The sequence below is a fragment of the Tenrec ecaudatus genome, chromosome 1 (genome assembly GCF_050624435.1).
Source record: "Tenrec ecaudatus isolate mTenEca1 chromosome 1, mTenEca1.hap1, whole genome shotgun sequence".
Classification (NCBI taxonomy): Eukaryota; Metazoa; Chordata; class Mammalia; order Afrosoricida; family Tenrecidae; genus Tenrec; species Tenrec ecaudatus.
This window is the reverse complement of record NC_134530.1, coordinates 209,690,022-209,762,110: the sequence shown is the minus strand read 5'-3', so window position 1 is coordinate 209,762,110 and position 72,089 is coordinate 209,690,022.

Genomic DNA, 72,089 nt, shown 5'->3' with positions numbered 1-72,089 from the left:
TGGCTTTTTGAGGACTCATCTGCTTTTGACACACACCATGTTATTTTCAATTTCCTCCAATGCATGGGGAAGACAGCCAATAAGAAAGATGTAAGAAAAAATTTAATTGTGTTATAGGCAAACAATGTTGAATATACGACGAAATGCCAAAAGAATGAATAAACCAGTGAGTCCCGGAAGAAGTACAGCTAGACTGCTCCTTGGAAACAAAGACAATGGGACTTCATCTTGAAGGTTTTCGATTTGGTGCCAGGAGGAACCAGTCCCTGGAGAAAGACTCCATGATTGGTAGAGGGTCAGTGAAAGAGAAGTAGACCCTCAACAAGACGGATAGGCACAGTGGCTGCAACCGCAGGCTCAAAGAGGATTGTTGCGGATGGTGCACAAGAAGATGCTGTATAAGTGGGCTCCTTGAGTTGGAACTAGCTAGATATTGTCTGACAACAAAACATTCCGATTTTACCTGGTGGTGGTTGCTTTGGAAAACTTTTCTCTTGCATAATACTTGAAGATATACAGTGGGACTTCTGAATCCAGACTGCTTTGTCAGAAGTTTTCTACTATGCGTAAGGTAACCAACTCAAAGGCACCTAATAACAACAAAGGCCCAAAGGAGCACAGTTCACGGTTGGGTGGCCCTGAGTCAGGGTCAACTTGGAGGCAACTGTGGTAGTGGTAAGATACGGGGAACAGGAAGAGATAGTTCTAGTTTGACTTAAGGGTAAGAAAGAGTGACTCACCAAAAGTCATGAATTACTATTTCCTCCTCAATTGCTGGCCCCTAGAATGAAACTGAAATGTTAAGAAGGAGCTACATTAATCCAGAAAAATTATCATCGCTGTTACACTGAATTATGACAGGCTTTACCTAAAATACTCACATAGATATACAGAAACTTTTCTGGATATAGATGAATATTTCAATAAGAATGCAATCCCATAAAAGCTGGAGCTTGACAGATTATTAAAGTTAGCATATCTTCATTTTTAAAGGCAGTCTGATCTTTGTACATTAGAACAGTAGTTAATAATGCTCATGATGAGTTATGATATTCTGACTATATGATTTATACCCTGTAAAAAGTTGACAGCATGTATTAAATCCCCAGGTAACAGCAATGTCTGCAGCACCACCCCACTCAACAAGAAAATTGCCTTTGTTTTAATATATTATAATTTATACATCAGGATTTCCTTTACTAATACATTCTTGATTTTGTCCCAGTATTTCTCCTTCTACAAACGTTTCCCCTTCGGTAAATGGGAATTGGACTCTATGGGTTGCTCATGCCCAAATCCTTGGACAGCTATCCTTGACTTCCTCTTTCTGTCAGATCTAATTTATCAATGATTATAGAAGCCACCGAATCTGGTAAATACAGTCAGACTCTATACTCTACCGCCACCACCAACTCCCACGAAGTCAACATCGTGTGTGTGCGGAAGCAAAAGAGGTTGGACTGCTTGCATAGCCCTGGAGCGGATCCAGTTACATCCCCCAGCCCTGTCGTCCTTCTCCACAAAGAGTAAGAGTTCCCCTGTGCAAACTCACTCGGCTGGGCTCTCTCCTGGGCTGGGGACCTCCTCTTGCTTCTTACCACTCGGAGAAAATTCAAGAGGGTGTAAGAACATTATCTCTGAGCACTGTTTCTCCTTCAGTCATTCCTCTGGAAGCTCACTGCACCAATATGTCCCTCAGACACATCAGTCCTCCCCCGGTCCCCATCAAGAGGGCGTCTTCACTTGTCATTCCTCAGCTGCTGAGGTCTTTCAAAGATCTCTACTTGGCTTGCACTCTCCCTATGGCAACTATCTGTCCTTTCTAAGGAACTCATATCAGATTTTCTATGCCTACTCTCCTGGCTGTAGGAACCCCAAGGGTGTGAACCACAAAGCCAGGTGTTCCAAGAGGATTTCCGCTCCTGTAAATGCGCACAGCCTGGGAAACCCAAAGGAATAATTAATTCAGCACCGTCCTCTGGGTCACTGGAACTCAGAATTGACCTACCACCCTCGAATTTGGTTTTAGTTTGGACATTCATCTATCAGCTTGTCTTGATTTATACATTATCATGGAATGAGTCATCTCCACATGAATTACATATTTATGTTTACTTTGGTCAGTATCATTGCCGTAGGAATCTATAAACTCCACAAAAGCAAAGGTTTTAACCTCTGATACAAGCGGGCTTCAAAAAGTTCATGGAAAATGGAATCAGGAGATCATGGAATTTCCCCCAAACTTTATCGTGCCTCCTCATACAAAAACAGTGACCAAAACTTAATTCCCACTCATTAAAAATGTGTCCAAAGACTAAATGTGTCAGATTATCTCTATTTGTCCTATGTACTTATTTAAATGCCAACCACAGCTATAAATTTCATTTCTTAAATGTAACATGTATCCTAATATATATCACTACTAGATATATACGTCCACTATATATATGCAGACATGTGCATATCGCTTAATCTGGCAGCACTGGCATCCAATGTACAGTGTTTCATATGAATTGAAGGGGTCCTAGTGGCCCATCGGCTAACTGAAAGGTCAGCAATTCAAATTAGCTGGTGATCTGTGGAAGAAAGACCTGGCGGTCTGCCTCCATAAATGCTCCAGCCTTGGGAAACCTTTGGCATCGTTCTAGTCTCTCTTACAGCCTAGCTATAAGTCAGAATGGACCCCACAGCATTTTAAAAATATGAATCGAGCCTCTTGTATATGCTTCCGTGTTAGACAATGTTAGTGAACATCAGTCCATTTTTTAATTGTGATACTTGCTTTTTATATTATTTATGCTTTCCCCCAACAGTTTTATGGGCACATAATTTGCATATCATACCATTGAAGAGTTCAGTCATACCATCACAGCAAGGGGAATTGTAAAATCACCACCACATCAGTGTTAGCACATGCTCCCCCACCCCCAAGCCCCCGCATGGTAAAATTTCTTGTAAAAGTGAGGTCTGTACTCATGATCAGTTCTAGCGCTCCCTCCCCCCCCACTTCATTATTTACTTCCCAGACTGTGGGGGATGGCCAGCCCCCCACAATTAATCATGGGTTCAATAGGTACAATTATATGATTGAAATATATAAATATTATATTAAAGTCATAAAGAGCATGAGAGATAGAAGGGAGATAGAAATAATGGAGTCAGACACATTTCATGGTAGCATCTCACCTCAGCCCCACTCGGTGGTCCTTGTGGAGGGAGGGGGAGGGGAAGGAGGACAAGGGGAAAGGGAACAGGGAGTGAGGACCAGAGAGGAGAGGGAGCTGATGAGAGGCCAAAGGGCATCTTTATTGCTAACCAAGGCTTATATATCTTTGGGTGGGAGTGCAAGCCCACTAATCATAGGAAGGTGTTGCACTATAGGTTATACAGCAATGAGAGGGGGACAATCTAGGGATATACATGCAATAGGAAGGGGAGAGATCGAGGGTATACATGTGACAAGAAGGGCGGATCCTAGATTCAGGATGACAGCCTAACTTTGAATGTCACTTAGCAAGTCTGACCTTTTCTCTGGGTCGCCATAGAAACCACAGGGACCAGACAAATTGTGGTAAGCCTCTAGGGAGAAGTAGCCCATTGTCCTTAACAGCAGGGAGTGGGCCCTACCAATGTGGGACCAGACAGTAGTCTGGCAACTGACTGCCTTCAGGGAGGTAACTTGACAATCATTTACCATTAGCTGCAAGCAGTGTCCTAAGTCTAACATATATACGGGGGAGATGATTTGGTAGAAATCTTTCTGTTTTCCATACCCAGACCCCCTGTCCCTTTATCAGCCATCACCCTATAAACCCTTGTATCAGTTAGAAAGTAATTTTTCACCACAGATGCCAAAGCTCCGTGTCCATGTGCAACCTTGGGAAGACCGCACAATTTAAGGGGCCCTCCGCACCAGCCTGTATTTGTTGTCTACAGTTTTCTTTTACTGTTGGAAAATTGTAGAGCATATTAATGCAAATATTAATCTAAAGCAGAGATAGACAACGTGTGTGTGCGTGTGTGCGTGTGTGAGTGTGTGTGTGTGTGTGTGTGTGTGTGTGTGTGAAGCGCCAGAGAGTAAATATTTTAGGTCTTGTGTGCCATATGGTCTCTTGCACAATACTAAAATGGACGTTTTAGGGAAGAGACAGTGATAGACAATGCAGGGGAACTTCAAAGAGTTAATTAAAAATGTAATTCAAAGGAATATTTTCATTAACTTGATGAAGCCCTCTTATGAACATGAATGAGCTGGTTTTGTTCCATAAGTTCTAATTTGCCAACCCCCTAACAAATTCACTTACCAAAATTTGGTAGAAATGTTGGTTTCTATTTTACCATTGAGAAGCTGAGTGGTGTAAAATTTTATTAGCTTCAAAAGTTAACTTTTATAAGTAATCTGCTTTGTAGCAAAAGAAATCATTTGGTTTAGCAAAGTGTTCTTATCAAAATATTATAATATAATTAATATAATGACTTATCACATGAATTAAAAATCAAAGGATTCAAATATAGATTGATAAATTTTACAGCTATAGTACATGAAACACATTCTTTGTGAAATGTTCACATTTATCAGTTTTCCAATTCAAATTTCATTTTGAAATCTAGCTATAATGGGGCCATGGTATACTGATGAATAAAAACATGAAACTAAAGAGAAACACCTAGTTTTCAAAACGCACTTAACTCACAGTCAAAAACAAAGATTCTCTGTTTTATTTTCAATCATTTTTCATAAGTAATAACCCTGAGGATTTCACATGAACAATGTTAGTTATCTCAAGGAGCCATTTGTAATAAACATCAGCCTAAAATGATATCCCTGAGTAGCGCCAAGAGCCACACGCACACCTGCGCACACACATGCAAAGATCAGCATCAGCATTAATCATTCCAGACAAATGTGATAGGTTAACTTTCTTAAAAAATTAATAACTGTGATATTATAGATGTTAGACTTCAGTGAAGCATTTGATATAGTGCCTCCAAACCTTAATTTAAAAATTTATTCCAATTGACTTTGATAGCGTGACTCCTCAAGGATTGCAGATTGTCAAAAGGACAAGTAACAACAAGACGTGAGTGACAAACAGCAGCCTGCCTTGTAATGAAGGAAGTATCTAGTGTCATGCGCAAAGGATTAGTGTTTGGACAGTTCGCAATATTTTATTAATGTTGAACACTACCCTCTGGGAAAGAATGCTCACAGCATATCCATTACACTTGCATATGAGATTTCAGGAAAAATAGTGCAAACTACCAGATAGCAGAACAATTATGGAAAGATTGTATGAAGATGGTTTTGGAGACGTGACTGTGACATAACACAGTTAATCTTTCTGAGATTGTTATTCAATAAGACGAGCATAAAAGTAAAGAAAAGAAATTTAAATGGAGTTCATGAAAAGATAATTCCCATCTTGAGATAGAAATAATTGTGCCATCAATAGGAGAACATCTGAGACAGAGATGTCTTACAGCAGCATCTGCATCCCTGACTTGGAGGTGAGAGATGTCTAAAGCACAAAACCTCACAATTCCTTCATCAGAGACAAAATAATTTGCTGCAATTATGCATTAGACAAGTGAATATTTTATCATTGTGTTTTTACATTACAGCAATGCGCACACGTGGTTTCATTCTTACATAACAGATATACTCTAGTGAAACTCCTCGTCTTTTGTCCGGGCGCTTTAGGAGTTTCTCATTGTTCATTCTCCTCCCACTGCAAAGGCATTCCATAGGACATTGTCTGTGTTGTCTCCAAAGCCTAATCGGTCATATGTAAATTGCTGGATGAAAATTGCCTGCATTGCGAGATGTAAATTAGAATTACACCTATAAATTCACTGCTCAAATTATCTGACAATTGCTGTTGTATTAATTTTGTTGCTGAATACATTAAACAACTGCAATTCACTTCCTCCACAACATTGTAATTACTTTAGATGGTGTTCAAGTATTGCAATGAAGCACGGAGGGATTAATTTAATATTTCAAGCCTGTTTAGAAGACAAAGATGTATCTCTGGTGAATGACCTTCCTAATGTAGGGTTATTTCACACTATACTGAAATGGGACTGAGACCACAAACTACTCCCACGACTTCACTGCCCACAGAAAGTATAAAGCGCACCACAAAAAAATTAGCACAGACCATGGACAAAACTTAACAAAACCTAATGTTAAGCCTGATGTTAACCTTTTCATTAGTGCTACCACACTTTGACTTGAAGCCATCCATGTGCAGGGAAGCAGCAGGGAAGAAATCAATGTGTTTCATTGAGAAAATCTGTTATGAAAGACTCCTTTAAAGTGCAATAAAGTCAGCCCACGCTTTGGTATTTTGCAACACCTGTATGCTTAGGAAAGCTGGGTAAAGGTTAAGTAAGAAAAATTGATGCATTTGAATTATGGCTTTGGAATTTAATACTGAATTTAACTGAAGAATAAACAAATCTTTCTTGGAAAAATATAGCCAGAATTATCTTTAGAAACATGGTGGTGAAACTTTGTCTAATGTACCTTGAACATATTAAGTAGGAGGGACCACTCCCTACAGAAGGACAATGCTTGACAGAGAGTCAGTGAAAAAGAGAAAACGCTGTAACAGTGGGCTTAACCATAACAGTGAGTATGAAGATGATGCAGGATCAGGCTGTATTTGATTCTATGTACATAGATAATTGTGAATTAGAATCAACTCGGTGATACCCAGCAAAAACAACAATACAACATTTGATAGCCAAGCAAAATGGTGCAGACGACCATGTATAAATAACTGCTCTTGTTAAAAGCCTTGGGAATTTCACATTTTATCCTTTGAGTTTCCTCTAGAAAGTCCTAATTAATCAAGAGAATTTGCTTAGTATAAAATTTTAAGTCAGACCCTGAAATCTTTCATCTTCTTTGCTTTCTCTGAGCCGTTATAAACAAGTTCTCTTGCAACTAGGCAACAGGCAGCCGTGTACACTAGTGTGTATGCATTGCCACTTCTATTATCTTTAAAGAGGTGAATTACTATGATACTGTGACTGTGTTCATAGTAGATTTCTATGCTCTCTTCATACAGAATAAAAAGAAGAGATTATGTCTTGATAAAATAGCAACCTTCCTTTATTTCACTCATTAATAAATATTTGGTTAAATTCATAATTGCTGTAAATCAGAGGGATGATGAAAATTTAGAGGCTTTGAAAAATTTAACTTTTACTCTGGGATAGTTTTAGAGTGAGAGAAATGCCATGAAGGTAGTGAAAAGCGTTTCCATTTACTTGCAGATGGTCTCCCCAAGACATCTTACATTAATATGGCACATTTGTCATTATTAATGAACCAATAATGATATATTATTATTAACTAAACTCCACATTTTATTCTGATTTCTCTTTCAATGTTCCTTCAAGGATACCACATTACATTATGTCATCATATTTCCTTAGGCTTCTTACGAATGCATTAATAATTCAGATTTTTCTTGCATTTGATGACTTGGATGACTTTGAGAAGTACTGATCAGGTGTTTAGTAGCTTGTTCAGCTACTGGAATTTGTCTAATATTTTCTCATTATTTAACTGAAGATAAAGGTTTGAGGGAGGGATATCACAGAAGTACAATGCCATTCTCATCGCACCATATCAAAGTGCACATACACACACACTATTAATATGACTTATCACCTTTGATATTAATCTTGATCACCTGATTGAAATTATATCTATCGGGTTTCTCCACTGTGAAGTTACTTCTTTTCTCTGCTTTCCATCCTGTACCTTCCAGAAGTAAGTTACTAGGCTTAGCGCACACTTCACTTAAGGAATAAAGAATTACGCTCCACCTTGTTAAGAGCTGAGTACAGAAGTGACTTGGAATCTTTATGCACAGAAAGTTTGTCTCTTTTCTGCCACTTATTAGTGGGTCAAATTACTTATTAAAATCAGTCAGTATGAACAAATGTGTATCCATTTTATATTTGATCATAATCCGATGCTACCTTATTTATGTTTTACTCAAATTGTTTCATTTAGGCTCTCATTGGTTTCAGTTACTGATAGATAGGTGTTTAAATCTCCTATAAGAAAAAGTAGGAGCCCGGGGTGCATAATAGTTATGTGTTATACCACAATCCCAAAGGTCAGCCGTTTGAACCCACTAGACTGCTTCAAGGGAGAAAAATGGGGCTTTCTACTCCTGTAAACAGATACAGTCTCAGAAATCCATAGTTTACCCTGCCCTACAGGGTCACTATGAGTCAGCATTGACTTGATGGCAATGAGTTGGTTGTTGTTGTTATTATTATTATTGACTTGTACATCTCTCCTTTCAATTCCATACACCCAAGTGAGATAAATTCAATTCTAAGTAAATTTTTAGTGACTTAGAAAGTAAAATATACATTTTTAACTTATACGAGTCTACTTCAAGTAACACTATGCAACGAGAGTAAAAGTATTGCAACCCTAGCTCACACAGGCAGGTTTTGTCCAAACAGAACATACTAAGGCTTTCTCTTTTCTTCGTGAATGGCTGCAGAGACCGTCTCAGCAGTACACTTGCATTAGTCTCACTAGGCTTCCTTCAAAAGAAGATACTTCTCGTGCCATAGGAAAAAAGTTATTTTAAGGGCAGGGAGAATAGTAAAATTTTAACCAAACTCAAGGGTACTTTTCCCCAAATCATCGGAGCTTTGCAATAAGTTAGCAAGAATGATGGCCTCCTTTTAGGACTTCTCCTCAGTGAGAGTGCGTATTTGGTAGCTCTTTTAGCTGAATGACCTGTTACTGTACGGGAACTCTGCTGGTGTGATGATAAGGTGAGGGGACTAAAGAGCTTTCTATAGCATTTGATTAGGTCTCAATCTTTAGGCAGCTGGTGTCTCATGGGTTTCTTCAGTGGTACACTTCTTGCCCTGGGTTCCATGTCGGAGCCACGAGAAAATATTTCTTAGATGCTCAAGTTATGAACTTACTTCTTGGTGGCAAAGCTCTGGAAAAGGTGAGCGACAAGGGGCACAAGATTTTCTCACATTCAATCATCAGCAATTTGTTAAAGGTAGGACTTCACTGTTTCTACTGGTTCTCGCAGCCTCAGTGCCAGGTAAGCAGAACTCAGCTATGACTAGCCTTACCTATTTCCAGATTTGACAACTTTTATGTTGGTGCTTTTTTCTGCAATCTCAGTCCTCCAATGGTCACGGATTTGAAAATTGCCCAGATTTTTCTTGTTACATGGAAAAGAAGGACAAAAGACAAGTTATTTAAAGTTCTAAATGAAACCAGCAAGGTTTTCCGTTTTCACCTACTACTCTCTTTTCACTTCCAAAATAGAACAGCTAAAACAACATGTATAATTAACTTCCTTTCCAAGGTAGAAGCAGAGTAAGCAGTGTGGCCGAGTAGGAAGCAAAGAATGTGAGGTTTGAAGACAGATTGCTGAATGTTTAAGTCTAACTGTTCTAAGCTACAGGTGTCCAATCACTGAATGAAGGACAGGAAAGAACCCAGGCTTAGGCAGGTCCACTGAATGAAAGCACAGTGGCTAGAATCTAGTACGTGCTCATTGAATTAATGCATTATTGAAAATGTTGCACATATACTAGTTGGGTTATTAATTCAACTTCGGAGCAGTCATTACGCCAGTTGAGAGTCAGTAAACCCAAATTAAACCTCGGTGGGACAAAAAAAGTACTAATAGAAGTAAGAATTTAAAAACAAACAAAATACCTTTGTTGTACTTCAGGTTATTACATGTTAAATCTGTTGCAGCTGAAAGAGAATTTAAGTAAACGGAAAGAAAGTAAATAGCTTTTATTCCCCCCAAAATTTCACTCCAGATTTAACCAGTAATTTGGATGTCAATCAAAGTAATTTGATAATATATCCAAGGCCAGAACTCTTGGGCCCCATTGCAGTGAGGTTAAGTTAGGTGGATTAGTTGAAGTCTTTAATTCCTGGTACCTGCCAATATGACCTTGTTTGGAAACAGAGTCTTTGAAGACGTTGTTAGTAGAATTAAGACATATGTAAATAGAATAAGCCCTGATCTCATCTGAGTAGTGTCTTTTAAAAGAGAATAGACACAGACATGTAAAGCTACAAGAATAGCCATGTGACTAGTGAAAGCTACAGGACAAGGAACAGCAAGGGATTGCTCGAGGCCAGCAGAAACAAGGAAACTAGGAAAGAGGCATTGGACAGCTTCTCTTTTCTAACACTTAGAATGAATCTATACTTCTTGCCTCCCAAACCACGAGACAATAAATTTCTGTGGCAGTTATATGATCTACTGTCAACTTGAGCGAAGGGGTGGAGTCTAGCCTGTCAATCAAGTCACAGCCCGATTTATGGCTCCTTGTGGGTGTGGCTTTCTCATAAGAATTCTGGGAGCTTTCCTGTCTTCCTCCCTGGAAGCAGAACACACACTCTCTCTGCTTCACATTCCTGTTGACAAGCCACATGGAGCTACGCTGATGGCAGCCAGGGCCCTGGAACTGGAGGAGCCACATAGAGACCCATGCCAGTGCCAAGATGCTTCCACCACCACTGGATCCACAAGACTTTCCACCTCCTGGCCCACATTCAGTCTCATTGCACATGTCATATGAGTCTGAAGAGGAATTTATAGACTGGGATCGGACATATGGGCTAATATCAGATTTATGGACTTGATCTGGACTGGCCTGGGATGTTTTCTTAATATATAGTTACTCTTTGAGATAAAGCTATTTCTTACATATATATGAGTGTCCTTGGATTTATATTGCTGGTCAACCCAGTCTAACACAACACAATTTCTATTCTTAAAAGCAACCTACCTGTGGTGTTTAGTTAATAGCAGCCTTATGAAACAAAGACACTCAGAAAACCTCTATAGTTAGGGTCTTACACTCAAATAAAATTTATTAATAGCTTCTAGAAAATTGTATTATAGAATCATAGAACAATTTACATATGTAGTGCTTATCAAGGAAAAGAGTGGATGAGCGTGTGTGATAATATATCTTTGAATTTTCCATCTGCCAAGGAATATCATGCTGGGAAGTTTACATTTGAATTCCCTAGACTCTCAGGAGGCACACGGGAGATGGCTAGGAGGAATATCACAAGTCATTTGCATCCACTTGTCTGTTAGGTATATAGCTAAAATCACCAATAAAATTTGGAAAACTCAAGAGGGCTTAATATCCCACATGAGCGGTCAGGAAAAACGTCTGAAGCCCTTAAGAAGATTCATACGCTCATAAGAAGATGTTCTTGACTGTTTTGGGGTGACTTTAACATGGTGAGACTTGCCGGTTCACACACAGTGGTATTACTCTTACATCACCTACAGTAAGAAGACGTGTGACCTTTGACTATGTCTCTATAGCTTACTTGAATCACCGAATAACAGTGTCCTAGATAACAATTTTAAAGCAGACAAGACCATAGCAGGGTAAAGTAATAATTCTTGAGCCAGAAAAGCAACAATAAGACAGTGACTCGGGTTTGCCAAGCTGTCTGTGGAAAGTGTGAGTCCCTCAAATGTCTCCCCTCATATCTTGGGGAGTTCCCTGGGTGTGAATCTTTAGTGTGGCTAGGTGGATCTTTGGCTCATTCATAGTAGCTATCTTTCCTATTCACCATGTTGCTGAGGCCGTGCCCTGGGAATCTATCTACGATTGCCACAAAACTACAGAAGATGTATAAAATAGGATGGCCCATGTAGATTCTACTTCCTCTTTTACTCCTGTAAGGAGCCTTTAATGATGCTGTTGAGTAAGCATTGGACTACTCTCAGGCTAGTGGTTCAAAACCACAAGCTGCTCCTTAGAATAAAGGTGAGACTATATGTTCCCATAAAGCCTTACAGACTCAGAAACCCTATTTGGTGTCTCTATAGCCTAGTGGCCAGTAACCCTGGTTCCATAGTGGTTACACATTTGGCAGCTAAACTCAGGATCAGCAGTTCGCAACCACCAGCGGCTCTGTTGCAGAAAGGCAAGGCTTTCTGCTCCTGTAAATATGTATGTCTTGAAAGCCATAGGACAATTCTACTCTGTCCCATAGGGTTGCTATGGGTCTGAATCACATGCAAGATGGTGAGTTTGATAGTGCAGTCAGTTACATGTTGTACTGTAGCAGTTAGAAACCACCAAGAGCTCCCTGGAGACAGATGAGGCTTTCTGCTTCCATAAAGATTCCCAGTCTCAGAAACCCACAGGGGCAGTTCTACCCTGTCCTATGGACTCGCTATGAGTCAGATTCAGCTTATGACAGTGGGTTGAGTTTTGTAATTCAGGGTAATTCCCTTCAGACTCTGGCCTGGGTCCTTAAAAGTGTGCTAGCAGATATTTTTGAAAAGGTACTTTCTATAATAATTATATATATATACATACATATCCTTGAAGTGAGACTCTGACATCGGATGCCATGTACACACCTGGTGACAGAGTCCCTTAGAGTAAAAACACTACTCAATAACTTAAGGAAATCGACCTTGTGTCTGCGCAGGGAAAGAACAGTGGGGCTGGACACACACACACAACGCTCTTTCTTTGAAATTAAGCATGCACACATATACTGTCTCTCCCTATCTGGACTAAATTTAAGGCCATCTGTTCCCACTTTATATCGAATCTTGACACTACGGGCACAGCCAGTTGTTTGTTTGACATTTAAGATAAAGCTTTTGATTGCACTTATAAATTAAACCAACTTGTAAACAGAGGAGAAGCTAGCTGTCATCAAATATTTAATCAAATCTAAAGAACAGAGCTCATTTGGTTCCTTTTCGAAAGCAGATTCACAATGCGAAATCTGGGTTCTGAATGAAATAAAATCTAGGGAAATAATAACACGACTATAATTTCCCCTTATGAAATTTTCAACATATTATGACCTGCAGCATGACTAAAGATACAAGGGAGGCGAGCAACACCTGTCTCATTTGACAAATGAGGAAACTTAGACCTTGAGTAGAAATATACTTAAAGTTGAATACCAAGAACTGTGATCAGGCTAAAAATACACTTGTGGGAGGAAATTCATTGCTGATTCTCTACTTTATTGGGTGGTAGAATACTAGACTATTATCAGAAGTATATATTAATTAAATGTAATCACTCTAGATCCCTTAAATATGAAATTATCTCAACATCTAAACAGTTTGCCTTTTCTCTGAAAGATGCGGCCACATCCACGAGCCCTCTCTGGAGGGAACAGCATATTCCAGTTCACCCCAGTCTTCACTTCAGGCCTCAGAGAACCTTACAATTCTTTTCCTGTAGGAAATGCAATTTTACAGCCATCTTCATCTTATAAATGGAGCTGTTTAATTTAGAGCCACAGAATGGTCCCAGTGTGTTCACAGCACATTTATTGAATTTATAACAGTAATGCCTTTGGATATGTATTATATTTGCCGTGTATTCTATTGACCCATTGAAAATATTTTGCTTCTTATAGGAGGCACGAGGCGGCATTCCTAAAGAATGTGAAATGTGTCTTACACTGCAGGTGCCAACATTAAATATAATGGATGGGTGAAATGACTAAAATACTGAACCAAGACCGGCTATTTTATTACTAGGTGCTGATAATTGAACTCAGCTGTCCTTTTTCCTGGACACTTTAATGCAGTAGTCATTAAACAGAGGTACCAATATACTTGGCACATGAGACTTTCCAAGTAGCAAGTGAGAACGGTCAGTTTTAAAGAAATCAATTTCCAAACCTACATAACCAAATATACTCTTTTCTAAAATGGATTTGACTGTACACTTCTGAGGTCAAAGCATCAGTTGATTATCTGTCTTTTCATAATTACTTTTCTTGATTTTACCAAAAAAGAAAAAATAAAGAATAACATCATCCTGGTATGAAAAAGTTCTGGGACAATATTATAGATTCAATTGTGCCTCACCCAAACATATTTTGGAATCCTAATTTCAGTGACATAATTCTGTTTGGAAATAGTGTGTATTTTCTTATATTGATGAGGTCACAGCAGGATAGAGTGTGCGCTAAACCTAATCACCTTTGATTTGTAAAAAGAGCAGATTAAACAGAGAAGCAGCAGAACAATAGCTGAGTGGAGGGTTTGAGGGGAGGACGGATGCCATGCAAGGATGTCCAAGAAACCCTGGGACTCCAGGAACTTCCCCTAGGCCTGGTGCCCAACATCCAGTCTTCTAATCTCCAAAGATGTAATAAAATTAGTTACTGTTCTTTCAAGTTTCCTACTTGTGATCTTTGTTACAGCAGTGCTAGGAAACTGGGACAAGCACAAGTCAAGAGAAAATATTTAAATTGTGGTGTTGGATGTTGAGAAAGTGAATCTCTTTAAGGACGTGTCACATCCACTTCTAGGTCAGGGGTTTTCAAGATTTAGCCTAAAACAAAATTCAACGAAAACTCAATCAGAGGTGTCAGCTGATAAATCATTTAAATATATAATTTGCTGATAACTTTCCATGTGATTTGGGCATATAATTTGAAAAGATCTCAAAGTAGTGAGTGACATTGAAAACCCTTATTCTCATAGTTCCTTAGCATTTACACCAATAAAAATGAAAAGTTGAATTAAAGCTGAATAGCGTGTTTCCTCAATACAGCAATAAGTAATGTTCAAATACAGATTTATGAACTAATTGCAAAAATAAAATACATCCATTTCATTAAGACATGCATTTAAATAATATTTTTAAGATTTAATGGGTATTCATCTAAATTTATATCTTTTGATTTCTTATATACTAAGGGCAATTCAAATAATAATTTAAATAAGTTGAAGTTTTTATCCGAGTTCAATGAATTTTAAAAAATTAAATCCTGAATGATGAATAAAAAAGACCATAAGAATATATTCTAAAGTGAAAAAGGAAAATTTTCTTTTATTTCACTTTTACAGAAAGGCTTATTCACTTCATGTTCATGGACCAAAGTAGGAAGCAAATCATTTCAATATTTAGATGACACTGGCTACATAAAGGATTGGTATAACAATTTTATTTTAAAATGGCATTGACAGTATGCTGAAAATTATATCTTTTGAAAAATTTAAACGTATTGCAGAAATATTGCAATGTCAGTTTAAAAATTAAGTAGGGCACATAGTTTTCAAAATAAAGGCATATGACAACCACTTCCTTCAAAGTAATATCAAAAGGAGACCCAAAGTGGGTAGATCTCTAACACGGTCCAGTTTCCCAGTCCCTGGCTTGCAAATCGCTTTGATCAGCACACTTGTGATTTCACTTGTAATTGTTCATTCATTAAATGCCTATACCACTAGAGCTTCAAAAACTCTGCTACCACATTACAGAAAGACCTCGTAGTCAGCACAGTATCTTCACTTAAAGCACTCGGTTTTGTTTCAATAAATACATTAGTAACCATTTGAGACTTCCCACTTTGTTCCTTTGTTTGGTCAATACTCAACCAGTTCCGGAATGATGGCAGTCTGGGCAGCCTTTCCATCCATTGAGCATAAGGTTACCTTGAGTCGAGGGCAGCTAACAACATTGTTATTTTGCCTAGAAAGATCACAAAACACGTAGAAGTATAAAATCTGTTGTTAGGTGACATCAAGTAGGTCCATAGTTACAGTGACCCTGTGAACACAGCCTGAAACACTGCCCGGCCTGTGCCAACCCCACAAGGTTCTTATATATCAGCTCATGGTTGCAGCCACTGTGTCAGTCCACCTCCTGGAGAGCCTTCCTCCTTTAGGTGCCCTCCTTCTCTACCAAGCATGGTGTCCTTCCCCAGGGGCTGGTCTTTCCTGACAACGTATCCAGAGTATGGGAAGTAAGTCTTGTCATCATTGCTTCCAACGAGATTTTTTTTTTGGAGAGGGCGGGACAGCCCATGGTACTTTAAATACTCTTTGCCAGCACCATAATTCAAACATGTCGATTCCTTTTTTGTCTCCGCATTCCCTGTCCAACATTCACATACATATGAGACAATTCAAAATAGCATGGCTTCGGTCAGGGCCCCTTCGTCCTGGTGTTCAACATTGAAGGAGGTCTTGTGGAAGAGCCCGGGTGGTGTAGTGGTTACCCCGCCCCCGCAGCCATCGCAGTAGATTGCGATCTCTGAAATTCGCAGTTTGCAGCCACCAGGCTCACCCTTGGGGCGAGAAGGGGCTTCTTACTCCTGTGTAGAGTTACAGTCTCGCAGGAGCAGGTCCACCCTAGCCTACAGGCATCTCACTAGGAGTCAGCAGTGAGTGAGTTGAGTTACCTAAGGCAATGCGGAATTTGAGTTCTTCACTGAATCTACAATTTTAAAAGAGAGCGAACAAAAGAGAGAACCTGGATGGCAGTTTTCATTTTTCAAGAAATAGTTGTTAAACACTTCTAAGTGGCAGACGCTGTTCTAGGAACTGGAAGCTAATAGCTGAAGCATGCATCTCTCTATTGCAATGGAGTCTGCTTGTACAATTTTTGGCAGGCACTGAATCACGAAGTAACATTAGATTCCACAAGTCTTTGCTGTATGTGTAATTAATTCTAACCTCAAAATTACCTTTGCTAGCTGTTCATTTGTTAACACACTTCCCCAGATGCTTTGTTACATATCTTGAATCTCTAGGTAAAAAACACAAGTTTAATTTTAGAAATTAGACTAGTATAATGATCTGTAATCTTTATGAAATTTAAAATTATTTTTTATTATTTATTGAAGGCACAGAATCTCCCTCCCTTGTTTTCCTAAAATTCAAAATTTAGGGATAAACAAGCGGCCATCTAGCTCAGAAGCAACAAAGCCCACAAGGAAGAAGCACACCAGCCTGTGCGATCACGAGGTTTCGAAGGGATCAGGTATCAGGCATCATCAGAACAAAAATCTTACCATAGTGAATGAGAGGGGGAGTGTGGAGTGGAGACCCAAAGCCCCTTTGTAGGCCACAGGACATTCCCTTACAGAAGTGTCTCGGGGAAGAGACAAGCCAGTCAGGGTGTGATGTAGCAATGATGAAATATACAACTTTGCTCTAGTTCCTAAATGCTTCTTCCTCCCTCTCCCCACTATCATGATCCCAATTCTACCTTGCAAGTCTGGCTAGTCCAGAGGATGTACACTGGTACAGATAGGAACTGAAAACATAGAGAATCCAGGGCAGATGATCCTTTCAGGACCAGTGGTGAGAGTGGCAATCCTGGGAGGGTAAAGGGAGGGTGGGTTGGAAAGGGGGAACTGATTACAAGGATCTATATGTGACCTCCTACCTGGGGGATGGACAACAGAAAAGTGGGTGAAGGGAGACGGTGGACAGGGAAAGATATGACAAAATAATAATTTATAAATTATCAAGGGTTCATGAGGGAGGGGAAAGTGGGGAGGAAGGGGAAAAATGAGGAGCTGATGCCAGGAGCTTAAGTGGAGAACAAATGTTTTGAGAATGATGAGGGCAATGAATGTACAAATGTGCTTTACACAATTGATGTATGTATGGATTGTGCTGAGTTGTGTGAGCCCCTAATAAAACTATAGAAAAAATGTTTTAAAATAATTTTAAAAAGAATCCCAGGACCATCAAGAAGAAGAAATACAAAGCAGAGCACATCCAAGATCCTTGCGCAGAGAAGATGGAGGGTGGTAGCAACAGAAATCATAAGACAGAATCTGGGGCTTCAGATGGAGTATAGCTGAATACTTTGGGGCAGGAGGCTGACTTGCACAGTGGGGACTTCCTTGGGAATAAATCACTCGTAAAGAAGCTTTGTAAAACTTGCCTAAGCAGGACAGCCACCAAGGACAGTGTGGCTGAGAAGCTGAAAATCAGAGAGAGAGAGAGAGAGAGAGAGAGAGAGAGAGACCTGCTGACATGACTGAGAAAAGTGGCTGCAGACCAAAGAACTGTGTTCTCAATATTTTCTGAATTTGACTTAATAATCTGTTAACTTCCTTAATAGACCTTTTTAATCATGAGTATGGTCTGTAAGTTCTGTATGGCCATTGCAATGGGCTATTAAACCCAGCAGGGAAAGGAAGTACTGTGGGAAGGATGGTAAGTGTCAGAAGAGTGTGAAGAAAGCTGGAAGATAGAGCTAGGTCTGACATTTGCCTCATAGAACTGAGCTTTGTGCTGCTGGTGTAGGGTGAGGTCTCCTTGCCTTTATGTAGCTGGAAAGCGTCAGACATGTCTTCGGTGTCATTTCTCAGTTTTTCAGTAAATCTTTTAATAATGAGCTCTTTGTACATCCATCCTTATGCGTATTCTCTTACTCATCTCTGGGTGTACGAGACTTAACAAAGACGTCAGCAGTTTGAACCCACCAACAGATCCACGGGAGAAAGATAAGGATTTCTGCTACGGTCATGACATTCAGCATTGGAAACCAACGGAGCAGTTCCATTCTGTCCTTCATGGTTGCTATGAGTCAGAGGTGATTCAATAGTAGTGAGTTTTTGAGAGATTAATTTTTAACTCACTACTCATGAGTATACACAGTAAAAATCAAATTATCAGAAAGGAAATGAGGACAGAAAGAGAAAACAAAGAAAAAAATGCCTCTGATTATGTTAAAGAATTTGCCTAAATTATATATTTTACTAGAGACTTATTTTTGTTATATTTTAGGGCCCTCTCAATTTCTCCTTCTTTAGATGCTGCTCTTACATATAGTACTCATGCTCAGGGGGTGAGTTAAAAATGAATGAAAGATATCCTTTAAGACACTGTCCATATTGAGAAGTATTAACTGATTTTTTGAAATTTTTGTGTAGAACAACTTCCAAGTAAAATGATACTTTGTCTCGGTAGGAGGCAAGATCAAGAAAGGAACTATTGGATTTCATTGAAATAGACCTGTAAGAAGGAGAAGGAGGTTGGAGGTGCACACACACACATAGAAGATAGCATGTGTAGATGGAAGCAATGGTAGAAGTAGTATCTCTACAGGCCAGGACTGAAGCTAGCAGGGAGGGAGGGAGCAGGTTCTCCTGCAGAGCCTCTGGAGGCAAACAACCCTGCTAACACGTTGAGTCAGCCTTCTGACTTCCCCAAACTGTGAAAGAATACATTTCTGTTGCTTTAAGTCATTGGGGTAGTGGTAATTTGTTATGACTGTGTGTTAGTACGGGTAGCCTAGAGAAACAAAATTCATAGACACTCATATGTGTATAAGATGGAGGAAAGAGCTAGGAGTCAAAGGGCATTTATAGAGGTCTAGACAAAGACATGTACATGCAAATATATATATGAGGATGGGGAAATAGATCTATGTGTCTATATTTATAGGTTTAGTATTAAGGTGTCGGAAAGACCTTGGGCCTCTACTCAAGCACTTCCTCAATGCATGAATACTTTCTTTTATTAAATTGGCACTCTACGATGCTCACCCTCCCGACACAACTGCTGAAGCCTAAGTGGGTGAACAAGTAAATGTGGTGAAGAAAGCTGATGGTGCCCGGCTATAGAAAGAGATAATGCCTGGGGTCTTAAAGGCTTGAAGGTGAACAAGTGGCCATCTAGCTCAGAAGCATAAAAGCCCACATGGAAGAAGCACACCGGCCTGTGCGATCACAAGGTGCTAAAGGGACCAGGTATAAGGCATCATGCAAAATATATGTGTGTGTGTGTGTGTGTGTGTGTGTGTGTGTGTACACCATAGTGAATGAAGGGGGGAGTGCAGAGTGTAGACCCAAAGCCCATTTGTCGGCCACTGGAGATCCCCTCATAGAGGGGTTTAGGAGAGAAGACGGGTCAGTCAGGGTGTGATGTAGTACCAATGAAGAACAGTTTTCCCCCAGATGTTGGATGCTTCCTCCCCCAACTACCCTGATCCGAATTCTACCTTGCAGGACTGGATAGGGCAGAGGCTGTACACTGGTGCATATGGGAGCTGGAGGCACAAGGAATCCAGGGTGGATGATACCTTCAGGACCAGGGGTGTGAGGGGCAATACTGGGAGAGTAGAGGGTGAGTGGGTTGGAAAGGGGGAACTGATTACAAGGATCCACATGTGACCTCCTCCCTGGGAGATGGATGGCAGAGAAGGTGGGGAAGGGAGACTCTGGATAGGGCAAGACATGACAAAATAACAATCTATAAATTATCAAGGGCTCATGAGGGAGAGGGGAGTGGGGAGCAAGGGGGAAAAAAAGAGGACCCGATACAAAGGGCTTAAATGGAGAGCAAATGCTTTGAAAATGATTAGGGAAAAGAATGTAGGGATGTGCTTTATACAATTGATGTATGTATATGTATGGATTGTGATAAGAGTTGTATGAGCCCCTAATAAAATGTAAAAAAAAAAAGAGTTTTATATACAAGAGCAATTGAATATTGAGAAAACATCCCAGCCCAGTCTAGATCAAGTCCATAAGTTCAATATGAGCCCATATGTCCAATACAACTCTATAAAGACCTCTTCAGACTCATGAATCACATGCAACAATGACACTGAATGCAGGAAGATCACAGGCCAGTGGGTGGGAAGTCTTGTGGATCCAGTGGCATTGTAAGCATCTCAGCTCTGGCAGGGTTCTCCACCGTGGTTCCTTCTGCTCCAAAATTCTGCCTGCCTCGGGGTTGCTTTATATGACTTCTCAGAAATGTCGCTCAGGGAGTGAGCCAAGAGAGTGTGTGTCTCCTGCCTCCAAGGAGAAAATACAGGAGTTCCTGGGATCCTCAGGAGAAGCCATGCCCACACAGAGGCTTCCTTGGCTATATCCTGATTGACAGGCTAGATTCCACCTCTTCATTCTTAATCCTCAAATTGACACCAGATTATGCAACTACCACAGGCTGCTATAAAAACTTACACCATGGGGTTTATTGACAGGATTATATTTGAGTAATATAAATTTCCTCCTAAAACCAAGTCAAACCCACAGCCACAGAATCTATTCTGACTCATAAACATGCTCTTGGATGCAGTTGAATCGGTTCTGACTCAGAGAGAGTCACCGCCACGAGTGGGGTTGACCGGACCCATTGCTACAGCCACTGTTTCAGTCCAAGTCTTTAAAGATCTTCCTCTTTATGTTTTGCCCTCTCCATTACCAAGAATGTGATGTCCCTTTCCATGGACTGGCCTCTCCAGACATGTCCAAAGGACATGAGATGAAGTCTTGCCATCCTCCCTTCTAAAGAGCATTATGCTGTTCTTGCAATTAGAGATGATCACGTTCCTGAAGAACACTGAAATTGCCATGGACCACCAGAAGGACAAGCGGGTTTGTCTTGGAAGAAGTACTGGGACCCCCAAGGACAAAGTACAACTGATCCATCAGGTTTCCAAGGCTTCAAGGAACCAGCCTGTCACAAATGTAGTCCTTGGAGCTGCCTGGTGCATTTGCATCACGAACCTTGAACTGAGCAGCTGAGCATTTCAATGACTGCCTCACCGGTGCTACTCAGATCTCCGCATTAGACTCGAAGTGCCATAAAGGCAAGTTCTCAGCCAGTGTTATTCACCAGAGGATACAGCACTTCCATAGCATAGAATAGGCCCACAGTAAATATTATGAACTCATTATTGCTCTTTGGCCAAAACAGAATCACATTCAATTATGGAAAAGTCCAATGGAATTACATGTTAATTAATCCAAACAAAAGAACTGAGAGAACCTAAGGTTTTGTTGTTTGCTTGTTTGGTTGTTTGTTTTGCAGAGTCCCTTCTGGATACTGTCCTCCAAAAGAAAGCTCTACAGTGACCCGATAGGACAAAATAGAATTACCCCTGTGGTTTTCCAAAATGATAAATCTTTACTGAAGCTGAAAGTCTCATCTTTCTACTGTGGAGCACCGAGTGGGTTTAAACTGCCGACCTTGCAGCTAACAGCTCAATCCCGAGCATCTATGCCACCAGGTCTTCTATATTCTCCTACCACCAAATATAAGTAGCATGGACAGTCCTTCATTCAAGTACAATAAAGCATCAGGCAGTGAACATGTCCCTGATTGATGCATAAATATATTTTCATAATAGAGGCAAAGACATGTTTTAAGCTGAAAGAGAGCCTAAAGATCATTTTCTACTTCTCTCGTTTTACAATAGCTGCTCCTGTGTGGCATACTGGCTATAACTTCAGTTGCCATCAGCACGCTCCTCCAGCCTCTCCTTGGGAGAAATATGGTGCTTTCTACTCCTGTAAACAGCACAGGCTCAGCAACTCGCAAGGACAGTTCCACCCTGTCCTATAAGGGTCCCTGTGAGTCATCATTGACTCGAGGGCGGAGAGTTTGATTTGGCGGAGCTATTGAATAACCCGAAAAGGCTCGTTTTTTCATTCAAGTTGCACACAGCTAGTTAGAGGCAAACCTATATCCTGAGTACTGGTCTTTCTTTTCATTGCTTAACCAGAGATTTAGGGATGACTGACACCATTCCAATACGTCTACAAATGAGGGTCGTGAATGTTCATGATGATAAGTCAGTTGTGTATTTTTTAATTTGAATCTAATATTCAAAATCTCATAAGAGGAGAGCAAATTATTTTCCACTGACTTATAAAATCAAATTGGGAAATATTCATCTGAAGCATCAAGACTGGATGGGAGAAGGGGTAGGTAAAAGGAAGAGAACCTGCTCCCCACTGACCCTGCTTAAATAGGCCATCTTTATTCTTTTTTTTTTTTATTTGAGCCAGACTGTTTACCTTCCAATGGTGTTTCTTCATACATGTATGGTTTTTTGGGAAAGAACAAATTGGTAATTATCTTCACTAATGAAATGTGCAATCATTTCAGTTAGATTTTAAATGGGGCACGACTAGCATTCATAAGGCCCATTGAATAAATGCCTATTAGGTACAGTTAAATAGCTTAATGCCTGATTCATGTTTCCCCCCCTCTGTGGTTGATTCTTATTTTGAATTCAGAGAAAACAAGAAACTGGGTTTTTCTTCCTAGAGTTTATATAATTCCTATATTCAGAAAGCTCAACTCAGCAACATAGCCAGGTAAAAGTTAAAACTTCACTGGATTAAAAAGGGGGAAATTGTACTATAATTTAGAGTCCATAGTCTTAGTCAACTTTCTTAGCTTAGTTTAGCTAAACTCACTAGTCCTGATTGCATTAGCACGGGACTAGCAAATCATGATAATCATTGTGAGTCACATAAAGCAAGCCCTGCAATACATGTTTTAAGGTATAAAAGAGACCCCAACTAAAATATAATTTAGGGAGAACATTTATGAAATCTTAAAAGGGACAGAGACACAGGTCATTCATGCTGTCAGGACAGTAGTTAAATGAGGCAGGGAGCAAAGGAAACGGTCACAAATTCTTCATTGGTGTCAGATCAATACATCAGAGTTACAAGTGACAGAAACACGATGACTGGGAAAAGTACATCATGTTAGATAAAAAGAGTCTAAAATTGGTCTAAGACCTTATGACTAAGGCAATCAGGCTCTACTGATCAGGCTTGACTCATGACTCTTTTACTCTCAGTGCTGACCCCACAATGGTGATTTCCATCAAGGACACACCCAGGTAAACTACTCATAGAGACTGCCCCTCCTTGGGCTGGCTGGAGTTGGGTGTAAGGTTCCACTTCGTAATGCATCCTACCTGAGGGTTATCTCCATCTTTAGGGAGTGATCGCAAGGATTTCATGGAGGTTAATTCACCTGAGCACTCTGATTCTGGGCTTTCACTGTCATCCGTCGCCTTCTGCAAATGGGGTGTTCATCATTTAAGTTCATTTAAGCTCAAACTCAAATTGGCAAGTTGTGTAGATAAATAATGGAGGGAAACTTCCATGAAAAAAAAATTAAAAGTAATCGAGAATATTGTTTATTCCTGGACAATAGACAATGTATATATCAATTTGTTAAAATATACTTCTGACTCTCCCCCCAAAATTCACACACATTGTTTGAAGTCATAAATGGTGATAACAATAAAACAAGTACCTGTTTTTACAGCATATCAAATGCTTATTAATATCAGTTAATAAAATTAGAGAACCAGACTGAACATCTCTAAATGTATATATATAAATATTTTCTTATATTTACAAAGTTGGAAGAACATCATTTTCACTTATTCTGCCTAGGTTTTTCTGCTTCCTTCATGATTCAGAAATTATTAAGATTGTGCTGGTATCTATGGTAGAGTTTAAATATCTGACAGGTGTAGATTTTGCATGCTACTATATTTACTTACATAATTTCCCCTTTTTCTTCTCTGATATTTTCTGAAGGAGAAGAAATGAAGAGGAAATTATGTGAGCGTCTAACTCTGGTTCATACTTGAGATTCTCACTTTCACTTTCAAAAGAAGAGAAACTCATAGAGTTTGCAACTTTCATCAGAAGGGAGGTCTGCAAATGTTTTTCTTGTCCTCCAGCAATTTTCCATATTCCTACAAAGTACCTCCTAGAGTGAAGTGACTCTGTAAAGGAGCATACCTGTGTATGTACTAAAGACAGCTGGAGAAGGAAAAAGAAAGGGGATAATTAACAGGAGATCGAAAGTGTATTGACATTTAAATGGTCTTTCCTTTCAAATGCTCACCCGTTTCCTTTGTGCTCAGATCAAAGAGGCAGTGCAGACCTGTCTAGTTCATATCTCATCCAGGTGTATGTGTGTGTGTGCATACAACATCATAAGAAATAAAGAAAAAAATGAAGTTGTCAATGATTGCATACTACTCGGATTAGCAATAAAGGTCCATAGACACAACAGTCAAGAAGGCAAAGGACTCACTTAGAAGTCAAATCTACCTCAGAAAGACTTCTAAAAGCAAAGATAGCATGTTGATGACTAAATGACTTCAGTGCCCTGACTCACGTTACTCAATTGTTTCATATGCATATGAAAGCTAGAAAATAAAAAAGGAAGATTAAGGAAGAATTAATGACTTTGAGCTGTTGGGTTGGCAAAGAATGTAAACTATACATTAGATTGCTAGAAGAAAATGTTGGTGGGCTGCTACCCATGCCCATAATGGATACCATCAGGGAGTCCCCTAGCTGCTCCTCCCACCAGTCAGCAAGGGCAGTTGTGATTGGGTATGGAAAGCCATCCAGCCCACTCAAGGTTCGTTGCTTTATAAATCATAGTTTGAGTGGCACGCAAGCCAAGAGATATTGAGCCCTAGCTGACTCCTGGCCACCTGCTCCAATAAAGCTTTTCATTTGATCCTGTTCCGTGTGGTCTTGGTTATCCTTGAGACCCGGATAGAACAAAGGAAGAGGTTCGCTGTTAAGATCTGAAAGAAAGATCATTATTGAAATGCATGTGAAATATACATTTTCCATCTTATACTTCTGTGTGAACAAAGAACAATACAAAGATGAAGTAAGGGTATTGAAAACCAAAATGTTGCTGTTGCTAGTGTGTGTGTGTGTGTGTGTGTGTGTGTGTGTGTGTGTGTGTGTGTGTGTTTTACAAAAATTTTCTGGTATAGGCCCAGGTCCTGATCTGTTTTTTAGGCTATGATCTGGTCAAAACCTATATCAAAATGACACATTAGCTACTTCTTTCTACTATATAAATTGCTTCTTGGAATTCCAGCAACTGAGTGAAAGTTATGCAAGAATGGCCTTCTCAGGGACCACTCCATTTCTTTCTATGCTCCACTGCTCAGGCAATTGCAACCAGTATCCATTTGCAAACTATTTATTTTAGGTTATATGGGCAAGAAACCCTGAAGTTTGCATGCCAATTGCTAAAACAGAAAAGAAGAAAAGTTTAACAAGATACAATCATTAGACTATGTCATTGCAAGAACTTTCATCAAAGAATAACTAGTCATTTCCCCATTAATGTGTTCAGTACATAAGGATAGCCCACCCCCAGAGGTTGCTGGGAAGGAAACAGTATCCTTACCCTTCCAAATCACTCCCCTAAACCCAGATATCCTACTTGATCCTCTACCACTGTCTTGGGTCAGGGCCCCAGCTTTTAAGCTTGGATAATTGCCTTTGCCTATGAGTAAATCTAGTCAGAGATCAATTTAATATGCAGTTTGTCTTGAAATTTTAGTAATCTTTATCAATTTCCTATGCTAGTCTGGGTGGACTAGAGAAACAGATTCATAAACACTTATTTGTGTATAAGAAAGAACTTTTATGGAGTTCTAAATATAGGTATGTACATATGTAAATATATTTATATATAATGATAGGGAAATAGATCTATGTACATACATTTTATGTTAAGTATTAAGGTAGCAGATAGACATTGGGCCTCCACTCAAGTACTCCCTCAATACAAGAACACTTTGTTCTAATAATCCAGCATTCTGGGATGCTCACCTTCCAGACATGATCACTGAAGTCAAAATAGGTACATAAGCAAATGTGGTGAAGAAAGCTGATGGTGCCAGGCTATCAAAATATACAGCATCTGGGATCTTAAAGGCTTGAAGGTGAACAAGCGGCCATCTATCAGAGAAGCAACAAAACCCACATGGAAGAAGCACTCCAGCCTGTGTGATCGTGAGTGGTCAATGGGATCAGGTATAAGGCATCAAAGACTCAGAACCAGAAAAGCATATCAATGTGAACGAGGTGGACCACGGAGTGGAGACCCAAAACCCATCTGTAGACAATTGAACATTGCCTCATAGATGGGTCACAAGGAAGAGATAAGCCAGTCAAGGTATAGCACCGATGAAATATATAAATTTCCTCTACTTCTTTACTGCGTCCTCCTCTCCCCACCCCACCCCCACTACCAATTCAACCTTACAAATCTGGCTAGACTAGAGCATGTGTGCTAGTACAGACATGAGTTTGTAACACAGGGAATCCAGGAGAGATGAATCCCTCAGGACCAATAATGAGAGGAGTAATACCAGGAGGTTAAGGGGAAGGTAGGGGAAGAAAGGGAAAACCAATCATAATGATTGACATATAACCCCCTCCCAGGGGGACAAACAACAGAAAAGTGAGTGAAGAGAGACAGTGGTTAATGTAAGACATGGAAAACCATAATAATAATTTATAAATTATCAAGGGTTCATGAGGGAGGGAGGAAGAGGAGAGAAAATGAGTTGGTATCAAGGGCTTAAGTAGAAAGAAAATATTTTGAAAATATTGATGGCAACATATGTATAAACATGCTTGGCAAGATGGATGTATGGATTGTGATAAGAGCCCCCAATAAAACTATTAGAAAAAAAGAGTTTATATCAAAGAGTAATTGTTTATTAAGAAAGCATTCCAACCCAGTTCAAGTCCATAAGTCTGATATTAGCCCATATATCCTATCCCAGTCTATAAATTCCTCTTCAGACTCACACAACTCAGGCAATGAGGCTGAATTCAGGAAGACCACAGGCCAGTAGATGGAAAGTCTTGTCAATCCAGCGGCAGTGGAAGCATCTCAGTGCTGTCAGGTGTCTCCTTGTGACTCCTCCAGCGTTAGGGCTCTAGCTTAGCTCCATGTGTCTTGTCAGCAGGAGGAGGAAGCAGAGAGAGTCTGTGTGTGTCTGACCTCCAGTCAGCTATTTATGTCCCTGGCGCCGCCAAATGAGATCACCAAGCTGTGACCTGATTGACAGGCTAGACTCCAGCCCTTCACAAGTTGACACCAGGTTATGTAACTACCAGAGTAATCTGTATCAATTTCCCAGTCCCTTGGCAGCATGAGTTTGAAATGATTATACTTGGCTGCCATAAAGTTAAACAAAGCGACAAGCTCCAAAACAGGAACAGCCGACACTTCATGCTCTTTCTTTTTTCAGTTGCAAACTAGGTATTTCGGAAGGTGAAGTGCTAAATTATCCTTTGGAAAGTTGTTCTCATCATAGCCAGGGTGAACACACCTTGCAAAGTTATTCGTTGTGAGTTGTTGAATGTCTCTTTGCCATATCATTTCATAAAATCACAAAGGCAATGGGGAGGTGACAGGAGAGTGGTCAAGTGCAAGTAGAAACTATATTATGCGTAAATATGTTATCTTGTAACCTCTTTCTCATTCTACCAGCCAGCTAAGGACAGGGGGGATGAAAGGATATAAATAGAATCAAGCTCATGCTCTCCAGCCAATCAGAGTTCCTGAGGAGCATTAGGTATGTAGTTTGGGGAAGCAGATAATGATTCCATTATTTTTTATACCAACAGTGCAATCTCAAGCAGTGATGAGCTTACAGGGCTCATGTAAGTCTTACTCATTGTAGAAATTCAAATTTATTTTTATGAAATATGCTGCTTTCTTGCAGTAAATAAATGTTTCTTTTTTCTTCAATTTCTAAGTTGCTGGTTTTATTGGTATAGTCCTGCTAATTTTCATCAATATATAGAGACTCTCAAAAGATCCCCATGACCAAGTTCAAAATAAAGAAAATAAGAGTGTAGCATAATGATTAAGTGCTCAGCTGCTAACTGAAAGGTTAATGTTTGCACCCACCAGCCAGGTCTTTGCTGTGGGAGCGAAGAAAGACCTGGTGAGCTACTCCCAAAAAGATGATAACCTAAGAAACTCTATGGAGCAATTTTGTCCTGTCCTGTGGGGTTACTATGAGTCAGAATCAAATCAAAGGCACACAGCAGTAACATGAAAGGCAAACTCTAAAATCCCATCAGCTCCTAAGTGGAAACTCTCACATACTCAAACACCCATAGACAGTACAGAATATCATCCTGTGGACAAAAATTACAGCCATAGTTTCTTCTTTAAACAATTTAAGATGCACTATGCTAGATCATCGGTTATTGGTATGAGCAATAAATAACTGCAACTCTAACTAGCTCTAAACCTGACTTTCCCACATTAGATTTTCCAGTGTTGACAGTTTGGAAAGCTGTTAAAGAGCTGAATTCTAAAATCAAGAAACCACAAACCCAGAATCTTTTTATGATATGGAATTTAGCCAAGATTCTTCTATTCTTTGAAGCAGATTTTCCTTGAAAATTTTCTTGAAACAATTTCCCTGGAAATTGAGGGTGATTGTGACAGTTAAATAATACAATGACACAAAGTGCCCGGCATGGATTCTAGGAGCACTGGGGGTGTGGTGGGTTAAGGCTGGTAACTACATGTTCATCAATTTGAGTCCAAGCAGGCCCACTATGGGAGAAACATGAGACTCCTTGCACCGATAATAGTTTCAGCCTTAGAAGCACTAGGGAGCAAGTCTACTTTGCCCTATAAAGTCTCCATGAAAAAGCATCGACTCTGTAGCACTATTTTAATTTTGGTTGCTTTAAATCATGGATTCAGCAATTCTATGGATCCTTCAACACATGAACTGTCTGTGAGTGCATGTTCTAAGGAGGTTAAAAAAAGAAAGAAGATCTGTTTGCAAATGCACCTGCACTTGAAATCCAGCTCCAAAAGTAACCAGTTAATTAACCTCAAGCAAGTTACTCAAGACTTCTCTGGACCTATTTCCATAATTTCAAAATCGGGATTCCAATGGGAGTGTTGTCGACATTGTTGTTCTTGTTATTAGGTGTCATTGAGTTGGTTATGACTCATAGTGACCATATGTACAAGAGAGGGAAACACTGCAGAACCAGTGCCATCCTCAGATTTTCGTGTATTTAGGGCACGGATGTCACTGCCGTGACAATCCATCTTATGGGCTGTCTTCCTCTGCTCTGAGTCCCGCTGCGTCTGCAGGGACTGGTCTCTCCTGACAACATTTCCAAAGGACATGATAGGAAGTCCGGCCCTCCTTGTCTCCAAGGAGTCTTCTGACTGTAATTCTTCCAAAATTTGCTTGTTCTTTTGAAAATCCATGGTAGTTTCATTATTTTTCACAGCACCACAATTCAAATGCATCCATTCTTCTTTGGTCTTCTTTATTCAATGTCCAAGTTACAAATTACTATGAGGCACCTGAAATACCCTGGCGTGGGCTCAGCGTGACAACACCCTTGCTTTTCAACACTTAAAAGAGGTCTTACATTGGGCAGAAAGTTTGTCTCTTGGCTTGTGCTTCCATAGACAATGATTACAAACCCAAGCAAGATGAAATCCTTGACAACTTCAACCTTTTCTTAATTTACCATGATTTAACATACTGGTCTAGTTGTGTGGATTTTGGCTTTCTTCACATTCATTATAATCCATAATGGAAGCTGCTGTCATTGATCTTCATCAGCCTTAAATCCTCCTGACTTTCATCAAGCAAGATCGTATCATCATCATACCACAGATTGTTACCAAGCCTTCCTCCAAACTTGATGCCCAATTCTTCTTCATAGACTCCAGTTTCTCTGATTATTTGCTCAACATACAGATTGAGTAAGTATGGTGGGAGGACATAGCCTGAATGCAAACTTTCCTAATTATAATCAATGGTGCGTCTCCTTGTTCCACACCCACAATTCCCCTTTGACCCATGAACATTTCTACATGAGAACAATGTAGGGCTCTTTGATTCCTATTCTTCTCAAGGCTATCCCCACAGTCAGATGCCTTAGGACAGACGATCAAACAAATGTAAACACCTTTTTGGTATTCTCTGCTTTCAACCAAGAGCCATTTGACATCAGCAAGGCTATCTCTTGTCCCATGTCCCCTTCTGAATCCAGTCTGGATTTCTAGTAGTTTCCTGTCAATATACTTCTGCTAGCATTGTGGGCTGATCTTCAGCAAAATGTTACTTGCATGTAATATTAATGACACCGTTCTATACTTTGAGTATTCTGTTGGGTCACCTTCCTTTGGAATGAATACAAATGTAGATATCTCCCAATCAGCGGCCTTCCAAATTTTCTGGCACAGATGAGTGAGTGCTTTTAGTGCTTTGTTTCCATCTTAAAACATTTTCACTGATATTCTAAGAATTCCTGAAGCCTTGTTTTTGACTAATGCTTTCAGTGTAACTTGAATTACTTTCTTCAGAACCATTGGCTCTTGCTCATACACTAACTCTTGAAATGATTTCGTGTCGATGAGTTCTTTTTGGTACAGTGACTTTGTGTCAGTTGGTGTCATTCCATGTCATTCCATCCTCTTTTGATGCTTCCTGTATCGTTCAGTATTTTGCCGATACATCTTTTAATATTAGAACTTAAATTTTTTCTTTAGTTCTTTCAATTTAAGGTATGCTGAGTGTGTTCTTTGGTTTTAGTTTTCTAAAACTAGGTATTTGCACATTTCATTTTAATATTTTGCTTTGTTTTCAAACCATCCTTTAAAATTTTGTCAGCCATTTTGACCTTCTGTCAGCCATTTTCTCTAAACAGCATGGTCTCTGAGAAAATGTTCAAGGGGCAATTTCTCACTCTGGGCTCGCAATATACGTTAGTCACATTCATTTTCACCATTTCAAACAGGAATGGCCAAAGACAACCAATGAAAAGGATCAAAACTTTAACTTCCCGTGTTCTTTCCTGAAAAAACAACAACCAGTAAATCGCATGGGCATATTGGACCTCTGGCTAACCAAAGAAGAAACACTACTATTAAGCAAAAGTAAAATAAACATCTACTATCCATCTTTATGATTTGTTTCTCTAGTACCCCACTCCTGGTACCACAATGTGTCAGTCTGGGCAGACTAGAGAAACAAAATTTTAGACGCGCATATGTGTACAAGAAAGAAGTTTATATACAAGAGCAATGGCATATTGAGAAAACAACCCAGTTCAGTCCAGAACAAGTCCTTAAGTCCAATATTACCCTATGTGTCCAATACCAATCTCTAAAGTCCTCTTCAGACTCATGAAATACACACAATGATGTTGAACACAGGAAGATGAAAGGTTAGTGGGTGGAAAATCTTGTGGTTCCAGTGGTGTTGTTAGCATCTCAGTGCTGGCAGGGGTCTCCATATAGCTTTTCCAGCTTCGAGACTCTGGCTGCCATCAGCCTGTCTCCATGTGGCTTGTCAACAAAAATGTCTCAGGGGGATTGAGCGTGTGTACCACTTCTAATTAGCTATTTATCTCCTCAGCACCTCCAAATGACCTGATTGATAGGCTAAACTCCACCCCTTCACTCGTGAGTCTCAAAGTGCCAACACTTTATGTAACTACCACAGAAATCTGTTTAGCTCATTGACTTCATCATTTCTTCTACTTCCCGTAGCTACTCTAATTATGGGAAAGGTTCAGAGTCTCTTCTGTCACGTAGTTGGATCTTTTAATTCTCTCTTGGTTTTTTAACAACCATTTGCTTTCTTCATGTATGATACCACAGCTCCTCAGGTCTCTGTCATTAGGGTTCAATGCACAAACCTATTCTTGTGATGCTCTTGAAAATCAGTGGGATAAAATAATGGTTGTATTTTGGCTTTTGTGGACTTATTTTTAATTTCTTCATCTTCAACCTGAACTTACATATGAGCAATTGATGACCTGATCCACAGTCAGCACCTGTATTGGTTTTAGCTGCTAACATTAGACTTTTCCAACATCTCTTCCCTCACATGTGGTCAATTTGATTTCTGCATATTCCATCTGAGAAGTCTATGGTCTTGCAAAATTCTAGTATGAGATTGCTGGCTTCATTTCTATCACCAGGGCCATATTTTCAGATTACTATTCCTTCCTCTTTGTTTCCAATCTCTGCATTCTAATCACCAGTAGTTATCAATACACTTTGATGCATATTTGTTCAATTTCAGACTGAAATTGTCAGCACACTCTCACTCCTCCTCACCTCGTGTCGGCTTTTGCAGACTCTGCACATAATTTCTATCATTTAGTTAATTTTACCTTACTGGTAGATTATAAACTCACAGGGCAATCTGCCTTATTTATTAACCCTGGTATTGTGAATGCCCCATAGTATACACTCAAGGAACATTTGTCCTGTGTAACCATGTATTGAAGTGCAACTACACATTTCAATCATGCATTTTGTGTATCATTCATGTACCTGAATTGATCCATAAGAGACTCACATTCTAGTTTCTTTCAGAGGGTTTGCTATCATTTTTTTCTCTTTCAGTTTGTCAAAGGTAAGAAGAAGAAAAATTCCAAACAGCTTCTAAATATTTCCCTCTTCTGAGAAGGCAGCAGGTAAAACATAATTGGGAGACGACTCTTTTCATTCTTCCCATCGACCACTCAGCTCTCTCTTTTATTGTTTCCTCACAGAGGTAAAAATTCTGGTTTTAAGAGAAAAATATAATATCTATACCTTGTCAAAAATAGGAAATAAGAAGCAAATATGAAATGGCTTCTAGTGCAAATGCATACATACCTGCATCTAATGCTATTAGATATGAGATCATCTATCCCTCCCACCACGCCCTTAGCCAGATGAAGAACCTTTCAGTCAACACCTGGAGCCCAGCATTGTCTGGTCAGGTGGCATAGCAGAGAAGAGAGCCAAGGACTCCAGGCAGCCATCTGTGTCACCCAAGCTAAAATCCACCTCTGGAAATTACACAGAAACATTCCCTTAGAGAAATATTCGATCCGCTTCACTGCTCTTTCTGGCACATCTTATTCTATTTTGTCCTCCTCTCTCCCTAAATGCCACACTCGCAAACCTTTTCTCTCAGCGGGGAAGCAATTGCAAGTCAAATGCCATCAAAAGCACTGTGTTTCCCTGCGGAGGGAAGTGAGGGCGTGTTGCATGTGAAAACCCGTCAGTTCCTAATGTAACGGAGTGACTTTCAAAGATCACAGGAAGCATCCTGTGCACCTAACAAAACTGTGGAAGAGAATAAGCCTGTACCTAGCCCTTACTTTGCCTCTGGTTCCATGTCTGGGAAGATCCAGAAGGCCAGCTCACACCTCTGCCTACTGAGCTTGGCCCCCAGTCCACAAGCAGATGGCTTCCTCCAAGATTCCCCTTATCAAGAGACAGCATTTCCAACAGCTTCCACCTACCCCCTTGAATTTAAAAGCCAAAAGACTTAAAAGACATCTTGTCTGAGGCAAAGCACTGATGAAACTAACCGAAAAATATTTTGAAAGTAACCCGCGTGTTAGAATTTATGCCTCCCATCTCCAGCTACCCCTCTGACCAAAATTTTGAAATGTACTCTTCAGAGAGAACCCACACCGTGGGGATGTTCCTCAAAGCCCACTAGGAGAATAAAATAACAATTTCACAGTCAATGATGAAAAATTTTGGCAGCTTTTCAATTTCTTCAACAGAGAAATGAATCCAAATGAGATGTCTATCAGCAAGAAAGACGTATGATTTGAAAAATTATGTGTTATTACTAGAAACATGAAATTTCTATTTTTGAAATAATAGTGTTTAGTTGCTATGTTTCCTGCTGATTTCTATCATCAAATTATCCTCTATTATTTCTTGGGCTACTGAGTTTATGATTTCTTTTAGAGACATGTTAAAGATCAGATTATATAATTTTTAATTAATTAGGTCATTTTGTAACAGTAAAATATGAAAAACATTTTTAAAACAATAGAGAACGTGTCCTATGTGTGATGAGAATCAAGCAAAAGTTTAATAATTTGATGTGCTGAAAAGTATGCAAACCATTATCAGTTATTTTTATAGTTGCTAAATATACAAAAAAGTAACAACCCATTGTTATATTAATGTGCTCTGAAAAACAAATTCTACTTATGACAATAAGAGAACATATTATTTCATTAACCTTGGTAGTAAACACATCTTAGCATATCTGCCTAAACTATGCCCCATATTCTTCAAACGGTCTCCACCAATAGAATTCACTGAAAGTGTCAGATGAATATCCAAATCTGTTACAGGACGAATGCCCTTGTGATGACGACTGATCAAACCAGGTGTGAACGCAAAGGGCTCTCATCCACAAGCTGGGCAGAGTGAATACGTTCCCCCTCCACAGCGAAGGTGCATCCAGATGAGGGAGAGCATCTGTGGTTGGAGACTGGGATGGTGGCTGGAGCAGCCTGTGTCTGATGAAGAGCCTGGCAGTGCGGCAGTCAGGTGCTGGACTAGTAACTGAGAAGCAGCAGTGAGAACTTCTGACTAGCATGCTGGCCGCTTTGTAGGAGACAGATGTGTCTTCCGGTTCCATCAAGGTTCCAGCCCTCGGAGCCCTTTGTGGCAGTTACACTCGGCCCTCTGCGCTCACGGTGAGTCAGAATGGACTGGAGGGCCTGGGGGTTGGGTTGGTTTGGGGGTTCTGATGACGACGCACAGTCGTTGACCACTAAAGCGATGCAGGAGAACGGTACAGCTATCAAGAGACATGGAGAGAAAGGAAAGCACATCCCTAAAGAAAAAGGAAAATCGTGAGCACAGCTTATCAGTCCCCAGGTAAGAGGCATAAATTATAAGCAGGAGTGTAAGCATGCCCCATTCCACAGGCTTGCGTGCAGCAGAACACGTATGTGCTTCCCTTTTCTTGACATGACCCTTTATTCTTTCCACAAACAGCTCTTTCACTTGACCTAGTTCTAGTTAGTTTCTCTTGCTTTCAAACAAACAAATCCTGGTTAAAACCAATATATTCACACACAAATCCCTGCACATCTTCTTACCTTCAGGAAGCTATATTTTTAAAATCAGCGGCATGTAAGGAAGAATTCAAGTTAGATTTAAATTGTTTTTCTTAAACTATGGTTTTGTCACAATCTTAAAAACAATGAAATCAACTTTCATTGGTCTAATTATTTTTGTTTTTTATGTTAGTATTAATAGAGGTTAAACAGTGCTTAGTGGATCAGATTATGCAAAGATTAATCCTCGCAACTCATTGGTTAGGAGGAAAGAAAGTTCTGATTTACAGCAGTTGAGGATGTCTGTGGTCTAAATGTCCCCGCTGTGTTGATTTAAAGCTGTCAACTTGATATCACTAAATGTGATGTCTGGAAGGGATGTGCACAGCCAGCTCGATTGGCCAATGGATTGATTCAACTAAAGAATATTGTAAATCAAGAAAACCAAACTAAAATGTATCGGTAGATTTAATTTACTTTTCAGAGAAGTTCAGTGACAGCGTCTGGATGCTTATGCTGGTGGCTTGAGCTGGACAATTGAGTGAAACTACCACGTGTACTGTGCTAAATAACATTCCAACTCCATCAATATCTTGGCCCACTACTTGTCTCAAACCTACAAATGAAGAAACAAGCAAAATAAACTAATTATGCATCATATTTAATTGTGATTGCTGTAATGTCCAAAAACACTGGAACCTACTGGCTACAAGGCAATTGGAACAGTAAATTTAAAGATATAGTATCTTATCAAATGCTAGGGGATGGACTCAATTTTGATTAAATATAATTATGCGTCATCCCTACCCACTTCCATACCACCTCCATGTGCACATCTAATCACAAAGGCTTATTCAAATTTACTGAACATATCATGCTTTTATTTTATTTTCACTCTTTCAGAAACTGTTTTTACTCTTTGCCCAACTATACATCTATTCACTTTTTTTAAAGTCTGATCCAAATGTTGTCTCATCCATGAATCTTGCCAACTTCTCCAGGTGAATCACTTAAGATATATTCTTTTACAGATATTTTATCGCTATTACTACAAGGTATGATAATTCTATGTTTATACATACAACTTACTAATTAAACCTAAACTGTCAGTGTCTGTTATAGTGATTGGCAGAGAATGGTTGTTCTATAGTTGTTTCTTGAATAAGTAAATGGTCTATCAATTTAAAGCAGCTGTTTCTCTTCCTTGGAAGTAACGTGGGCTTTCTGCTCCCAGAGAGTCTCAGAAAACCACAGAGGTCGCTATGAGTCAATATTGACTAAATGGCAGTGAGTTTTAGGTTTCTTTGGTGCTCTGCCTATAAGAGAAAAAAAAGCAGTATTTTCAAATCCAAATGGGTCATACTCTCACGCTTTCTGTTAAAAAATAATAAAAGAGTTCTAAGTTGACTTAGAAAACCAATTGGGAAAACTTTATCACGAGTATTATATTTTCAGAATCATCACTTTCACTTAGAAACAGCTTCCCTTTGACAACACCACAGAGTTTGCATTTAGAAGGCCACCGAACCTCATGAGCCACAACCATCACTGACAGAGGCTTTCTAATGGAAGAAAACCAAATTGTTAAGTGGTCTTGATGTTAGTGAAGGGTTAAATTCACCCAGTGCTTGAAAAGGGCACTCACTCTATGGCATCGTCATTTCATATGTACCAGTTACTGCTCTACCATGATACAAATCACCGTCCCTAATAATCACATCACAAAGCTGTATGCATGTGTGGATGTGCATGAGATAAAGAGAAGAGAGAGAGAAACACACTGAGAGGGACAGAAAGAAATGAAGTAACAAAGTCTTAAGAATGTTGAAATGTTACTCCATTTGACAGACAGAAAAGATTAAGCCTCAAAGGAACTAAGGACCTTGCTCTAGAGCAGTGGTTCTCAACCTCCCTAATCCCAGGACCCTTTCATATTGTTCCTCATGTTGTGGTGACCCTCCCCCCCAACCATAAAATGATTTTCATTGCTACTTCATAACTGTAATTTTTCTACTGTAATGAATCTGGCGACCCCTGTAAAGGGGTCATTCAACCCCCAAAGGGGTCACAACCTGCAGGTTGAGAACTGCCACTGTAAAGCATAGAGCGATTAGGAAGTAAAAATAGCACATGAACTTGGGTCTTCTCACAACTGTGCAGGGTTATTTTTAACGTCGTCACTTGGGGCATCATCTTAGTAACGCAGCCCATTCGCTTTCCTACTTTCCTCATGCAAGCCTAAGTCCTATGAAATACAGACGAAGCAGGAAATATCAGAGGATTTAATGATGAACGCGGTGCCAGCCCAAAGGAATTGTGTTTTCAATAACTCCAATTCATTCTTGACCTTGGGAAAGTCGGTTTATTTTAGGCATCAACTGGCCAAAACTAAAATGGGATTTTCATGATCTGTACTAATCGGTTTGATTAAAATAATTGAGTGTCATGTGTAAGAATTTATTTTGGGCTCTTCAGCCCAAGATGCTTGCCAAGAATTAGAAGTGCTTCTTGTTTGAAGTGATTTGGAGTTTTGAATTAGCCTATAATCTTTTCTGACAAAAGATCTATAATCAGAGGTCAATGATTGTCATAGATGCAAAAAATACATCCATTAATTCACTGATTATAACAAAATCGACACACAGGACAAACTAAACTAAACAAATGTATTTCTAATATCTGCAATTTACTGGATGTGGTGCTCTACTGCTTAAGTTCATATTCTCGTGGTCTGAGCTGGGAAGGGGGGGCGCAGGAACAACAACGTCTCAGAATTGAGACACTTACTCTGGGAAAAAGCAGATATGGAATGTTTTCATCTTTACAAATGACTTGCCTGTACATTTCTCTATTATATATTAAATGGCTCGTCTGATTGGAAGAACTTTCAAGCTAAACCTACAAGTCCAATATGAACAGTCATTTGACAGGATGACAAAAAAGTAATCCCAGCTTCTCTCTAATCCTTTCAGTGCTCTCTCTGCCCCCTTCCCATTTACAACATCAACTGGACTTTGGATTCTCAGTCTTGGCTCTTCTATAATGTGATGCCCCTTCCAAGCCAATGCTGTGCATTATCAACTAAGAGGAAATGAGAATGTGCACCACCAGCTGATGAATGCCTGTCAATATATTTAGATCAGCTACATTTTCCACAGAGAACTCAGGAGTATTGGAAATACACTTGCACGAAGCTTCTAACCTGAATTCCTTAAGGGAAGCAGGAGAAACATCTTCCTATCAATTCTTCCCAGTTCATAAGGCAAATCCACCGCTAATTGCAGGGCAACAACAAGGTGTCAGGTGTGTAGGAAGCTGGAAGTTTAGAGACCTCCCTCCAGAAAGTTTGAGTCTTAAAGCTGCAGACCATTGGAGGAACTCCGTGACCTAATGAAATAGCCATCATCAGGACTGATGTGTTTCTGTCCTTGGAAATATATTTTGTAATGACACAGGTCCTTTCTGTACTTGAGTAATGGCATCTCTGCTTTCACTGAGCTGTGTCAAGGAAATTTTGAATTCCCAAACATTGTTTGGATCAATAGCAGCTCAATATCATTCATGGTTCGTGTGGACATGTTCCTCCAGTTTTATGGATGCTGAGGTTGTTATATATGATAAAGATTAATTCAACCCTCTTAACACAAAACAGGATTGAGACAAAGCTTCACAATGTAAATTCAGACTATAGAGTTACACTTGAATTCTAGACACGGTCCATTCATCTTTTTCCCCTCTCAGAGCCTCTCTGCGGTTTGGTCCAATTTTCCCCCGTTTCTCTCAAATCCTCGTGCATATCCTCTTACTTTTATGTGTGATTTCACCCTGAGCTCTGTATTTCATTGATTTCATTTTTGAAGAAAATAATCCAAATAGTCTGTGCTATCTCAACTTTTCAGCAATCCATGTAAAATTATTTCCTATACAATTAACCCTTCTTTTCTTACTTTCTGTTTCCTTCTTCTCAGAAACAAAGTCTTGTGTTAGGTTGGATTCACTAGAGAAGACAAACCAGTTACATTTATATATGTATAAGAAAGAAGTTCATGTCAAGACTAGAGCAGTCCACACAGTCAGTGGAGCTATATATATATGTTCTCTCTGCCTTTCATTTATCGAAATTCTCTCCTCACTTAATACTTCCATCGTGACTCATCTTTGCATCACTGGTCTTCTCTTGCCCACAGAACTACACAAATTCTACATGTTGCTCTCTTCAATGTGGGTTTCCCCCCACCCGACTTTATCTCCCTAAATTGTTCGTCTCACCCACGTTTGTTACAGTGATCACTTACATAGCGTAGAGGAGCCCTGGTAGTGTAGTGGTTCCGTGTTGGACTGTTAACTGAAAGGTCGCCGGTTTGGAACCACGACCACTGCTCTGCAGGAGGAAAGGGCTTTCTTCTCCTGAACAAGCTTAGTCTCAAAAACCTACAGGAGCAGTCCTACTCTGCCCTAGAGAGTCACGATGAGTCAGAATCGACTCTATGGCAGGGAGTATATTTAATATTTTCTTTCCAAATCAATATCTCCATTTCAACCTCTTTAAGACCCTCAACAGAATGTCCTGATTCCGTATAGATGTTTTCACCCTTATCTTATGTTCCTCTGATTAAGGGGCGTAGGTGGTACAGTGGTTACACATTGGGCTGCTACACAAGGTCAGCAGTTCGAAACTACCAGCCCTTTCTAGGGATAAAGATAGGGTTTTCTCTCAGGTAAGGAATTTCAGTATCTGAAACTCACTATGGCAGGTCTAGCCTGTTTTACTGCATTAACACCCATCAGAATCAACTCAATGGCAGTCAGTTTGGGTTTAGTTTTGTTGTTGTTGTTTTTGTCCCACTAAGACAGTGATTCTCAACCTTCCTAATGTCGCAACCCTTTACTATGGTTCCTCATGTTGTGGTGACCACCCCACCCCCCTCAACCATAAAATTATTTTCGTTGCTACTTCATCACTGTAATTTTGCTACTGTTATGAATCGTGCGACCCTTGTGAAAGGGTCGTTTGACCCCCAAAGGGGTCGCAGCACACAAGTTGAGAACTGCTGCACTAAGAAGAAAAATTAACAGGTTTTAACTCAGGCTCCACTATCCTTCCTTTCTAGATTTCCTGCAGTCATTAACTTCTCTATTCACTTCAAAAGTTGGTGACTGCATCTTGGGTTTCAGTCTCACTTCTGTCCCCCAAACCAGGTGCCAAGTATTATTAGCTCCATCTGAGAATACTACCCTTCTCCATCCCTGAATCCCCTGCAGGACATGGGTATGACATCTACCTTTTTTACTACTTTCCTGCACCTTTACTACTAGATGGATTATCCAAGACCCTGCCTTCTCATCAGTAATTGTTCATCTCAAGTTTACTTAGGATTCACTAAATCCGCATGACAGTGAGCTCGATCCCCTGTGTCTCTCCCCTCCCCTCAGGATCCTCAGAGCCCATTGATTCTCCAGGCTGATGAGAACCCACAGCTGAAACCCAAGAGAGGACAGGAGAACCCCGAGCTTCTGCGACCTCTGGATTGTCAACGCCAAGAGCACAGAAATAAAAAGGGCACTGGCAAGCCTTTGTAATCCCCTGAGAGCAATTTGGCTAAGGTTTGTTTTTCAGTTTGATTTTGATTCTTGCCTTTCTGCCAAAGTCAGAAAAAGAAAAAAAGATCCTTCTGTATAAGGAGAGCACAGCAGCAGCAGCAGCAACAGCATTGACGCTGATGACAGACAGTCCTGGCAATGAGACCAGTGACGGCAGCTGATAGGATGGTAGGGAACGTGACCGCCTTGGACATTACAGCCACAACCCTGGTGGAAGTGGCAGCATTGGCAAAGGTGGCAGTGACGTTGGTGAAGCAGCAGTGGCAAGCACGCAGAAGGCAGTAAGACACTCGCGGGAGCCTTGGCAAAGACAAGCAAGGTAATGGAGAGAGCAGTGTAAAGAGGCCTTGTCATATCAAGGTCAGCAATATGAGTTAGCTACATAATCCCACCCTGCCAGATTTACAGATTCTTATCTTGAACAACCCCCAGACACAGGCACACTCTTCTAGTCTCAGTGAACACACAAGAATAGCATAGGAGAAGGCATACCAAAATTTACAGAATGTAAGAATTGGCCCAAGGATTTCCAAAGCAGAGAGTAAAATTTCTTCAAAAGTAAAAGTCAATTAAGATGTTGAAACGAGAGCCACATTTACCACAAGATCAATATGGATGCTGTCATTACAATGCAGACGCTGGGGTTCTCTTGTTTGACTCCACAATCAAGCCTGTCTGTGATGGTCCTCCATGCCCGCCCTCCCCACTCAAGGGACTCCATGTAAAAAAATTAAAAATCAGGCGGCTCCAGTTTTCCGAAAAATATCGTATTCTTTACAAGCCCTTTAATAAATATTCAGGAGATGGAGTACCTTGGCAATCCCGCCCCAGATGTGAAGCTAATTAGCTGCTGATACCTGAGCTTAGCATTTAGCTCTCTAGTACCAAAAAGGATTCTTTGAAAGGTGTTTGTTTTGAATGTAAAAGATAAACTGCAAAGAAGTATGGATTAAGACCTCAAAATTGTCCTCTGAAAGGTTTCTCTTCTTTTTTTTTATCAAAAGACAAAGGAGATAAGTGGGAAAAATCAAACTGGTGGGGGGTAAAGAAAGGATTCCTTGAGGAATCAAGTATTTCTCACTGTTTTTAATGCTCTCAGCATTTTAAGCTGCTAATGTTCCCCCTATAGATTTTAAATAAGCTCATCAAAAAGTAGAAGCCTAAAAACTTTAATAACTTAGAGGAAAGATTACTTTTCCCAGTGAAGAATTCCATCCCACTCACTCAGCTTTATTTCCCCATTGTGTAGTATTTCAGCACAAAATTTGGTCTCTCTGGGTACTAGATTATGGTTGAGGGTTTGCATTGCTGTTTGCATTAAATCCCCAAAATCGAAGACACAGCTGTAATGTGTAAATGTTATATTGCAGTAGCGAAAGGGGAAGGGGACAGTCTTGTGGGGCACGGATTTGTTCCATACCTATCCTATGTTTAAAATAGTATATGACTTTGTTCATTGGTTGCCACCGTGGCCTGTTCTGCTCCTGTCAGGCAACACAATGGGGATGCAGAGAAAACACGTTTTGCTTTCCTATTGATTTGTTTTCATTACCATCTTTCTATGTAGGATCTTATTAGAGATCCTGAATTGAAACCCTCATCCTCTACAAATCCTCTTAAAAGTCAAGCGATGAGATTGAGCTTAAAGAAACTGAGGCACCTATAGTTCCCTAAGCGACTTGAAGCCCAGGAGAGGCAATAGCGTTCTCGAAAGCTCACCCAGTGTTTCTCTTCCGACGGAATTGTTGTAGCACAGAAACCCAAGAGTGACCATTTTTGTGATTCCCTCCAGCTGCGGTCACATGGTCTCCTTCTCAGGCTGACACCATATTGTGTCAGAGCGGGGTAAGCGGGGAGACTTTCAGGAACTGACTTTTCAGAAGTCGACCACCAGCCTTTTTTCTGAAGCACCTCTAAGTGAACTCGACCCACCAACCTTCCACTTATCAGCCCCAATCAATGGAACAAGTTTAAAAGTTAGAAGCCAAAAAGACTCACCACCTTCAAGTCCCCAAGGCTATGAGTCTTTATGGGAGCAGATAGGCTTGTCTTCCTCCCTCCAAAAGACTGGGGGCTTTGAACTACCCATTTGGAGGTTGGTAGTCCGACACTGACTCAGCACAGCCTCCAGAGATTTTCACAAAGTCTCCAGAATGGTTCAGCGTGTTAGAAAAACAAAACAAACTAGTTCACTGATTTTTCCCACTACCACTTAGTGTCTATAGCAGCAGTTCTCAACCTGTGGGTCGTGACCCCTGTGGGGATCGAATGACCCTTTCACAGGGGTCACCCAATTCCTGACAGTAGCAAAATTACAGTTACGAAGTAGCAACAAAATTTATTTTATGGTTGGGGGGTCACCACAACATGAGGAACTGTCTGAAAGGGTCGTAGCCTTAGGAAGGTTGAGAACCACTGGTCTACAGCAATAGACTCCCCAAAAGCCAATCACCTTAAAAATGAAGATGCACACACTCACACATGAATCTGCATCTCAGTGTCAAAATCCGTAACATTCTTTACCAAGGAATGTATGCTTTGACGGCACAGCTCTCACTGAGTGTAGTGCAGCACGGCCCTGGAAACCTGCAAATCACTGGGCTGCAAACAGAATCTTCTCACATCTGTGAGGGTTTCCCAGAAGTCAACAAAATCCATGTGTAAGAACGTTTTCATCTTGCCAAATATACTATCCTTTTTGTTAAATAATTGAGAACCCTATCCCTTGCCAGCAAACTTATGTGCTATGGAGAAGTATTTAAAAAAGGAAAGAATAACAAACAACACCTCCTATCTATCATTAAGTTCATACTCTGTAATGCCTGTGCTTAATTTATAAGAGTTTGGGGGTCCTGTGTGATTAATTGTCGCATAGAACTATCAAAATAAAATTGAGTATTTTACAGTGCACTTGGTAGGAGGTAAAGATTTGCATTCTCCTGCCTCGGCACTGGCATCAAGAATTAACGATGCACAATTTGCTGGATGATTTACACTCTCACTGGTTTTTCGTCTTCATTTAATAACATGCTGCAGCTGTGCCTCTCCTCTTAAACACAGCCCATCTCCCTAAATGCTGTTGGGACTGTCACACCTGCTCAGTGTGGGAGAGATGATACCTAAGGAGGAGAAAAGATAGTAAAATTAAGAAGGTGGAAGAAAAGAGAGTGTGTTAAGAATGGATATTGAACTCTAATGAGAACTAAAAAACCCTCGTGGTTTTCATGATCGTCATAATTTATGTATTTTTAAATCAGTTAAATCAATTTTGGGGGGCCCTTATTTGTCCTCATTATATTTGGGGTCTTAAATTTCCACAGATGCCAAATCACACTTTCTTTATATGTTAATGTTGGTGTGATTTAAAACAAACAAAAACAATACATATCAAAGCAATAAAAATGGTTATTTCGTTTTCTTTTTGTGTGCATTTAATTTTTTTAATGAGTATGCATCTCAATGGTTATTTACTTCTTCAAAGTGGCCATCTGGGGGAGAAACATGGTTTATTCCAACCATGCTGGCAATCTTCAAAGAGGTTTTAAAATCACCCATTGGCATTGCTTTCCAAGTGAGTAGCATATTCTATTTAATGTCTTCAGTAGGATCCTATTTCCAACTTTTGATGTTTTTCTGTGAATAAATTTGCTGGGTGGTGATATTTGAAATCCTTTCTAAAATTCCATTTAGAACTATTTCAGATTTAGCCATTTGTGGAGTAATTACTAGACAAAAGAATGGGTAAACAAAAATGAATAATAGAGAGTCCTTGTGCCAGGAGATCTTGTCTGGAGGGGGAGAAAGACATTCAAATAGATCATGTCGGCGGCGTTATGCACAGGGCGCGGCACTCTCGGGCACCCTGGGGCACCTGCGCTCTGTGCGAAGGCTGAAGGCTCCATGTGAAGGTTGCCTGAGGATGTGTATACTTACATGTAGCCTTGCGAGATGAATAAGGATTAGACAGATTTGTTAAAGGGCAAAAAGGACATACTAAATAGGAAAAAAACATATATGATTAAAGGCAGTTTGGCAGGTGGAGAAAAGCAGCTTGGAAGCACTTTCACACAAGATGCAGAGGCTGTGAGAACAGCAAGAGAAGAGAGGTCCAGGGAAGCAAACAGGGCACCGGCGGTGGCCTTTCTTCTCTCCCTTTCTAAAGAGGCGTTCCAGGAGAAAGCTATCCTGAGGGAATGCGAAGGTCAGAATTGAATTTTGAATGGTTTGCTCTGAAATGATCTTTCTCTCACATCTCTGATATGGGATAAATCATACTGAGAGACCATGACAGCAATTTATGATAGTGAATTCATCATTTATAATCATTCATTTTATTGAGAAGAGAGAAGGACAAAGCAAGAATGCTCAGGTTTACATCCTGGGAACAAACTGAGACAGGAAGGTGAAGGTGAAGCTGAGGCTCAAGGGGAGAGTGTTCTGGGGCAGATGAGAGCATTAAAAGAAACTGTCACCACTAGGTCTGAGAGAGGGGGCATGGCGTCAGCGCCCTGCAGGCCGTCCTCTTAAAAACCAAGGAACTTATGTTCTTAAAACTATGACTGTGGTACAACACTAAAACTACCTGCTGATAATATCAAGTATCCATATTCAGAATTTGACTAAGAAATAATCTTATTAGCCTAGAATTAGAGCATATCTCTTGGACACGTTGACCCAAAAGTTCACAAATTCTCTGGTACACTAATAGTGAAGTTGATACCAGATCATGTTGCACATAATTTTCGATGTATAAAATGTTTTATGTGAATGTGTAGGAACTTTGGTGATATAGTAGGTTATCCATTGGCCAGCTAACTGCAACATCATCAGTATGGAACTACAAAAAAAGCTATAGGCTCAGACACCCACAGGGGCAGTTCTATCTGTCTGACAGGCTGGCTATGAGTTGGAAGTGGTTAGATGGAAGTGAGTTTGGTTGGTTTAAATACATGTGTGCCTACATTTCAGTAAATTATACAGTGTAGCATTCAACAGTCTCAACTAGTGTATTGTTTTCTTTCTTTATCCAGTTCTACATAAAATTCCTTATTTTTATATCAATATATCTAGGTATATAAACATACACACAAAACAAACTCAATTCAGTCATGGCAACCCTATGTGGTTGAGAGTTGAACTGCAATCCATGGATGTTCAGTGGCTGTAATTTTGTGAGATTAAATCACCAGGCCTTTCTTCTGCAACACTTCTGGGCAGATTCAAAATCCCAAACTTTTGATTAATAGCCTTGAGCAAACTATTTGTGCTACCTAGGAATCTTAGATGGACACAGTAGACCCCCAAACGCAGTGGGCCTTGTGGTCGTTAAATGATTTTATGTCAACTTGACATTCCTGGCCAGGGATGGAGTCCAGCCTGTCAATCAGGTCACAGCCTGATGGTGCCTCCTTGGGGGCGTGACCTTCTCATAAGGAGGACCCTGAGAACCTCCTCCTATCTCTGTCACACTCCCTTGATGCCAAAGTCTTGACAAGTTTCTACTGACCTTGTTTCCCCACAGAACTCCGCACCCACTGGCCCGAGATCTTCCTGTGTTCTGCATCATTGCATCTAGCTGCGTGAGTCTAAAGAGGGGTTTAAGGATGACTATTGGACTTGAGGTGTTATGCTTTCTTGATACATACTTACTTCTTGATATAAACCTATTTTCTACACATATATGAGTATCATTGGATTTGATTCTCTCGTCAACCCGGCCTAACCCAGATCCCCAAATAAAATTGTAGGCAAGATTCTGGTTCCCAAAGAGGAAAACCAGGGAAGCACTTCACCATTGGATTATTAGCTTAGGTTGTAATGCACTAAAGAACAATGGCTGAACAAGTACTGCACCTGCCTAAGTGTCTTACAAATTGCACTAGCGTTCTGAGTGCTGGCTGAAGAACAAAGTACACAGCAAAAAATTGGAGATAAGTCCATAAAGCCTTCATTGTCAACAATTACGGTGTTCTTTTGTTGTTGATGCTACCTTTCAGTTACTGACTTGAAGTAGCCATTATTTAATATTTTAGCATGTGCGATGCATTTAATTTCAAAAGCATGTATCCAAGAAGTTTTTAAACAAGGAGCTAAAATAGCTTCTTACCTAAATATAAATTTGCAGATGTCTATTTGTTTTGAATCTATTGTCATATATTCTTTGACATGTTATCAAAGCACTTAATATATTTAAAAGATTGTAACCTTTATCATTCTAACATAAGCAAGATACTTTTTGGAAGTTAAATCAAGGGGAAAGAAATCAATGCTGACACACTCTGGATAGAAAAGTATTTAATGTGAAGTTGCTTTGAGTTGCTGCTTTGGCTTTTTAGTTTTTCATCGGTGCCAGCTCCTTTCTTACGCATTTGGGATACAGCAGTATTAGAATTTGGCGAGCTAATAGCAGACGGGCATGCACTAAACATAGATTCAAATTCACTTAAATAGACAAGAATTCAAAATATGATCTGAAATAAGGAGGGTACATAGGACAGAATTTTAACAGCAGATTTTGAGACAGTGTACAAATGAGTTTGATATCAATGAACGAATTTTAACCAGAAAAAAAGACATTGACTATAAATCTTCTGTATAAATTTTGAAATGTCATAAGGAGTGAAGAAAATTGGGAAATGTGCAGACAAAGATATGTAATATAATGGATGGAACAGCATTAATGTCTAAAAGGCATCCTGGCGATGCAAGCATTCGGCTTTAAACAGAAAACTTAGCAGCTCTGTAGGGGACAAACCAGGTGACCTACTTCCATAAAGATTACAGCACCCCCAAAATCCTGCTCTGTCACATGTGGTCACTATGAGTCAAAATTCAATTGGCAGTCCCCTAACAACAACATCAATTTATGAGTAGAGTTTAGAGATACCAATAGAATTAACAGACCAAAATATGACACAAGTCAGGCATGAGAAAATCTCAGTGAAGTATTTTTGGACCTTCTCTTTTAGGGGACAGAAGATTAAACACATTGACGAACGTTTTTTGCTTTAACAAGTTAACTATATTTATTTTAAGGTCAATATTATGAGACTAGGAGTAAAAACAACCAACCAAACTATTAGACAAATGATAAGTACTTTTTAGGATTTCAGATCTTGTAAATCTTTACAGAAGCAGACAGCTCACCTTTCTCCCACAGGTCAGTCAGTGGTTCTGAACCATGGCCCTTGAGATGAGCAGCCCAAAGCTTAATGCAAGGCCATGAGGGCATTTTGAAGACCAGGAATAGGTGGATCAATTACAAACTAGAGCTGGGCATGAATTTACTGAAAAGACAAATTATTATTTTACACATCATAAATCACTGCCAATGAGCCAATTCCAACCCGCAGCAACTCACTATAAGGTTTCCAAGACTGTGCATCCTTACAGGAGATCTTTCCAAACTGAGTGCTGGATTTCAGCTGTTGAACTGGTGGTTAGAAGCACTACCAGGGATCCTTTATTTAAACCAAGGGAACAAAAAAATGTAAAGGAGCGTAAAGCTGTATGGAATATTTAGGACAAATAGAATAAACTGCCAGGATGGGGAATAGCTACAATTGTTAACAACAATAACAAGAAAAGCTGACTTCTTGTGTGAATAGAAGACTAAATGTACTTAAATAAGTACTAAAAGCAAATTACATAATGTACTAAAGTACTAAAAGCAAATCCTATATAATGATAATCATTCGCATTGCAAGGGAGAGATAACATGCATGCACCTAATATCATTTTATAATATGCAGTGAAAAGTTGACAGAAGTACAAGAAAAAATATATCCTTTGCTTACTTAAACATGCACTACTGTATATTCATGATATAATGAATAGAACAAAAAGCAGTACATATAAAAGAATTGATCAAAATAATGTAAGGCATAGGCTTGATAAAATATATATGAAAACACAAAGGTACTTCAAAAGTTTTGTTGGAAATGGTATTAGACACTAATCAATACAACTAAACACTGAAGAATATATATCATTTTCAAACACACAAAACTACCTAACATATTGTCAAAATGTATGAAATACTCAATAAAAACTCCAAAAGAAAAACAAGCAATAGCATGCAAATCCTATTTTCTGACTTCAAAACAATTGTGTGAGACCAAATAACCAAATAAGTATGCATTAATACACACATACGTTTGTATAACCAGAAATACACTTTTAACTCACTCAGGGATCAAGGGACTCTTCATAATGACAGAACATATCTAGCCTAGTATGATAAAATTCTGTTAACCTAGATATTTTAAAAGCAACCTAGGCAGTTTGGGGAAAACTTATAGGCTTAATTATTTATATGACATAATTCAAAGTCTGAATTAATAAGCTATCCATTCAAATTGAGAAACAAATCATGGAATATTTTAAGTAACTGTAAGAAGTACAAAAATAATATTAGATATAAAAAGAGGACATTAGAAAGATGCTGAAAGATTAAAAAATAAAAAGACAAATTGTGAGTTATATTATATCAATAAATTGTAAACCATAGATAAAATGCACAGTTTCTAGAAAAGATAGCTTGCCAAAACTTAAACAAAAAGAAAAAGACAATGTTCTTTTAGTCACTAAAAAACTTGACTTTGTCCTTAAAATTATCACCACTAAAAACACCTGGCTCAAATCATGTTACAGTGGTCTCTACAAAATGCCTACACAAACATACTGCCAATCTTTCACAAATAATTCCATAATATACAAATAGAAGAAATTTCATCAGACATTAATATATCTTATTCCATTTATAGATTAAAAGAACAACTATAATTATGTCAATAGGGGCAGGAAAGCATAATCTAATGATGGAACATCAATTACTTTTAATTAGAAATAAAAAGCAGCCTAATCTGACAAAGACTATCAATTAAAATAAAATTTCAAGATCAAAAAACAAGATAAGTAAGCCAGTAACCACTACTTGTATTCAGTATTTGTCTGATGGCCCCATCCACAGGAAGACAATTTTTTAATAGTATAAAGACAAAGTCTGATAAATTCCAGATAGTACAATTAAAAATCCACAAAATAATCTATTTTAAAATAATTAAAATTAGAAGAATCTTAGTAAGCTTCTGTAAGTCTTAACACATGTTACAATATAGATGGGGTTTAAATAAATGAGTGAATAAAGTCAATCAAAAAAGGTCTTGTATAAAGTCACTTATACAAGAATGAAAAGAAAAGACAAGTTTTTGGAGATCAGTTTTTATTACTGGCTGCTAGGAATAAGTGGGGGAGGGAATAGGGTGCTATTTTTGAAAAGGCAAAAATTACGAGATAGCTATATTTACAATAATAATGGGTGGTTGCTGATACTGCTTATGTACAAACAAAGCAAAACAAAAAACTCATGGGATTTAATTGGTTGTTTTAGAAGTTTGAGTCATGGTTTCATAGTATATTCGAGCTCACTGGCCCAATAACATGTTTAGTGCCTCCGGTTCTGTCTCCTAGTATTTATTACCTGAGGTGTTAAAAGCTACAAGTGGTCACCCAAGGCACAACAACTGGTCTCTATTCTGCTGGATAAAATAAGAAAGAGTCAAGCATAGAAGAAAGAGATGGAGTGTTGGCGAATTGCTTCCATGAACAATGGACTTTTTAAAAATGAAACTGAAAGAACTAGATGGTGCTGAACAATTTGATGATCAAAGTATTCTACAAAAGAATCCTGATCAAAATGGAGAAAATACAGAAGAGAACTTTCTCACAAACTCCAGCTTTCCTGAAAACATGGGAACTAGTTGAACCCCTGAAGCTATCATCCATAAATAATCTTTAAACCTGAACCAGAAAAGATCCCTAAACTCTTCTTAAGACCAAATAATAACTTAGCTTATCTGTTTTAAAAGGGTTTACCTTGAGCAACATGCTCTATTAGAACTCTTCCTGTGGGATCAAATTGACAACCAAACCAAACTCACTGCCATCTAGTCAAATCCGATTCATAGTGACCCTGTGGGACAGAGGAAAGCTGTGCCCATTTCCAAGCCTGTGACTGTGAGACTAGAAAGCCCAGTCAATTTGAACCCCTGACCCCATAGTTAGCAACCCAAGGCATGTGTGTCTAACCTCTGTGCCAGCCAGGCTCCTTGCAAGCACCTAGAAAATGCTGTTAAAGAGAAGATGATTTACCAAAGGAACCAATATCAAGTAACCAAATCTAAATTGAACAGAAGATGGGCAAGACATCTATAGAGAAAATAATACAACTTAATAAAGAGCTAAATAAGTAAATACATGCTACTACATTTGTGGCTTAATATCATGAACATGCCGTCAAGTCGACACCAGCTCACAGTGATCCTGAGACAGAGTAGAACTGCCAAGGTGGCTCGCAGAGTAGAAAATGCAGGCTTTCTCCTGCCGAGTGGCTGCTGGTTTCCAGCTGCCACCTGGGGATTAGCTGCTGAAGACCTTCTGACTAGCAGTCCAAGCTTCATCACTTTTCTACTGAACGCAAAACAAACCCACTGCCATGGGGCTCATTCCAACTCACAGCGAACATGGAGGGTAGGTTAGAGCTGCCCCTGCTGGTTTCCAAGACTGCGGGGAACCTGGGAGATAGAGTGGTTACTTGTTGGGCTGTCATCGGCATCTGTTCGAATCACCAGAAGCCCCACCGGAGAAGAACCGGGCTTTCTACTCTGACCAGCAGAGTCTGGGAGCCTGCAAGGAGCTGCTAGGAGTCGGCCTTGACTGGGTGACAGGGAGGGGTTTGTTTGTTTGGATTTGGGGGGACGCGCTCTTTATATTGACAACGTTGGGCTGTGTTAAAGAGGAGGAACAACTTAGAAAAGGAGGATGAATTATATGTGTAGAAATAATGGGATTGTTACATACATTTTGCTATCTAATTCTCAACAAATAAAAATTCTAAAGTATATTACATAATTCAAGCTAATTTCTTTCAACAATCACAAACTAAAGAATATGTATTTTTAAAAGATAGTATGTGCCCTCTATCAAAAATAGAAAACACAGAACTAATAGTGATAGAAGCGTGTTATACTTTTAAAAGGAAACGCAATAAGTTATTTAGTTTATTGCTAACTCAAGCCCAACTTTGGGGATTCTGCACTCTGATGCACACTAGAAATTCCTATACTGCATTGAAAAACTGAACCCCCAAGCAATAAAATCACTTTAGGCTGAAGCATCAACTCCACATTTTTTCTCACAAATCTGTAAAAATCAAAGCCAAAGATATTTGGAAGGTTTTTAAAATTTAATTAAAAACAACAGCAACTATCTTTAACCACTAATTACCTTATCCTTTAATAATTCATACAATGTATTCCTTAGATTATATATATGTGTGTGTGTGTGTGTGTGTGTGTGTGTGTTGCAGAGTAGTGAATGTTTTAAATTTATATGTAAAAAGTTTATGGGAACTGATGCACAATTTTTTAATTAGTGGAAAACCCTGTCAATGTAGATGTCACTCTTCTTAGCTCCTGGCCATCTGTGAGTAATGCCCATTCTACATTGAGCTGTTTGAACTTCAGAATAAAAAAGAGTGCCATATGATGAGGTTCTAAGCTTTGAACACAGTAAGTTTTCAGTATTCTTCCTGTTGGGGGAAAACAGCAAATAGCTCTAAGTAGTAGCTTTTGATAGTAAGTTCAGAGATCCTATAATTGCATCAGTCAAAACTGAAACTCAAGCTCATGGAGCATGGCCACTGACTATAAAATTCAAAGACTAAATCTTTAGAGGGGTATAAAACCTCATCTTTTGAACTGCTGATCTAGAGTTTAACAACCCAACACATAACCACTCTGCCACCAGGCTCCAATTGCATCAATGGAGCTCCTTAATTCATAGCACCTCTTGAATTTAGCCAATAGGAAGAACCCTCAGCTGATGAATAGGCAAAAGGAGAATGGCCAGCATATTGGTTCCTCCCCACTGAACAAAACTAACAAACCCATTGTCGTTGAGCCCATTTCAGCAACGATTCTCTTACAGAACAGAGTGGAGTTGTTTCATACGGTTTCCAAGGCGGTGGCCTTTCCCGAAGCAGCCCATTTCTTTAGCCACTTTGCCACTAGAACTTCTCTGGTTATTCTCATCACCACTGATATCCTATTTCCATCCTGGAATTACCGTATATACTCGAATATAAGCCGACCCGAGTATAAGCCGAGGTACCTAATTATTACCTGGGAAACCAGATAAACTGATTGACTCGAGTATAAGCCTAGGGTGGAAAATGCAGAAGCTATTGGTGAGTTTCAATCATCAAAACAAATGAAGAGGAAAATTACTAAAAACTGAGACATCAGTGGGATAATGTATTTAAATATTTATTTTAAATAAATAAAAGGACAAGTCATTTAACATTAGTAAACCTGCACAGTAAGTGGAAAATAGGTTTAACAAAAACAATAAGGTATCAACAATGATACCTTAAGAGTACTATTCCCTGAGCTCAATCAGCAACCAAGCTAAAATGTAAAGAGTTAAAATCGTTCAAAACTGGATTCCTCATCATCATCTGTATCCCAATGCAGAGCTTCAGCTGGTGTGATGTCATCATAGACACTGTCCTCACTGAGATCGTCGTCATCACCATCACTGCTGTCATTTTCATACAAAGCGCAGTCTTCACTGCCATCCATAGCATTACTAATACTACATTTCTGGAAGGCACGTTGCACCATGTCTTCTGGAATGTCTTCCCATGCATCTCAAACCCACTTTGCTGTTAACTCTATGTCAGGCTTCATGAGATTTCCTCCTTTTGTTAGTCGGGCTTGACCAGATGACATCCATTCATGCCACATCCTTCGCACACAGTCTTTAAAAGGCTTATTCAAAGATACATGTCATAGGACGGCTCTGATTGGTTAGATGTGAGTAAACAAACATTCAAAGCCCTGCAGTGTCAGCGGGGCTTTGAATGAACAGCGGAGAAAGGGCAATCACTGGTGAGATAACGGACGCTTGTCCCATTACCTCGGGGTGGGGTGGGGGGGCAGCAAGATGTTACACCTCACTGGGTACCACTGACCCATGTATAAACTGAACCCCAGTTTTTCAGCACATTTTTTGTGCTGAAAAGCTCGGCTTATACACGAGTATATACGAGAGTATCTCCGACCACATTTTTCCTCTGTTTTTCATTAGATAACCTTCTAATGTGATCTCTTCAAAGCAGTTGGTAGTGATAGCCAGGAACCATCTAGTGAAGTTCATCCGGCCTTGGGTCATGGAACCTGGTGTCTGAGTGTTCCATGAGACCACTGGCTTAATCGCTCCCTCGTGTCTTTGACTTTCATCATTCTTCTTTCCTCTGGACAAGAGGAAAGTTCCGCCTTAGATGGCTGCTCACAAGCTTTGAAGGTGCTAGCTGATACTCGCCGAAGTGGGAGGCAGGACATTGACCTGCACATTCCCTCAAGATGTTTTGTTGTAGCTAAGACCTTTTCATCATTTTCCCTGCCTGTGCTCCACCACGTTCATGGATATCTTTGCAGCAAAGGTAAATATCCATGTAAAAATGTCCTCTGTCATGGGAAGAACTGGAGGAAATCATGCTAAGCAAAGTAAGTCAGGCACAAAAGGACAAGTACAACATGAGTCCGCTGAGGTAAGAATTAAAAAAAAATTTTTTTTTTAAAAAGCAAAAGTGGCATAGGGAAAAAAGCTACTGTATACAAACATTTTAGGGGTGAAGACAGTGTAGTATGGAAGAGACCAGACCAAAACCAGGGATGTACATGGTAGACAATGGTGGAGGAGGTGGGGAAAGGAAAACAAAAGGATGAATACAAGGAAGAAAAGGGTAGTGGGGTCATGGGGCACTAACCCACCCAAGGGGAGGGTATTGTTTATATCTCCACAGGGAAAGTGGGACCAGACTTCAACCCAGTGTTGCAAGGTGTGAATGCAATATCCCGGCGTGGAGGAGGGAACTGGTGGAGAGGTCTGGGAGGCTGGCCCCAGCACCATAAATTAAGTGGATTCCTGCCCCTCCCCCGAAAAGAATTTGTTCCAAAGGACGACATTGACTCTGCAGCTCTGGGAGATGGACATATTTGATCAGAGCACACGGGAGCAGATGAAGGGGCAGGAGGAGAGAGTGGAGCACAGCCTGGCCCACCAGGCCGTGATGATGATGTTCCTGAGTAGAGCAGCCAGTCCACAGAGAGAACAACATGGCTGGCCCTACTATGAGACATGATGCCCCTCAGTGACTAAGGGCGACACAGGGGACAGCACCGGAGACACAGTGTGGGAATTGCACCTGACCTGATCCCACCACACCGAGGCAAATCACTGGGGGAGTGCAGCGGAACAGCAAGGGAATGGAGTGGCAAGGTCCCCAGGGAATGCTGAAAGTGGACTTCGGGGCCAGGGCGTGGTGCCCCAACAGACTGGACTGGAAAACGCTCCTAAGGGCCAGCAAACGATCCCTGAACTAACTACAAGCTTTTCTCTTGTGAACTGTTTTGTTCTGTTCTTTGTCAGTGGTTTGTTTTTGTTGTCTGGTTGTATACTGTTGCTTTGTTTTCCTCTGTCTAGTTTTCGTGCATGTTAGTGACTCCACAGGTCTGTCTGAATAGGACAGGCTGGATGAACTATCTGGAGGAAAAACAACGGGACCGACAGTTCCGGGGGGACTTGGGGTGGGGGGGTAGGGGGGGGTAAGGAAGTGGTGTTAACAAACCCAGGGACAAGGGAAAAACATGGGACCCCGAATGGTAGAGAAGGGGGAGTGGCTGGCCTGGTGGGAAATGATCAAGGGTAAGGGTGCTTAGAGAAGAGGTATACTCTAGCCCAGGTGGCGATGAAGCATGGTAGTAGGACAGGAGGAAAGTCAAGGGAGATGGAGGAAAGAGCTAGGAGTCAAAGGGCATTCATGGAGGTCTAGACAAAGACATGTACATGCAAATATATATAGGAGGATGGGGAAATAGATCTATGTGTCTATATTTATAGGTCAAGTATTAAGGTGGCGGAAGGACCTTGGGCCTCTACTCAAACACTCCCTCAATGCATGAATACCTTCTTTTATTAAATTGGAACTCTATGATGCTCACTCTCCCGACACAACGGCTGGAGCCAAAGTGGGTGAACAAGTAAATGTGGTGAAGAAAGCTGATGGTGCCCGGCTATCAAAAGAGATAGTGACTGGGGTCTTAAAGGCTTGAAGATAAACAAGCGGCCATCTAGCTCAGAAGCAACAAAGTCCACATGGAAGAACACACCAGCCTGTGTGATCGAGTGGTCCCAAAGGGATCAGTTACCAGGCATCACAGAACAAAAAATCATATCATTGACTGCACACCTCCATGATAGGATCGCTGAAGACAAATGGGTGCATAAGCAAATGTGGTGAAGAAAGCTGATGGTGCCCGGCTATCAAAAGAGATAGTGTCTGGGGTCTTAAAGGCTTGAAGATAAACAAGCGGCCATCTAGCTCAGAAGCAACAAAGTCCACATGGAAGAACACACCAGCCTGTGTGATCGAGTGGTCCCAAAGGGATCAGTTACCAGGCATCACAGAACAAAAAATCATATCATTGACTGCACACCTCCATGATAGGATCGCTGAAGACAAATGGGTGCATAAGCAAATGTGGTGAAGAAAGCTGATGGTGCCCGGCTATCAAAAGAGATAGTGTCTGGGGTCTTAAAGGCTTGAAGGTGAAAAAGCGGCCATCTAGCTCAGAAGCAAATAAGCCCACATGGAAGAAGCACACTGGCCAGTGCGATCACGAGGTGCCCAAGGGACCAAGTATAAGGCATTATGCAAAAAAAAAAAGATATAAGTGTGTGTATGTATGTGTATATATGTATATATATATATATCATATTAAATGAAGGGGGAAGTGCAGAGTGGAGACCCAAGGCCCAAGAGTCAACAAATGGAGATCCCCTCATAGAGGGGTTTAGGAGAGGAGATGGGTTAATTAGGGTGTGAGGTAGTATCGATGAAGAACACAGCTTTCCCCCAGATCCTGGATGCTTCCTCCCCCCAACTACCATGATCCGAATTCTACCTTGCAGGGCTGGATAGGACAGAGGCTGTACACTGGTGCATATGAGGGTTGGAGGTACAGGGAATCCAGGGTGGATGATACCTTCAGGACCAAGGGTGTGAGGGACGATGCTGGGAGAGTGGAGGGTGAGTGGGTTGGAAAGGGGGAACTGATTACAAGGATCCACATGTGACCTCTTCCCTGGGAGAGGGACAGCAGAGAAGGGGGGAAGGGAGACTCCGGATAGGGCAAGATATGACAAAATAATGATGTATAAATTACCAAGGGCATATGAGGGAGGGGGGAATGGGGAAGGAGGGGGGGAAAAAAGAGGACCTGATGCAAGGGGCTTAAGTGGAGAGCAAATGCCTTGAGAATGATTGGGGCAGGGAATGTATGTATGTGCTTTATACAATTGATGTATGTATATGTATGGATTGTGGTAAGAGTTGTATGAGTCCCTAATAAAATGTAAAAGAAGAAAAGAGAAAAAAATGATTAGGGCAAAGACTGTACAGATGTGCTTTATACAATTGATGTATGTATATGTATGAACTGTGAAAAGAATTGTATGAGCCCCAATAAATTGTTAAAATAAAAAATAAATAAATAAATAAATAAAAACAAAAAAATGTCCTCTGTCAAGCATATATTGATTTGTGGCTATACTTTCACTGGCCTTCCCACACCCATTTGGCTTGCAAGTTTATCCATGAATCAACTCATAAATCACCATGATCGCAGGATTGTGTATAACAAGATTTACCTCTATTGTCTTTAACTATTGTGTGCCCCCAGTGCCTTCCTTGTCTCCTTCATTAAAAATAAACTCTCTTATGGTATATTGCCTTCCATTTCATCCAAATTGAAATATGTTTGTATTACTCTTCTATGATCAGAGAACCTCTTGGATTGTCACAGAGGTATACTAGGAAATTTCAAAACGTTCATGGAAAAACGAACTTAAAAGTTAACGGAATTTTCCCATGAACTTTCTGATGCCAGCTTATATTAGGGTATGGTAGGTGAAATCCACACCCTGCCTGGGGGGTGGGAGTGGGAGTCAATTAGTAGTTACTATGAGCAGTTTCCAGGGCCAGCTGTGAGAGATTCTTCAGCAATTTAAAACTAATTGCCATGGGTGCTATTTTATGACACTGGATGGTCCTTAACTGCCACCACAGATTCAGTTCCCTGCAGAGAAGACAGATTCCCTCCAGAGCTGAGGATGGAACTTCTCTCTCCCCTAAAGTGTTTTACCGCCACTTGCTGCTTTCAGTGTCCCCAACCATTTAATTATTACTTTCATCAAACTTTCTGTAGTTTGTCCACTGGATTGAGGCATCTGTTTGCGTCAGAAATGTGAGTACCAAAGTGCCATTGTTTTTCCAGAACCGAGCCTTCCTCTGCCCTAGAACTAAAGGATCAATAGGAGCTCAAGGTGCCTGGGACTGGTCCTGCTCGGTATTAAATTTAATAAGAGTTTAATTGGAGAGTGGAGGTTTTATGAAATGTCTTTAGCATAAAAGTTACATCATGTGAGTTGCATGGGATAGGATGTAAGACTGAGAGGAAAATGAATTTTGAGATGCATTTGGCTGGCTCCTGGGACATTGATGGACTAAACTGACTTATACAGACATTGATCCCAATAGGAACACCTGATAATGCTAATTAACATATTAAAAGGAAACATAATAAAGAGCCAGTAGGAAGGAAATCCTCAGGAGGCAAAAACCAGATGAGAAGACAGACTTGATGTTCCCGGGCCCACAGGCACTGGGATCATAAACAGGCCTGTGAATTGGAAGTTGAACCTTCAAAGCACATGGGAGATGGACATGGCCCAGTTTGCACCAAGTTATAGGACCTCGAACTACTCCTTAGTAAGAAGCCAGGGAACTAAATGGCTGTCATGCTTAACAAGGCCAAGAACATGGGAACAACAAAAAAATCTATTGCTTCTGTATTTAACTGAGGAATAAAGTTGTTGTTTTCTAATAAAAACATGATAGTTTAAATGTAGATTTTCTATGCATGAAAATAGCTGTCCAGAACACAAGGGAATAATATCTTTAACTTACTGAGCAAAAAGAACTGTTATTCTGTACCCAGTTATATTATTAGTCAAGAATATAGTCACTCTAGCAGGTATGGTTCTTCCTTTGTGAGAGCGCATCAGTGCACGTTTTGCTCTATCTTTCATCCTCATTGTTCGCATAAGCAGTGTCCAGCCACTTGAGGTTTTGATCTAACAGGCAAACAGTCTGTATTTTTTATCTAAACGCCATCTTATACATATATGCTTTCCTTCTAAAAATATTTGAAAATCTATAATGGCTAAATTAATTATACTATCCGTAGAATTCCCACGGGATGATCTATAAAGTTCTCCAATAAAAGGACAACAATTTCTCCAAGGAGGACCAGGGACATATGTAAACCGAGACAGATGAATGGATTTGGAATGAGCACTTACTCACAACCCTACTCTAAGAACAACTAGTTCTTATAACATGACCTGACTTGATATTTGCCCTTATAAATGATCACTGAAGGTATGGGGGCTATAGCAAGTGTGGTGAAGATATCAAGAAAACAGAATAGCATCTGAGATCTTAAAGCCTTGCCTTAAAACAATCAGCCTTCTCAGTGATGGGACTGCTAAATCCAAATGGCAGGAGCACACCAGCCTCTGTATTCTAGTGACTGTAAATAATAAAATCCAAGACCAGAGGAGGGAACAGCATTAGAACTTCAATTCTGAGCACCTAGTTTTCAGAAGGCTGTAGAAAACAGTAAGAGCCCCAACCCCATTTAGAGGGATTTAACCTCCACTGAATCCTATCTGACCTTGACCACGGCTGCGAATAGCCTAACTTTCAGACAGAGTGCACTGGAAGGTGGACTAATGTAGACATCATTGGGTTAACATTTGGCATCTTATAATGTGTCCTCTCTTTTGATCCATTTTTAAATTTCTCTAGTTTTCCTTGTTTTCTGTTATCTTTTAAACTGAAGTTTTCCTACAGTTTATTTTGTTACTGTTTTGTTTTACTTTTTGTTTTGTGTTTTATTTATATGAAATCCAGGTTGGACAGATCAATAGAGACAGTAATTGGATTGATGTTTTCTTGGGGATATGGCAGGGAAGGTTGGGGGAAAATGGGAGCTAATAACAAAAATGTTTTCAAATGATTGGCAAAGACTGAACAACTCTTCTTGATATGTTTAAATTATTGAATTGTATGATATGTGAATTCTATGTCAATAAAAATGTTCAGCATTTTTAAAAGAATCATAAAATAATTAAGGTCAGAATGAAAAACATTCAAGAAGAGACTCAAAGAGTTTACCATTCTCTAAGACCACCTGAAAGACCCACATCTAGAAACACAATCAAGTATTGCTCAGCCATGAGGTGAAATGAAGGCCTACTATGAGCCACGCCATGGCCAAACCTTGAACGTAAAGCACTGGCATCATAAAAAGCCAATGTAAGAAACATCTAGAAGAGGTCAATAGAGGGAGGTAAAAGGTAAACATAGGTTACCATGGGTGGGAGGGAAGGCTAAAGAAGGAGGTCTTTGGTTATCTCAAACTGAGAAGTAAAAGACTATAAACCACTGAGAAATCAGTTTTTAAAATGTTGATAAAACTATGTAATTGTTCATGATTTAAAAAATATTTAAGAGTTTGTTATAAGGTGAAATTAAAATACATGATAAAAATAGCATGGAAAATAGGGAGGAAGTTTGAAATAAAGTTATTCTATGGTCCTGGCACTACTAAGAATGGCCTAGAAATGGTGATTTGCAGTAAACTTTTTAGAAGACAATAATGAAGGTTAGAATTTTAAGGATTGATATCAAAAGCAAAATATTTACATAAATAACTTCTAAACTACTACCATAATAGATTAGGAAATAGGAATATAGGAAATCCTAGTTGATCCACCAGAAGGCAGGAGGGATTTGTTTTCGGGAAGCAAAGAAGAAGCACAGAAAAAAGATTAAGCAAAAGAACATCTAAATGTATCTGTAAGTAGACTCAATTTTATTAACTTGCCCTGGACCGCCACCGGCTCTAGGAGACCCTAGTGCTGTGAGGCTACGAGACACGGGGTGAGCATGTTGTAGCCAGCAGCCACTCTAAGGGCGATGACTGGGACGTTTGCTTCTGTAAATATGTACAGCCTTATGAACCCACAGGGTCGCTATCCTCTCTCCTGGGGTGGGGTTATGAGTCGGACTTAACTGGGTGGCAGTGGGTTGTCGCAGAGTCTCAGGCTAGATGATAAATAATCCAGCGGTATGGAAGGAACATATCCAGGAAATAGTGATAGAAAACTCTTGAAGGTAAAAAGATAGAGAAAACATGCACCTGTGTATTTATCACATAGTACCTATCGTCAATCAATAAAGCCTTAATATCTAGAAAGCAAATATTTAAAGAAAATGTGGCAATTCCACAATCACTATTGCAAATTTTAGGGTTTTTTTCTTTCTCAGACCAGTAGATTAAGTCAAGGCCCCACCCTATCCCCAAAAGATCAACTTAATGAGAATATGGATGATTTAAACAGTATAAGCCACAACATACATAGACCTTCAATTAAAAATTATAGCATGCACTTGGCCTTTAAGAACAGGGACTTTTCCCAAAATTAGTCATGGACTTGTTTAGGAAGAAAAAAAATTCTGAGAAAAATATGCAAGTATATGGCATCACAAAGATCACAGTCTGTTCAAAATGTATTAAAATCAAAATAAAAATTATAAAAATAGGGACCATGCATTCAATATTTATCTATATATTTTCAAAATGTTCTTTTTAAAAAATGAACATTATTATATTTTCAAAGTTTGATAGCAGAAAAAAGCCCTACAAATAAAAGTGATGTATAATATATATATTGCCTTAAAACATAAAATTGAGAAAATAAAATTCAAAACAAAAATATTATTATGGTGGTTCCATAATTTCATGTCAACTTGAAGATATAAAAGTGTAGGGGTGGAGTCCCGCCTACCCATCAGGTTACGGTCTAATGGCATTTCCTGTGGACATTACCTTCTTCTAAGGAGAGTCCTGGGAACCTCCCCTTTCTGTCTACCTTCCCCTTCCTGTTGATGAGCCACACAGAGACTTGAGAGCCTTGGAGATGCATCCACACCATTGGATCAACAAGACTTTGCACCCACCAGCAGGTGATATTCCTACGTTGTGCATCACTGCATGTGGCTGCATTGAGTCTGAAGAGGGACTTATGGACTAGTATCTGACTTATGGACTTGAGTTGGACTGGACAGGGATGTTTTATTGAGTATAATTACTTCTTGATATAAAGCTCTCTCTTACACATATATGAGTATCATTGGATTTCTTCCTCTAGTCAACCTGACCTAGCAAAATCGGCTAAGTGTCAAAGTTACAAAGATTTAAAAAATCAAAATAGAAAACAGAAACAAAGTAGAGGGGAAAGAATTAAAAAATAAATTTTTTAAATAATTATAAAATTACCAGCAAAACCAAACCCAGATTTCCAAAAATAATTAATAGTTAAATCTATAGCCACAAATATTGAGTTAAAAAAATTTTAAATTGCTTTAAAGACAGATAAATGATCATAGAAATATAAATGAGGACATTATTTCAATACATGAGGGGGTATCCCCTGAAAAATGGAATTGTATTGGGTGGAACAGAGCTATCATAGTATAGTCTGCATTTTTCCAACTAGGTGAGCATCAAAGAACTCGCTCTGAGTTAGTTCATCCAGTGGCATTGCCTAGGAAGGTTCTCTTTGGTCACAGTGAATTTTTTTCGTAAAAGAAGTTTTGCTTAAGCCTAATTTTTTGTGATGGCCAATTTAAGAGACCATCATCTGGCTGTGAAATTTTGTTTCCTGCTTGGGAAAAATGCAACAATAACTGTTGTGGTGTTGAGCACAGCTTACAAGGGCAGCGCTGTGGGAAAACTCAGGTGTACACATGGTTTTCTGGTTTCAAAAATGTGAATCGTTGATTGATGACAACTCTCACTCTGGATGTCCATCAACTTCTCAAATGGACAAAAGTGTCGACTATAGTGCATTTGGAGTTTGTTCCAGGCAGACTGTTAATAAAGCTTTCTCTTTAGAGGTTCTGAAAAGGTAAGAGTGTGCGACAAAGAAGGCCTGATTTGTGGGAGACAGGGGACTGGTTTTGCCACCACGGCAATGTACTTGCTTATGCAGCCATCTCAGTGTGCCAATATTGGGCAAAAAATAGCATGCCTCTGTTGCCCCACACACCTTACTCACTTGACCTTGCTCTGTGTGAATTGTTTTTGTGTATTAGGCATGAAAGGCCAGTGATTTGATGACGTAGAAGAGGTGACGATAAAAGTGAAGGTGTTTCAGCCATCCAAACAGATGAGTTTCAAATATGGTTCCAAGAATAGGGCCACTGATTTGACAAATTTTTCAAGTGTAATGGAGAGCACTTTGGAGGTGATAGGGTTGTTTTGTAAAACAATTTAAAGACATACCTTTAAGGGGGTGGGATTCCATTTTGGGGGGTACCCCTCATATTTTAAATTTTTATCAATGTTATATATGATTAGATATAGATTGTAGTCTTAGGCATTATTAAATGTTGACATTCACTTGATGTTGGACATTTGGTAAGTAATATCTACTTCATGCCAAAATATCAGAAATAACTAAATCTGAGTAACTTTTCAGTGCTTTAAATTATGGTTGCTGTGTTAGGCTGCTTCTCTAGAGTTTCAAAACCAGTGGTGATGATAGATGATAGATAGATGATGGATGGATGCATGGATGGATGGATGGATAGATAGATATCAAAAAAATGTTTCACATGGTTGCAGAAGTGGGTAAATCCAGAATCCAGTCCAGTTGAAGTCCATGGGTTAGATGTTAAACTGAAACCTTCTCCTAAATTGAGTATCTTTGGGGCCTAATGGACCTAGAATCAGCAGAAACACCACAAGCTGAAGAACTGGATTAATCTAGGATTGGCAGCATAGATATCAAGTCAGACAGCAGGTCATTAGCTCAAGTCCAAAGAACCAAAGGCTGGTGAGGCAGGTGCGCACTGCAATAAGTCAGCAAACTTCCTACGCCTATTTATATAGGAAGTAGGCCACACCCTCACACTCTTGAGGAAAGCTTTCCGTTGCATGAGGATTAAAACCTGAGGAGGAAACACAGCCCTAATCTTCGAACAACTGCTTGGCTACTCACGGTGTTTCCCTGTATGGAGTTGTTCATGTTACAGTAGGCAACATCGCTGGAGATTGCTAATCCTTAACTACAAACCAGCGGGCATCCTGAGCCAGTCGAGTTGACAAAACCTAACTCTCACAAATGCAAAAAAACCCACATCAAGGTGAAGCAACCACACAGGAGCCTCTCGGGACAACAGTTCTGAATACGAAGTGGACAGTTCTGAGCACTCGGTGTCGGCTCTCCTGTAGGAGGCGATGGAGGTGACCTGCTTGGGGATGCTGCAATATGGAGATGGTCTTGAGCTACAGAAGTATCTGTCGGGGAACACCAAAATGAGGTAAGTTTTTTAAGCAATCAACGGATCTCCGGTTGTCTCCACTTCCCCAGGATTAAAGATTCTCTTTCTTTTTTAGGCAATAGGGAGGAAAGGACATTTATTGGAGCCCATATGGGAAACCCTAGAGGGGCCAGTATACCCTACTGTGCAGGCATGCCCATCAAAGAGTCACACCATTCACTGTACCCCCATGTCCCAGAGGGACTCCCCTTGAGCCGAACCCTAAAGCCCCAGGACTGGCTGCAGGTAGGGAGGATTAAAGATTTTCTGTGAGACAGAAAGGATGCCAAGCATTTTACATATCACCTCATTCAATTCTCAGATAAACTAATACCCCCATTATACAGATGAACACAGAAACCAGAGAAAAACGCAATCATTTGAGGTAAATGTGGCACAATCAAGCCTCATTGTTAGATCTAATTATAGTACGAGGTGCGATACTCTATTGATTACATGTCGGGGTGTGATCCGCCTGGTCTACAGCAGCTCTGCTGTAGAAAAGACCGTGCTTTCTACTGCCGTGAACAGTCTCAGTCTCAGACACCCGCAGCAGGTTGCTGTGAGTCAGCCTTGACTTGAGGCAGTGAGTTTGCTTTGGGGATAGACTATGCAGAGCTGCGAAGTTAAGGGCAGACAGAGGCCTGGCAAGCAAAGAGTCAGCAGGTACTTATATCCCTGGTTGTTATCTTGGCCAGGACCCACTGCCCTTGGTTTACCACTGCCCTGTTACAGTGTCATGTAATTTGTTAGTATTAGCTTTAATTTCTCTTCTCTTTGAAGGTTGTGATGAGGTGAAATTACTTGGTTGGACTTTTCTATGCATAGACTCTGTAACCCCCACTAAACAGCTGAATTGGGACATTTAAATGAGATGTAGACGATATACGTGCCAGCAGGGGCATGGATCTACCGATGGCATGCTTCCACTCACTGTGCTGGGTTTGATACCTCATTACAAGGACCACACAGAACTCAGAAACAATACTCATGATCACAGAGAATAGGAGGGAAGATAACAGGTTGTAAATGTTCAAGATACGGATCTTTTGTCCACCAGTTGTTGTTAGGCGCCATCAAGTCAGCTCCAACCAACAGTGACCTGTGCACAATAGAATGAAACCCTGCTCTAACCTTTGCCATCCCCACAATTGTTCCCATGCGTGCATCTGTTGATGTCACTGTGTCAATCCAACTCATTGGAGGCCTTGCCATCCTTCATGCGCCTCCACTTCACTAAGTACAGGTCTAACTATAATACCAGGTGCTGTCGGCTATGTTGTTTATGTGTTGGGCTGTGCCTTCTAGCACTTGTGGTTGTTGTTGTTGTTGTTAGGTGCCATTGGATTGGTTCCAATCCCTAGCGACTCTATGCTCAATAGAACAAAACACTGCCCAGTCCTGAGATATCCTCATAATTGTTCCTATGTGAGGAGCATTCTTATTGCTCTTTGTAAATCTCTCTCTTGACCACTGCCCTAAAGACTCGAACCAGTGCATCTCTAGGATAAGTCCATAAGACAGACATTTCACAAACACTCTAAATGATTTAATGAGTTGTATCCACCAATTGAGAAACATTAAGCTGAAGGATAGATTATGCAAGCAGCTAGATTTGCAATCTCTAGTCTCAATAATCACAACCGTCTATAGACAAAAAAGAAAAAATCTATTAGTAAAAGAAGAAAGAGTCCAGACTTACAGGGAGTAAAGTCTCACTTAGCTGACTGCAAATTATAGTGCACTATTGAGGAATAAAATAAAAGAGATAATTTAGAAGCATGGTCGTCAAAGAAATTTCTACCATATGTTTTACCTGTCTATATTTAAATAGAAAACACAGTGAGAGAAACAACTGTACTTGATAAAACATACAGGACTACTGTAGTTTTACCTTCTTATATTTCAATAAACTTCTCTCCAGCCCGAAGGAGATATACGAAGAATTTCCCAAGTCCTTTTCTTCCATCTTCTTATCATAAAAATGTCATACGGCACAAAACTAGATAACATGTATGAAGTACTTAACACAACTCATGGAAAATGTTGTCCTTCTGCAAACTGCACTTCTATTCACAGGAAAAACAATCACTGAAGAAAGTCTATTTAATGAAAAAAATCCTGTGTACCCAGTCTTCTAAGTAAGGTACATTGAAATTGTGTGTGCCTTCTTTATTAACTGCACTAGCAAATGAATTGTTAACATTAACATTTATTATTAGTAGTATAGTTTCATTTTTTAGTGAATAAACAAATTTCAGTTTGAATTTTTTTTAAATAAGCAAAGGTGGAAGCTTAGGACAGTATTTAGGATGCTATAAACCTTTATAGGAGTAAACAGCCTATTTATCTCCCATGGAGCTGCTAGTGGGTTTGGATGGCCAACCTGTGGTAACAACCCAAGACTAAATCCACTGCCCAGCTGGGCTGTTCTTTTAATGAAAGGAATGTTTAAAAGGCACAGAGAGTTTGGAATAGCACTAACAGAAAACAAAAGATTTTGTATGCCAAAATAGTTAATATTTTTTAATCAGAAAATTGGAATTGTGAACTTCTAAAATGTTTTCAAAGGAGTTTTTGCAGCCAGAAAGAAAAGGGCACAAAGGGAAGGTAAACACATGCTGAAGTCTTCGAAAAGGAAAACAATCATGAATAGAGTCTCCCGAGAGAAGGAAATATGAAGGAGAACCCCTTAACTCATTCAAATTCTAAAAATACGTGGCTCTCACTTTATCATAGGCCACATTCAACAAGTGATCCGCAGGTGACTCCCTGACATTGGGTACTCCCTCCAGGACACATCAGCGCTCGCCACGCCATCCCTGCACGGTTGCAACTCCCCACCCCGGATTTTCTCCTCTTTGCACTCGGGCAGTTGTTGCCTGCTAGTTTGTATGTAGTTCTTTGTTCTATGGGCACAATTCTCACAGGTCCTATTCTTTCTTTTAGAGGCCAATCTGTTATTTGACTGAAAGATGTCCTCTGAGTATGGTTTTAGTTCCAGAATAAAAGGGTGTTTTAAGACAATAGACGCTCATATTCTCCAGTTTTTATCAGTCCAGCTACATCTGGACTATTTATTAATTTGAATATTGTTCTCCATTTTTTCCCATCCTATTCTGAACCTTCTATTGTGTCCCTGGTCATGGTAGCCAGGTACCATTCAGTTCTTCGTGCTCCGGACTAGAAATGGCTGTGATTCGTGGGGCCCACGCATTCTATGGATGAATTACTCCCTTGAGTCTTTGGTTTCCTCTACTTTCTTTGGCTCAGACAGGGATAGACCATTCACTGTACTTCCGATGCCTACTCACAAGCTTTCAAGGCCCCAGACACTACTCATCAGAGTAGGATGTACTTTATCCTGGTTTCATATGATTTGTTATTTCTGCTGCGTTCAGGGCATTACCATATTATTTCCTTTTTATGTATCGATAGATTGGTTGTAGGCTTGTTTGTTTTGTCCTGATATTTTGTTTTATTCTGATATGTCACGGTGGGGAAGGTGGGCACGCTGCACTGATCGCTCATCACCCACTGTCTTGCACTCCCATACCACTAGAGCTATGGCACTCAGAGACTCAGACTCGCCAGTCCTTCGCATGGCAGTGCAGAACAGTGCTCGCCAGTTGGGCAGGGTGACAAGAAGGTTGAGTGTGGCCATCACTTCTGCTTGCCCAGCGAGTGATACTATGGGCAGAAGTTGTGGCAAGCGGCTGACAGGGTGGACAGACCCTCTGAAATTTGCTAGGTGGGTGAAACAATGGGCAGCATGTGTGATGAGTGACCGGGGGCCCAGGAGCATTCTCTGCTACTCAGTGGAACAGGGCCAGCAGGAGAATGTGGTGGGTGATCGAGAACATGGGAGTGCTTTCTGCTACCCATAGGGTAGGCAGGAGGGGGAAGATGCAGGTAATTGGGGGTCTAGGTGCTCTCTGCCACTCTCCAGGTATGCAGGGTGGCAGTGGCATGGGGTCGAGTGATTTGGGGAGTGACTTGTGCCACAGGAACACTTTTTACCACTGACTGGCTAGGTATGCAGCCAGGCTGTGTGTGGGTTAGTGACTGAAGGTTCAGAATCACTCTACTGCTAACTGAATAAGCAGGACCGCAGATAGGGGGATGTGACAAGTGACCAGTGGCATGGAAGGGCTTACTTCTGCTTTCAAGGAGGGTGGAGTGGTAAGGAGGTAGGTGTGGCATACGGGGATGGGTGTAGGGTGCTTTCTGCCACTTACCAAATGGATAGGGTAACTGATTGGGTGGATGTGACAAGACAGCCCAGGATTACTCACTGCTGTTTGTCAAATGGGCAATGTGGGAGCATGTGTGTTGGGTGGCAGTGGGCATGGGTGTGGGGGGTTGTCAGAGTAAGGGACTTATACTACAGTTCCCCAGGTGAGTGGAATGTCAGCAGTGAGGAGTTTGTATTGCTAATCACCGAGAGGGCCAGAACTAGGGAAGTGAGCACCTACGGTCATCAGGCATGGGTGCCTGGGCAATTCTCCTTGGCTGAACCCACCAATCAGGACCTGTTCCAGATCAAATGGGAGGGGAAGGCTGTCTGGAGTCTGATCTGGTGGGATTCCTCCCACTGGCACTTTAAGGATCTATTTCTTCCTGTACATCACCCACTCTAATGGTCAAGGACCACGGCTGATTAGTACTATCTCTGTAGCCTGGCTCCCTCCCTGTGGACACCAGGATCCCTGGAACTCTTGCTCTCCTTCCTGAGTTTTCACCCCTCACAACTGATTCATGCCCTGCTGACTTTTCTGCCCTCCGGGTATGTCGACATGGCTGATTTAGCTCCTGTTGGGAATTCTCTGATGCTACCTTCCCATGCTGCTCACCCAGCAGCGCTGCCAGCTTTCTCTCAAGATGGCCATGCTACGTGAGGCCAGCTGACAGGGGACCTCTATTCCATATCCATCCTTAATCACTGTCTTCATTCAGTTTCTTTCAATAAGCTTTAACTCATTCTTTATTCTGTCATTCCATTTGATGCTCAGGGTTCTAGGATTATTGCTAGTATGCCTCTGTTTTACTTAGTGAAACTTTGATCTTTACTCTGGAAGGACAGCATGTCTAACTAGTACAACCATGAGCCCCTTCCCTAGAATTTTTATTTTATAAAATCATAAATGCTAAAAAAATCATAAATGCCTTATTTTATTATTGTGAATCAGGTGGGTGTTTTAACACCATTACTTAAGCAAATTATTTTACTTTTAATACGTTTCCAATGCTATGACTAGTCATTATTTTAGCATTGAGGAACAGCTCTTAAATAACCTATAAAGTCTACTAGATTAAAATCCTAAAGGAAATTTATAAGTGGTCTTGTGTTGATATAATAATATGAATTATATATGGAGGGGATGAATTAAAACAATAGGAAAATAAAGGAATTCTAGCAAATCTACTCTAAAAAGCAGAAAGGTTACCAAGCTGTAGTTAATTGACAAGAAGGAGGAAAATTCATTTTGACCTTTAGATGAAAGTTGGTCAATAAACTAAAATTATGCCCTTGCAGAAATAGATGGATGAGCCACATCTTCCCTTCAATTTTATACAATATATACAAAAGCACAGAGATCCTGTGGTTCTTAAAATCACATGATAATTAATAGTCACAGTTGTTCAAGTTTTTCTAACTGTTCCAACTTGCTCAGAAATTTAAATCTTATGAAAAATACTACCAAGCACTAAGGGGGATAATAGAGGGAGGTTGAGTGGGAATATATTAGTAAGTAAATGATAATGTGACAAGATATCATGCCAAGGCAATATTCATGTTATAATTAAAATTTTAAAAACCCCAAAACGGAACCCACTGCCATCGAGTCAATTTCACCTATCAGAGCCCCTGTACAGGGTCTCTGAGCCTGCACGCCTTTGTGGGAGCAAACGGCCGTAGCGTTCTCATCACGCAGTACCAAGGGGCTGCAAAGGGCCACAGGCTTGTGGTTTTCCCACGGCCTAGGTTATGCTGAGAGTAGTCCTAAATCCAGAAAGGTTTTTGTTGTTGTTTTTAATGTGTCCATAAGAGAAGGTCAAAGGAATTAGTTCAGATAAAGATTGTTTTAAAATAGAAAACTAGGAATATGTCGGACACAGCAAGTAGGACAGTCTGCCTCCATCCAGAAGAATTGAGTAAGATGATTGAGTTCACGTAGTTGCCAGGCTTCCACACCAAATTGCTAAGGGTGCACTGAACAAAAAACATCAGAAATCACCAGGACATTAACTTGATATCATCTATAAGATTGAAAAGGGAACGAGTTATCCAAGAAGCAAGTGAGAAGCATCAAGTCTGTTTAAATATAACATTTAATTAAGAATTACTAATTAAACTACTTTTAAAGATTCAGAAAATATTTTGTAAGCACACTGAATAACTACGAAGCAGAGTATAATGAAAGCATACCTGTTGCAGGAATCTATAAGACCTAGAAGCTGTAATGAAAATCAGTCACCAGTTGTAAGATCTAGAAGCTGTGAAGGGAATCATTCAGCAGCTGACTTTAATGCCTGTTTTATATTGCAAAAGACACTGCTATAAACACACACATACACATTCTAACCTTAAGCTTGCATTCATTGCTGGTTCTGTGTCCAGGCTTACTGATTTTCCAAGCAACAGAAAAAGGGATTTTCAACCAGTACTCTTTATTTCACTTAAAATTCGCACTTATATCTCCCCAAATTGACAAGCCAGGCAGTGCTAGAGGCTACAGTGGTCCAGCGCATGCTAAAATGATGTTTCTCATGTAGCTTGGCCCCAGACGGGACCAGCACCCTGGCGGTTTTACCTTTGCATGTCTTCAATTAGTAAGTATCATAAAAAGAGATGGTGAGGAGACCAGAGATTATTTCTCAGTGCCACAGAGAGCCACTGCAAGAATACCTGGCACACGGGAAGAGGGCTGAGAACTCGAAACCTAGTAGGCTGCCTGGTAAACGACTGCTTCCCGGGTTCTATCTCATCGATGGGCAGGTTCATTACCAACAAACTGTGTTTAAACATGCCCCTGTTAGCAGTGGATGGCAAAGGAATTCTCCTAGTAAAACCCTGGCCTCAGTCTCCTTAGGGTGCTTTCATCAAAGGTCCAAGGAAAGCACTTGCTTCTGAAGGAATCTGCTGGACTCCTCGATGGTGCTATTCTGGACTTCGACGGTGTTAGCCCGGACTTCAGTGGTATTAGCCCAGACCTCAGTGGTATTAGCCTGGACCTCGGTGGTACTAGCCTGGACTTCGATAGTGACTATTTCTAGGGACTCCAAAGGAGTAATCTTGACAGATTTTTCTTGAAGGTCACAGGATGACTGCAGGGACTTACTACAAAGTAGTTTTAGGAAAATTGAAGACTGTGGTAATGAGAAGAAGGCCGGGAAAGTTGTAGTGAGGAATTTTTTCCCCTCTCATTCTTTGCGGTAGCAAGAACTATCCTAGGAGAATTCTGTTGAGAAATCCCACTCCATCTACCCTAGAGCTTTAATCTTGTCCCGTCCAACATCTTTTTGTTCCCATTTTTTTTAATGGGAAGGGAATGTGATTTGAATCATTATATGAAAACTGAAGTTTCGATGTTGTAGCAAGCTGAAGAGGGCAGAAAGTTCAGGGAAGGGCTAATGTAAAGGAAG